Genomic DNA, 72,089 nt, shown 5'->3' on the forward strand with positions numbered 1-72,089 from the left:
AAAGCCGAAAGGGTACCAAGGGGCCTCGTCATCTAAAGCAAAAGCACCAGCAACGTCTCACTTTGTTGAAACTGTCAATCTCTTAGATGGACAGTCAAAAAGGCCTCCGCGCCAAGCTCCGAGGGTATTCACCGATATCGGGTGCACTTACGCCTACGCTCTCCAAAGGCTCATCGCCCAAGGAAAGCTGAAGCCCATCGGTCCAACTCCGGATCCACTTGCTGAACAACAAGGCAAATGGTACAAACCGAATGCCTACTGTGCCTTTCATCAAGGGAAGGGACACGATACTGAAAGGTTCTTTAGACTAAAGCACGAAATTCAAGACATGATTGAGAACGGAACGCTCCCAATCCCAGCCATAAAACCCAATAACGTCACCAACCCCTTTGGGGACCACACTAACTTTGTCTCTACCGAAGATAGTGTTGATTACTCTCATTTGATTCGCCCATGTCGTCTAAGAGGGGTTTTCATCGGAAGAATATTCGTGGATTGCTCCGAGTTCCTACCAAGCTCGAGAAACGAGATTACATTCGGGGATTTTTTTGTCGATTGCACTCCTTACATACTCCGGAGCGGCAATGAAATTAATGGCGTTTGGGCTGATGACGAAGATGATGTTTACCTCGTCAAAGGTGCGACAATCCCTCACACCCAAGAAGAAATCTTAAAAGTGAGGCAACATGCCCTAGAGTCAAACCATCTGACTAGATCAAGGCGCCCGCTACCGTAAAAGACAATCCATTCGGCCATCCTAGCCTAAGCACGAAAAAGTTTTTTGGAATTTCGAAATTGTGAAATTTTTTGAAATCGAACCTTGATCGGTGAGCATGAAATATGACTCCGACACTCTGTATGACTCGTAAACCACGTGGGCGTAGCCCGCTACCGTAAAACAAAAAGGAAAATAAAACCGTAAGTGTGCACGAGTTTAAATTCAATTTTTGACTTGTTGGGTGTAGAAATGTAAATTGGCCATTCCGACGCCAAAAGATGACAAACGGGAATCACAAAGTCGTCGAACTTGGGACGGAGATATCGTATGTCATAGTCGTGCTCCCGAGGGCACGTGGGAATCAACATCACTTGGCATTGACAAGGAGGATTAAACTCACAGAGCAACAACGTTGACTTCGCCCAGACACTAAACACAGACTGATTTTATGAGAACACTTAAACATCACACATCACTCTTGTTGGGAACATTCTGTCACTCTTCTCCTCGCCTCCTTTCTTTTCAACGGGTTTTTACTATTTTTCTTCCACGCATTCTTTCTTTTCAGCGGGTTCTTTATATTTTCGGTTCCCAACACAAACCCACATCTATGTGACTCAGCATCTTTGCCTAAACCATTAGATAAAGCTCATTCTGAGACTCGATACTATTCATCCGAACCTATATCATCATCCTAGCCTATATCGAGTGCTAAGACCGACTCAAACAAAGGTGGCTTCATTTGGACTTGGTTAGGACCCGTAAGAAACCGACAAGTTGACAACTTGGTTGATGAGTGGATTGAATCCCTTATTCTGAAGGACTGCCTACGTATTCGCGTGGAGCGAAATCAAATCCGACGTAGTTCGATCTTGGTGCATAAACTTGGCATATTGATTGTGTGTACACACTTTAAGGTTTCACCTAAGGTATCATGTCGTGTCCCATTCTAGCCTGTAAGGTACTGTTAAATCCCGTGTCTAGGGTTGGTACAAAAGGTTGTGGTTCTTTGGGATGTGGAGCTTGGCAACAAAAGGCTTGAATAGTGGACCGTCATTCTGAAGGTTCATTTTCTGGTGCTAAGGCCAATGGGTTATGGCTTACATCGTGGTTGGAAAAGGTGTCTCGGGTTTGATGAAACCCGAGTGCAAATGGGTTGGAAAACAATGTGGGTTCAAATCTCCATATCTGGTCCCTAAAGGTCAAGTGTAACAAAGACAAGCAGAATGATTCTCAAAATTCCCGACTATCCATTGTAACTGTCTCAGGAAGGACTTAGAGGGTAAACAGGTTACTACTTACGCTTTTGGGCTTCGCCCACTGAACTTCAACTATGGGTACTTGACTTGACTTCTGGCTTCCGTAACTTCGACATTCAACCAAAAGCGTTCTGCAATAACTTCAACATCTTTTTTTCTTTTTTTCTTTTTCTTTCATCACATTTCTTTTTTCATTTCTCCATTTTTTTCATTTTTCCAATTTTTCTCTTTTTCTCATTTTTTCATTCTTTTTGAAAAAATGGTCTTCTACTTATTTTCCTAGTCACAAATGGATACACCTTGAAAACTAGGCTTCGCCAACTAATTTGGGTTATATCTGACAATTCCTTGTTAAAACGGGTTGGTCTTTTCTCTCTTTGAGAGGGGATGATTTTGTGGGAAAAAGGCTTGCCTTCCGTCATCGTCGATAGGGAAACAAGGAGCTAGTCTGGGTTCGTCATAGAATCATTTAGAAGCTTGTCATAAACATTGGTTTAGATGGAGGTTTTCTACCACCAGACATGGAATAGGTAAAGGAATCAAACACGGGATCCTAGTGTACCTTACATTTTGAAACAGGACATATTTCTACCCCAGGGATGCCTTTGAGTGTGTTGTGCATTTTATCATGCTTTCGGAATGATGAGGATTGAAAACAAGACATATTTGGAAACGAAACTGCAACTTTTTATTGGAATGGCAAAAGCTTAACAGACTCGAAAGAACGATTCCTAGGACACACCCTAGGTCATCGTGGAACAAACGACTCAACTTCAGGAAAAGAAAGTCCTAGACTCGACTCGACTAAAATAAGAAAATAGATCCCAACTCATAATTTTCAAATCTGGTCTTGAGCTTTCTCTTGTTCAGCTGCCAACTTAGATGCTCGGCTCTTGTCCTTGATCCCTTTGATGTTATGCCTCCATCCCGAGGTAGTCCTCTGAGGATCTACGCTAGTAATAGAGGTTGGTGAACCGAATTGTCTTTTATTAACTTCGTTAACGAGAGGAGTACATTCTAGAGCAAGACTCCCGACTTGAATTTCATTCTTCGGGTTTGGCAAGAATTCAAAGCAATCCACAAATATTTCCCCGATAAACACCTCTTTCAAGAGACATGGGCGGATAAGATGGGAATAATTGACATTGTCTTCGACAGAAACAAAGTTGGCATGATCGCCAAATGGATTGGTGATGTTATTGGGTTTAACAGTTGGGATCGGGAGTGTTCCATTCTCAATCAAGTGTTGGATTTCGTGTTTCAGTCGATAGCACCTTTCAGTATCATGGCCTTTCCCTTGATGAAAGGTACAATAGGCATTTGGTTTATACCATTTACCTTGTTGTTCAGTGGGTGGATCCGGAGTTGGACCAATAGGCTTCAGCTTTCCCTGGGCTATGAGCCTTTGGAGAGCGTATGTATAAGTGCATCCGATATCGGTGAATGCCCTTGGTGTTTGGCGCTGCGAATTCTTCGATTTCCCTTCTAAGAGATTGATGGCTTCATCAATATGGGCCGTTGCTGGGGCTTTGCCCTTAGATGATGAGGCCCCTTGGTACCCTTTCGGCTTCTCAGCTTCTGCCATTCGGACGTCATCTTCTACCTTTATCCCGATTCTTATCAATTCTTTGAAAGAGCCAAAATTATGGTATTTCAGAGCATTGCGGTAAATAGATTGTAGATTCTTTACGAACTTATCTACCATTTCAACTTCGTCAGGCTTCTTGGCTAATTTCACGCTTTCGGCGCGCCATCTTGCAAGGAATTCAGTAAAGCCTTCTTTATCTTTCTGTGTCATAACCTCTAGCGTTCTTATATTGGTTCGTATCTCGACATTGTGAGCATAGTGCTTACAAAACTCCACCGTGATATCTTCGAAAGTAGGGAAGTTCTTAAGGTCCAGATTGTAGAACCACGCCTTCGGGTGTTCATCCAGGGATTGAGCGAAAATTTCAGAGAGCATGTCAGCAGGCACTTCCTTCAGTGCTAAGTACCCCTTATAGGCCTTAACACGGTGGACTGGATCTTCTGTGCCCTTAAACTTTGGGATATCAGTGAGTACCATGTTCGTGGGCAACTTATCCTGAATTGGGGCATAGGCCCTAGCATTTTCGTAATGGATGTTCTTCCCTTGGGAGAGTTTCAGACGGTCCCCAATGAACTTGAACCGTTTCTCCAGATCAGTCAGAGGTGGGGTAGATGAAGAGGAATCTTCACCCAGCTTAGATTCGATCGCATCCATTCTAGTCATCATGAGGTTCACGGCCTCAGTGAGCTTGTTAACAGCGTCTTCCATTGCTTGACGTCGGGTTTTTGGCGGCCTTTCTACAAGAAAACCCCAAACCGAGTCAATATTTAAATGTAAGAGCCCCTACACACTTAAGGACACGACACCAACTTGACTCAAACAAAGACTCGACTTAAGACTGAGGTAACCAAAAGGTTCGACTCACGGTTGGATTTAGACCTCGATTCATTTTAGACTCGACAAAACGACATGACTCAAGCTGTCATAGCTCGATTCTAAACTGGACTCGGTGTGACTAAACCCGTGATTGGACTAACATAGCCCATAGGTTTAAGTGAAACGCCCTAAAATGGCCTAGCTTGGACGTTTCTATGTACTGTCCTAGACCAATTGGTCGACCCACGTGACTCGAAGCCCAAGAGGTGAGCTTGGGTGACCCAACAAGGTCGTGTTCTAGACTCTTAGAACGAAACATGCCTAGCCAAACACGGCCAGGACCCAGACACGACTCGACGCATTTCATGCTTGGTTAAGGTTCGAGAGGCATTTTGGATTTGAATTTGAAAAAAACGAATAATTGATTTGAAAATGAGATTTAAAATGGGCAGCATGCCGGCTATAAAAGCTCATTTTGGGCCGAAAAATCTAGTCCTACTTGGGCAGCATTCCGCGTTTTTAAAACCATGCTATTTTGAAAGTAAGTTGTTCAAAAGTTCGGTTTTGAAATCGATACGGAAAATTTGAAAAGACTCGGGAAATTCATTTCGCACATTGTCATTCTCATGTTATAAGGATGTATGCTCCTAGACATCTCTAAGTCTCGGCAAGTCTTCTACAAGAAGGTCTATGCCCTCCATCCTTTTTGGGTCTTATAGAGCAAGGGCCTTTAGGTAGAGTACCTAGAAGAGCATCCCCACCATCAAGAACCACGACGAGGCGGAGCGGAAAAAAGCAATGTGCGAGTTCCTGGCATAGTGGGACGTCGCCCCCCACGCATCACAAAGAAACGCTGGGACGGCCCGGGAAAGTCCTTAAGGGTTTATGCATGAATCGTAGCACTATGAGTAATGTTTTACTTTCCAATAGTTTCTTTTCAAGTTTCACCTCGGAGGAAAAGACCCTAGAAACAAAGTGTAACTAGTCCTCTTTTCCCCAGCGGAGTCGCCAAACTGTGGACAACGCCCGCGGGATCTGCGTCCGCGGGATCCACACTAGGCATAATCGACTCGAGGTTCTTTCGAATCGAATTAAGACAAATTAGAGTCGCCACCAAGTTTTTTGGGAACTTGTAACCGTTCAAGTCAACTTTACACCTTTCATCGAAAAGCATAAAGCCAATCGACTACGAGTGATTAAAGATAAAGACTTGTACCCTATATCACTCGATTAGAATGACTCTCGTAATCCAATGGTATTTAGACGGATCTACAAACCATAGATCTTGAGTAAGGGGTGAGGGTACGTGTTAGGAAGCCCATAAGGACACCTAACCCCGCCCGTCAATGACGGCCTCTACTAAGTCAAGTATCAGATTTCAAACAAGGTCATAGCTACTGCGATATATGATATGCAAACATCGTTTTCGAAAACCCTAACATGTGACAACAATTTCTATGTCGTTTTCGATGCAACTAAACTAACTTTGTCAAAGTTGTAATTTAGCATGTTGGTTGATTGATCTAACAACATACAAATCAAAGCAAACAAGGCTTAAGGGGGAATGGGGAAGCCGTTGGGATCTACCCTATTACAACCCATTCATTTCATGTCGACACAGCAAGAAATTAAGAAATACAACTCGATCTAAATACAATTGCTATATACGACACCATACACGACATATGGCCATTCGGTCTAGGAAAACGTGCACAAAGGGGTGGCCCACGGTCTACATGACTCACGGCCTTGGGTCACTCCTCGTAATGCGTGCTTTCACTTAATCTTATCGAATTAGACATTAGGCCACACACCAAAGCATGCATTAGCATAAATCAGGCCATGTCGCTTTAAACAACATTCGATTTACTACGGTTTTACACGAATTGGAGCACAACCATCTAACCAAATGAGACTAAGGTTTTTTGAAGAAGTTTTGACTCGATTAAAGTAAAACAAACTTGAAAGTTACAACTCGATGGACAAATTATAAATTACAAGCAACGAAACAACAAAGAACAATTGGTACAAAAAACGAAGCAAGAAGGACAAAGAAATCGGCCAACCTCACGGCCAAACCACGGACATCCTAGTTCCTAGGTCAAGTTCATTAGTTAGATCAAATAATTGCGAGACGAGTTCGAAAACGGGCTAGAAAACAAGTTAGAAACGACGTTGATCGATTGAGAAGATGTCACGCGAATGTGTATTCTACACGGCCTAAAGGGGTCGAATTAGGTCACGAAGTTACGATATTAACGCTACTCATCGAGTGTTAATAGGAAGGTGCTAATCACGCACTCCTATGCTAGCGAGAAATCAAGTGAAAAGAGAGATGCGTACAATTAAGTTATAGAATTGTTAGTCGATTTTTAAAGCTATGTCGATGCCACCTAATATGTCTAATTAGGTTATTTAATCGATCTAAAGTTGTCTAAATGAATCATATGTTAACAAACAGGGATCGAACTAACATGCGACGGGTCCTAGGGTGGGTCAAATTGGTCGAAACAAACGAGGGATCAAAACCGAGGAACGAAGTTAGAAATCGTTTTATTAATGCCCTACCTTGAACACGAGGATATGTAAATGAGATGGGGTGTACGACCGACCGATGTGGCGTATTTCTTTCCCATCTCAAGTCAACCCAGGTGTTCGTGGTGGTACTTTAACTCATACTCGGACTAAACTAGTTTCATAGTTAACGATATCAAACGATAAAAAACGATAAACAAAATAAAGCGAAACAATAAAAAACAAACATAAAAAAGAACGAAATAAAAGGGAGAAGAGGAGGATTTGATGCACCCTCAACCTACATGTATCGTTGACACCGGCTTGGGTCATAATCGATCGTAGATTTTATCTCGAGAGGCCGTCGTCAACGAAGGAACAAAGCAACAACACGTTTTTTGCAAATCAGGACAGCAACTTTCAAACTGCAATTTCTCACTCGTTTCACGGTGAAAATTAGATTTAAAAGATGTTTTGAAAACAAGAAAGAGATGAGAACAAAGATCTTAAAACAATCCCTGCTCGTTTTGAATTATTGGGCACGAAAAACGAGCACAAACAGAACTGGACAGACAGGAAAAGCCGCGAAAACAGAGTGTATATCACTCTGTTTTTCGAGGGGATTCGTGTACTCTCAAGGGCAATTTGGCTCGTGAATCTTTGTCTAAGATGTAGATGGATGTTGTGTGGTTAATTAGGAACAAGAAACTCGAATTTTGATGGAGGTTTGAGGGTTGAACGAAGGGTTCCAAAGAGGACACACAAACTGATTCTCAGTTTTGTATGTCGGTTTTGTCGAGGGTTTTTGAGAGGCAATTAGGGTTTGTTTCTTGAGTTTAAAGCTTTTAAGTGACGGTAGTATATATGGAGAACTTAGAGGAATGAAAGTATGGCAGAGGGGAGGTATTTATAGGGAGTTAAAGTAGGGTAAAAGAGAGCAACAAGCAGTCGGGCTGCTCTGTTTCGCTGCTGCTGTCCAGCAGCTATTGTGAGCTCGTGTAGGGTTTTGGAGGGGTGTTTCTTGGTGGTTAATCTAGGGTAATATGGGTAGGATACTAGGGTATAGATTAGGGTTAATGGGCATGGGTTTAAGTGGTGTTTGGAGCGGGTTTGGGGCTGTTTAGTGGACTCGGGTTGAAGGGTTACGGACTGGTTTGTGCTGCTGTTTGGGGCTCGAAAATAAGGAGGTATGGACGTGGGTTTGCATGGTATTAGGGCCTGGTTATGAGGGTGAGTGATGGGTTGGTTTATGGATCAGGAATTGGTCCGAGTTTGCTTCGAAAATCGTGCTCAAATCGAGTTGAAAACGAGCTCAAAATCGCGTATAAAACCATCGTAAAAAACGAGTTCTTCAAATACGATTTATAAACGATATAAATTGATTTTTCAAATCAATTAATTAAATAATGATTTTTCAAATCAAATATCTATTTTATTTTCAATAAAATAAAATTATGAAAATAAATTCAAATTAAAACAATAAAATGAATTCACTTTAAAAAAACATTAATTTAAATATCATTTAAATTAATAAAATACTTCGTCGACAACGCTCATTCTACATCGTAAAACGAGCCCAAATAATGACAATGACAACTAAAGAATACATGTGTCCTATCATCATCGGGTGTTTGTCGGGTTCTCTATAAATTCCAATATCGACGGATACGGGTATCTACACTACCTCGTATGACTCGTGTTTTTTCTTTTAATTTTATACCCCCTCCCAGTTGGTCAAATGATTTAACAGTTTTCCACCGTTCTTGTCATCATAAATTTGTTAATCTGAAATGGGAACTTAGATTATTGTTAATTGCTCCTGAGCTCCTTCATTTGTTGGAAAAATTTAGGAGCTGTAATAGGAAATTTGTCAGGCTTAAACGATTAAATTTTTCAATTTCCTATTTTATTTTTATATCATGGTGCTACTTATGCTCTTGTGTAGCACAAGCGCAGATATATGATCTCATGCTAAGAGCTTTGAGCTTCTTTGATTGTAACTGACTGGAGCAGCTGGATTAAGAAAGAAGGTCGAACTGGGATCTGTCTGAAACTAGCGCTACCCGGGAGGCAACCCGGAGATTTTATTTTTAGTTGTTTTTCAAACATTTCAGTTTTTATTTTGTTTAATAATCGGTTCTCTCGATTGAGTTTTCTTGCTTTGATTCGCTTCCTATAACGCCACTATGAAGCTGTTTGTGACCTCCCATGTTGCTGGCTGGTTTGGGGAGGTTCCTTCTTCGCGTTATCTTGTAAGTTTTCCGCATCTTCACTCTCCTTTTTTTTAGTTTGCATTTCCTTTCCCTATTTTTGGGTACAATGAGGGCCTTGTACGGTTTGGTTTGGGGAGGTTATGCATCCATATCTGTGTTTGCATTCAGCTTTTATTGCATTCCTGTTAGCACGTTTAATTTTCATATTTCATATGCATTGTTTCCCCAAAAAAAAAAATAATACGAAAATCAAAAATCAAGAAATTCACGTTTATTTTTGCATATAGGTTGAGTCGGAACGGTAGATTTCCGTGATGAAATTGCACTTTAACTTGTCATTTTTACTTGAGCCTTGCATCTAATTGACAGTTATTAGTTTAGTCCTGCGCATATCTACGAGTTAATGTCAAAAATTTAGCTGACTGTTTAGACTTGACCTGATAAATTGATAACCTACTCTATAAATTCTGAGTTTTAGAGCCTTATAACTTGTGACATCCATGACCGGTTTACATAGGAATTGAGAGTAGTACTCCTTGCATAGCATGTTTATCACTTTTGCACTTTTATGAAATTCGATTGCTTGTCACTTGCGTACATTCGGGTTTGTGGTCGGTGTCACATGCATGGAGGTGCTTACAAATTTCCTTTTTCTTATATTTTTCACCCATTTAGCTCCACTTAAGCCAAATCTTGCCTTTTTGACCCATTAGCTACATCCAAAACTGAGCCTGCCTAGTCAAGCTAGTCTAGTATGTCTTTTGTGGTATGCTTTTTCCGTCTGCAACTTGGCCCGTATCATTTTGATTGGAGTTGGTGTAAATAAAGGAAGGAGAAAAGAAAAAAGAATTGGAAAAGAAAAAAAAAAGAAAAAGATGTGAATAAAAAAAATGAAAAATCAATGATAATCACGTATACAGAAGAAAACCAGGGACTGAAAATCAAAAAAAATTGAGCTGGTTTGTATTTTAGAGATCGTATGTGCCTATCTTTATATTGTGACGGTCTCATTCCTCCGTTTTATTCATATCTTTTTGAGGAGATTGTGTATTGGGTAGTGAGTTTTGTGCCAAAGAAGGGCACTTGCGTTTGATTTTTCAGTCAGTTGAGATTCGGACGGTCTTATATGGTCCTGTTTAGGAACTAGCTTGGCGCTTTACCTTCACATTTCCATAATCTGTATTGCCTTTTCTCACCTGAACCTCACTTTCACATATCATTTGTAAGCCCTCGGCTGTGACGGACATTGTTGGTTGGAATGTAAGTGTAGTACTTGAATCGTCTATCATTTTTGTTGCATGCATGTTATGTAGGTCGCAGTCTAGGTGAGTGACTGTTTTCTCTTTCTCTCTTATACATATATTTTCACCCTTTGCTTCATAAGAGAAGAGTGACCACGTGAGAGTCCGATTTTTTTGGTCTTTTAGGGTTGATAGGTCAGCTTAATTTATGGACATCAAATAATTCGTTTGCGTAATGACCATTATAGTTGTAACTGTTGATTTTAGTTTGCATTAAACTGGTTTAAGTAGACAAGTAATAGCTAGGTCTGAGTTATCTTTTCCGTTCCATTAGTTTGCATTTATTTTACTCGAGGACGAGTAAAGGTTTTATTTGGGGAGATTTGATACGTGCATTTTATATAGTCCTTTTAGGCCTTTTTATGCACGTATTTCTATGCTATTATCGTAGTTTTATGCTACGAACTGCCTCGAATATGCTACTTTGGTTTGTTTTGTCTTATCTGCAGGAATGAACCAGAAAATAGTGAAATCGAGCATTTTACCGTCCGTTTAGCATGCATTTGGAGGAAGAGTGAATTTGGAGCGGGAATGTAGTTGTCTTGAGATGCGCAAAGAAGTAAAATAGCTAGGCAAGCAAAGGAAGAACTTCAAATTGCTAGTGCCAACTTTAAAGAGCTATATCTCGTGTTCTACAACTGATTATCAAGTGATTCCAATTGGAGATGAATTTTTGTCTTTTTAGCTTTCCAATGCCACCGGAATCGCTCTGTTTTCCCAAGTAACGAAGAAATGGCAGCCATTTGAAATTCAGTGCGCGAAGCAGGAATTGTGTGTTGGAAAGTACTCTATCGAGTAGATTTATGTTCGATCGAGTCCTTTTTCTACTCGATCGAGTAGATTCAATTTAAGGTTTACTCGATCAAGTATATTTTCTACTCGATCGAGTGGTTTGAGCTTAATTTTACTAGATCGAGTGATATAAAGTTACTCGATCGAGTGGTTTTGATGTTATGCGGGATTAATTAACCCGTGTTGGGCTTAATTCCGGGATAGACTTTTGTTTTCCTATTTAAGCTTTCATAATTAGGTTAAGGAGGATCTCTGAGGATAATATACACTATCATACGTTACTTTCTCCTACTGTTACTTCGGATATTGCTTTTCTTCCCTTTTCCGAATCCTTACTCTGTAACTTTCTATTCCTTTTTATTCTTCTTATTTAATGTTTGTTAATCTTCTTTCCCTTATTCTTGATCTCTTATTATTTATGTCTAGCTAATTTCTCTGCTAGGATTAGGGTAGTCAATGGACTGTTGTTAATTGTTGATTAGGTTTATAGATTTGCCGTTGTTTTTTTGAGTCTAAGTTGTTAATCACTGCTATAATTGTATCCTGCTAGTTGAGTCAACACAATTAGCCTATTTAAATTTGGTAAACCTTGACCTGGACCGAAAGGTTGGAAGAGGTGAGACCCGCAGTGAACAATAGGATGCTTTAGTGAGGGCGAAAGTTAAGCTAATAGCATTTTAGGGCGAATTGAGACTGAAAGGAGATATTTATTGCCCCTTAGACCGACACATCGACTAATCTGTGACCTTAGCTGCAATTGATTACGTTCATTGATGACCCAAAGTCCTAGTCCTCTCTCTCCCTTGTTAATTTCTCTTATTCCCTTTCCTCTTACTTAATCTTATTAGTTTAGTTAAAATATTTCAAAACCTCCAATAGTGACATCAGACAGACCGAGTAGACAAGTGAATAGTGACCGTCTACCTGTGGAGATCGACCCTACTTATCGCTAGAGATCGACCCTACTTATCTCTAGCTTCTGTTAGTTATATTTAGGTATTTATTTTTGGTACAGAAACGACCGTATCAATAGCAAAAAGCTCATTTTTGCCCCTAAAAAAATGAGTTTCTGCCTCATTTTTTTTTAAAAAAAAAGGGCCTTTGAGAAGAGAAGAGCTAACGAGCAGGATCAACCCACGAAAGATTCTGATGATGGCCCTAATTTTATTACGATAACAGGGGTACGTGCTCAAATACAATACATTAAGTGCAAAAATCTGTGTTTAATACTAATACAATACCTATAGTTCATGATTCTGATGTGAGCCTTCTCTCGTCTGTTTGTTTCTATGTAATAATAGGCCCCTCGCCAGCCGGATAGCATACAATGTGGATACTACGTACGTTTGTCGGTTCATGTTGGAGATTATTAGGCGAAGATATATCCTTATTCCAAAAAAGGTTAGTAATTTAATAATTTGTTTATTACTTTTTTTAAATTAGAGCTGATGTTGTCTTGCTTGCTGCTATACCATGATGTTGCTATGCAGTATTTGATGTTGTTACAATAATGTCTTGTCTTTGTTTTTTCCGCAGTATGTAATCAACCTGTCACAAGAGATTCAACCGTACAAAAGTTTAGATATAGACGAGGTAAGGGACATGTTGGGCAAATACGTCTTAGAAAATAGAAATGCATGATACTCAGAGTTTAGATCAACTTATTAGTAAAAATTTTGTTGAAGTTAGGGAATGATTAGTTCATGTAAATTTAACTCCTTGTTTTATATATATATATATATATATATATATATATATATATATATATATATATATATATATATATATATATATATATATATATGTCTTTCTTTGTTGTGGTTGAATTGAATCTATTGAGTTCTAATGAACCCAAATTGTGATTTATCTTTGTCTTTGGTATATGGTGCTACTGATATATGCAGGTTTTTGAATGGCATGAAACAAATTTAATTTTTAAAAACATTAGCAGTTCGTAATAAAAACGGTTACTAAAAAAAAACCGTTGTGAATACCTTTCACAACGGTTACTAAAAAAAACCGTTGTGAATACCTTTCACAACGGTTACTAAAAAAAACCGTTGTGAATACCTTTCACAAATACCGCGCATAATATTCTACAACAGGTTTTAAACGAAGAACCGTTGTTAAAAGTCTTCACAATTTGGGAGCGAAAGTTACAACAACGGTTATACATATCACAACCGTTGTTATATTATTCCCACCAAATTTTTGAAACACTTTCCACAACGGCTTACGCGCAACATCAACGGCTTTTAACCGTGGTGAATACTTTCGACAACGGTTTAAGTAAATAACCTAACCGTTGTAAATACCTTTTACAACGGCCGCTTTAACAACGTCCGGTTTTTGTTTTTATAACGGTTTTACCCGTTGTTATAGCCTGTATCTGTAGTAGTGATATGGAGCGCAGGGATATCTGAACTACCAGAATCCTGCAACGTTCCACTGGTCCTAGAATGGCGATAAACTTGCCTAAGGTACGCCCCTATTGGCATTAAACATGATGAACACACCTTGCGTCATGAACAAGGTTAAGTAGTCAGAATGAGGCATATGCCTAAATTAGTCATTGGACTGACACGACAGCTAGCTGAGTCTAAATCAGTCTTATCAGGCTGACACGACTGGTCTAAATCAGCCTCATAGGCTGACACGGTCACTTCACCCAAAATGCGGCTTATGCCTAAATCAGTCATTGGACTGACACGGCAGCTAGCTGAGTTTAAATCAGCCTTTTCATGCGGACACGACTGGTCTAAATCAGCCAATAGGCTTACACGGCAGCTTTCTAAGCTAAGTACATAAAAAACCACGAGTTATGACATAAACAAAACTTGCCAAAACTAGGCAATGGGCATTTTAAAATATGGCCAAACACGCCGCTATGGCAGGCATGGCCCTGAGTTCGGTCAACCGCCACCACGGCGGGAAAACACAAAACAAAATGTTTAAAAATTCTTACAAGTCTGCACCACACAGGGTCAGACAACCATTCAAAGAAATAAAAAACTTTTAACTGGAGGCCAGATCAATGACCTCCCTTTCTGGCACCTCCTCTGCCTTCTCCTAATGACCTCCCATTTCAGGTACGGGACCAGATTGCACGCCCTCAGTACCAGCAGCCTCTTGAGCTCCTTCAGCTACGGCAGCCTCTTGAAAAGATCCAGCCTCCTCAGCAGCTATCTGCTCCATCAGCGCAGGAGAGTTCACCTCACCAACCTCAGGCATCAGCACGCTCAAGTCAGGCTGAACCAGATAAAGAGTCGCCAGCTACCTCTCTTCCTCCTCTATAGATTGCAGGGTTGAAGGCTCGCCAAGTGCAGCACGCATCCCGCTGATCTTGCCCCGCCAGGTAGCATAAGCAACAATATTGGTGGCGAGGGAGATCAAGTCGCTGATCTTTTCATCAGAGCACTTAAGGGAGTCAGCAAAAGTACTGCATACTTCTTGAGTGCGCGCCAAGTGGTCAGCTCCCTCCTTCAATTTCTTCTTGACGCCAGCAAGTTCAGCCTTCAGCTCCACCACACGTCCCCTCAAATCAGAGCGCTGCTGCTCCAAGTCAGCAATGCTCCCAGACAGCTCTTGGTTCCTAGCACTAGTAGCTCGACTAGTGTCTGCACCACGTTGATAATTTTTCTATTATAAACAGCTGACTGGAAGGCCTATAAAGCAGAAAAGGAAGAGTTAGCAGATTTGGCATAAATAATTCAGAACAGGCAGCAGAGGAAGAATACTCACCATGAAAGCATTGTGCACATCATTCTCTGCCATCTCTTCTGGCGAGAACTCTAAAAAAACTTCCACTAGAGGAGGGAAGAGGATCTGATCGATTTCAGGCCAGTATGGCACCTTATCTATATTCCCAAAACCCTCGGGGAAGTGAACAATGATACCACCACTAACGGCAGCAGCATGACTAGCAGACGGGGTAGGAGGATGACGGGATAGTGGGCTAACTTCCAAAGGCTCGAGATGAGTAGTGCTGGAGTGGGTAGGAGGAGACTGGAAGGAAGCAGCAGGGGCACTCCTTTTGGATGCAGAAGGCATGTCAGGACTCACAGTGGCCCTCTTTCTCTTGGCACTCTGGAAGATAGCCTACAAAGGGTCAACTTAGGAACCTACAATCAACCAGAAGCCAGGTGTCAGGAATATAGGATAAAACAGCAAAACATCAGGCAACAGAGACGTCAAGTTAAAGAAGTTAGTATGACGATGTAAGGTTACGTACCGGAAGACATGCTGTGGGCTCATTGTTGTGGGTTAAAGGAGGAGGCAGGCGAAAAACCGGGCAGAAGATCAGGGAACTTCCTATCAGACATGGAGATGCAGAATAATTTGTTGCGGGCAAATGCTGAATCACCCAGATGGATTAAGTTGCAGGGGCCTATACAGAAATAAAAAGTAAGCTAGTAAGCATTGGAGAAACAAAGCAGGCGCCAGGGGAGCTACATACTCAAGGTTATGACCCATTCTTCGAAAATATAGTCGGCAGGTGGCTGAATGGAGGCCTTCCTCAGGTAGAAGAAATCCTCAAACCATTTTTCATCCCTTAACTTTGACACGTTCCTGAAGGGAGTCTTGCCACGGCCGTGAAAAGAAAATTGGCGCCTTCCCAAGGACCGAATCTCATACATATAAGCCAGCTCACCCAGGGAGATGGTGCTGCTGGTGTTCTGGCTGGCTGACAGAGAGTAGAGGAGTACCCTCCAGATGTTGGCAGAAATTTGGGCCATGGCGAAATTATTGGTTCAAAGAAAGTCTTGCATGAGTTTGGGAAAGGGGAATCGAAGACCATATCTGAAGGGGCAGAGGTAGAAGCAAACCCATCCTGCACGGACGGCGTCCGCCTTTTGGCCCGACTCAGGGATAGCGATATCGGCCCCATCGCCAAGACCCAGCAACTCCTTGATTAAAGGGATATCGGTGATGGTCAAGGAGGAGTTATAGTCATGGGGGTGGACGAAAAGGTTGCAGGAAGGAAAGGTGGGATCTGGGTTTTGGTCGGCCGGAGTAGAGGTCGAGGTAGTATGGCGAGTTTTACCTATGATCAGAGAAGAAAAGGAAATATGATTAAAGAAAGATTACAAGAAAGAGGAAGTACCTGATAAAGTGAAGCGACGATGAAGATGGTGGAATCCGGCGAGAAAGCACGGGGGAGAAGAAGGGTTTTAGAGAAGAGGTGGAGTTTTAAAATTTTGAAATTAATGAGAGAGGAAGGTGGGTAGTTGGAGTTATAAAGAAGGAGAGAGGGAGTAGGGTGCGGGAAATGAGGAGAAAGAGTAGGGTCAATGATGAGTGCTTGGGAATATGTGCGAAAGACGACGCGAGGTTTAAAAGACGGTAATTCCTTATTCGACGCCTTGAGACGTGTCTCACACGGAATTAGGGGCAAACTGTTTGGGCCAAATTCCGCGTATTGGCCTAATTGGGAGCAAGCCCATCCATTTTCGTTTAGCGAGTTGGGCCGAGGAAGCTTCGCAACTACAAAAGGCCCACGGATAGAAGAAGCCCGCGTGTTGTGGAGTCGTCAGGAGAATTCAGGGAGATTTTTGGGAGATAAGGGAGAATAGAATACAAGGTCGTTTTTATGGAAAGAAGCATAGTAGGATTAATATTGCTTGCCATAAACAGAGTAGGACACGACTAGGATTTCTACCCTATAAATAGCCAAGAGGACAAGAAAGAATATGCATCCAAGAACTATCATACAAACATAACGCATTGTACTAGCTAGATTAACGTGCCGTCTCTTTTGTACTCATTCTCATATTCAAATCTAGTGCACTCATTGGAAGGGTACCGTCCCTTCCCGCGGTCGTTTCCCACATTGGGTTTTCCGCATCACCAAATCTCTTGTGTTAACCTTTATTTACATCTTTAATTTCCTTATTTAGCATTATCATAAACAACACGACCAACATATAATGGATAATACCACATTGACCTTACTTAACCTAATTCGGTAGAAAATTACCAAAACACTACACTCAGACTACAATACACCAGCATGCACTACACAACACAACCAGACTTGACTCCTCACCCACCAGCTACTACCAATTCCGACCACAACCTCGACCCGCGACGATCGAAAAAAGAGGGAACGAGCTTATCTGTCCAGCCCTCATTATGAACTTATAACGACCCTAATATGCCATAAAAACATTCTAAAATAAACCCCCTTCGTCACCTTAACCACCAACATTTGAAAACCAATATTACGACTCCAAACCGACCTACAAACGAATCTAAAACGTGCCCATAACAGGGTCACGATTCTACCATACGCGAGACACTATGTGACTCTGAAATTGACCTATAAAAAACCCAAATCGACTACCCATGTCCTCTTTATAACTATACTAAGACATGGTCCAATGCTCGGAACCTGAACCGACTTATCTAACGCACACGAGCTCAACCAAGTTTTACGGTGGTGATGGCAAAATAGAGCATACAATCTGCTCCGGCCAGCCTTATTCCTTGACCCTAAAACGCCACAAATAAACCTTAAAATGTACCCAACAACCTGATATGAAAGTCTCTAAAACCGGCCACACAACCGACAACTGACTTACTAACCATTGATTATTATATTAGCGAAGACGGGTTTATTGCCTTGTTTAATAAGGGGATAGTGAAGGCACATGAGATGGTGAAGACAATAAAGAGGATAAAGGTAACGTGCTCGAATAGCATACTCATGCTAGCTAACCCTAGCTCGTCGCGCCACCACGCACCACAATCACTCTCTCGCACCAATCACTAATCCATCTCGCACCACCATGCATCCATGCACCTGATTCTCTCTCACAACCACCACCCAGCCACCATACACCATACCCTCTCTCCCCCACCCCCACCAATAACAAATATTTTATAAACTGTAATTCCGACAATTATGATTAACAAACAAAAAAGGTCTTAACAATTGATAAAAAACTACAACAAATTATATTAATAACTCTTAAAAAGAATTAAAAATTTCGGACGCAAAAGTATATAGCTAAAATAGTACATTAATGAATATGTTCGTATGATAAAGTGAATATGTCAGAAATCCCAATTATACCTACAATATCCGTATTGTTGAGCATTTCAGTAAAATTGATAAATGTATTTGTTGTGCGGAAGCGAGACGAAGTAGATGCAAAAATAAAAGACACAAAGATTTAACGTGTTTCACTATCAATGCGATAGCTACATCCACCAGGGCGAGAGAGAATAGTTCACTATGTCGGGAGAATTACAATTACAAAAGATGAGACTGAGTTTTTCTAGATCTGCCTCTTAAAACTCTTAATGTTTTGCCTCACAAATCTCTCCTTAAAAGAATAACTAGGTTAGAGTAGTGTTTATATATTAAACTATCCTAACAAAGATTATTCTAATTAAGAAATATAATTAATTAATACAAAAAAAATTGCCCAACTAAACTAAGGAAACCAACGCAATTTAGTGACGTCAACTTCCAATATTAAAGTCAACGCTAAAAACACAATAATCTCATACGACATTCTGATATCACCAGAATTCCCCGCGACCCGCAATGTGTCGCCCGTATTTCAGCTCTTTTTCTTCCTTAGTCTAATTTATCTCACCGTAATCAAACTCCGACATACTCCATAAGTGTCATACGAGTCATATACTAACAGTATTGTTGAACATTTCAGTAAAATTGATAAATATATGATAGACGTAAAAGTTTATATAGTTGAAATATCAGTACTACAATGAATATGACAATACATTAGGGTGAATATGTTCGCCTAATCTTTTTCTTTGCTTGATTCGCCTTATGCTGAACCCCTTCAAAAAGGCATAGTCATTGTAAAGGTCATAGATGTAAAGGTCGATCTTACACCGTGAGACTATCCATTTTGTATAAAACAAACTCATTTATTACTATCAATAAATGCGAGCTTTTAATAAAATAAAGGACCGTCTTACACAATAACTATTGCCTAGGCAAAGGGTAAAGAGTACAATTATATATGCACTCAATTATATGATGGAAGAGGGTAAATATTACTCCCTTTACATTTATTTATTTACCTATCATTAAATTGTCCCAAAAATCTAGTTGAAAAAAAAATAAAATAAACAAATGATTGAGATAAATGAAGTAAATTAAAACTAGTTTTAAACCCGTGAAATTCACGGGTCTGCTTTTAAAAGTCTAGATCAAAATAGTTAATCATAACATAATTAAGATGTAATTTTTAATTTATTTCGAATTATTAACCATATATACGGATTAGTGATCATTCTTAAGTCTTAACCATTAAGAGAGTTTTACACTTATAAATGATGTCAAACTATACATTCAACTCTTGCACATATAATAGGTACTACTTCCCTTCATTCATCATATTCTTTAGATTTCTTTTTGGTGGAATTTTTTAAGACCTTACATGCATGTGACTTTTAAAGAGTACTTTTATTGTTTTAAACATTAATTTAGGCCAAAAAAAAAAAAGCTTAAAGAAATCTGTTAGATATATCAAAAAATGAAAAATGAAAAGAACTTGGTGAATAGGAGGGACAAAAGTTAACCTAAAACACTTGACTTTTAATCTGATCTCGAGCAGAAAAACTTGCAAGCAACATCTTTCACTAAATTATTAAAAAACCATACTTTCGTACCCTTTTATGCGTTTTTATATCTTTTAAATTATTTTTGATCATGACTTACCTGACTTGCGAGACCGTGTATTTGAAGACTTACTCACTACAAAAGTGGGTTTAAAATTTAAAATTCCTTTTTTTTTACTAAAGATGTGCGTACATCAAAAATATATAACGGAATATATAAGATATGCTCCCCATGATGTAACAGTTGAAATTCAATCTTCCCACATTCTACTAATATTATAGTTTCAATTTCACTTTTATTGTTTTATTTTTATTTTGGAAAGAATTTAAGAAATAAAGGTAAATTACAATTGTACCATTAATTAAAGAAAATGGGAGTAATATCATCATGATGGAAGGAGTATTAACAAATCTAATAGATGACAATAAAAAAGAAAATAAATTAAGAAAGACGAACGTACAATAAAAACTAAAAGACACTACACACATTGATGTAAATCCAAAAACAAAACCAAGCTCTTACCTAACTGCCGAACTCATTGAGCAATAACATATCCAAAAACTCTTGGAGCATGAATTCATTTTAAGGATATGGAAAAGATAATTGACATGTTAATTCCTAGAATTGGGGTTGTATCGTCTTTTTTATAACTTAACGTACTTTTAGGATTAGTTAACTAATGTAACAAACTTTAACAAAAAAAATGTAAAAAATGTAACAAACTTAGCCATAATTTTCATGATTTTATCATTTCAGCTAGAGATGGCAAACAATGACACGACACGAAAACACGACACGAACCCGACACGAAATTAACGGGTTTGAGTTGAGACTTAATGAGCCATTTATGTAAGTGGGTCGACACGATATTTAATTGGGTTGGGTTATGGTTGACCTTTCTAAACACGAACCCGACACGAATAACCTATTTATTAAAATAATCCTAATTTTTCTTGATTCTCTATCACATAAATATGCTTAAACTTTCAATATATGGACGTGACACGAAAACACGACACGAACCCGACACGAAATTAATGGGTTAGAGTTGAGGCTTCATGACCCATTTATGTAAGTGGGTCGACACAAACACGACACGAGATTTAATTGGGTCGGGTTTGGGTTGGAGGGATTGTGACCCGTTTACATGTGACACAAACACGAACCCGGCACGAACCCGACACGACTCGATCTGTTTGCCAGGTCTAATTTCAGCATGTAACACTGTAAATGTTGGAAAACAAAATCTCAATAATCATAATCAAATCAAGTTTCAAAAAGTGCAATTTTCCTGGAAAAAACTGATCTTATCTTATTCATTCGGTTGCAATTGTTCATTGTAGAAGTAGTATACAATATGAAAATGGAATATTCTATATCTTTCTTCCATTTTTTCCTCAAATAGATTATTCTGTTTCTTATTTTTCTTTTTATTTGAATTACTCTACTTATTCTAATAAAATGCCACATAAGACTCTAATTAAAATCTGAGATGCCATGTCAGCAATTTGACAGCTGTATTAGAGAAATATATGATTCTAAACAAATGTGTGTGGTTTTACCATCAAACCTACTATATACCATTTTGTTTCGTGAAATGGGCAACAAAGGAACTGAACTAAAACTACAAATATTGTGGAAAGTTTGATGGCATTTTGAACTAAAACCAAATACTATATACCATTTTGTTTCTTAGTTTGATGCCATTTTGAAAATTTGCAATCAATGCAATAAAAAAAAATAGATATACTACTATTAAAAGTAATTAATAACCACTTATGAATTTAAATGTACTATTTCACCATAAGTAAATCCCTATAATTGAAAAGGATTTCATGGAATTAAAATACACCACCAAAACATAGACAAACAATCAAATTGAAGAAAGAATGTCATTCACAAACAAATGAAAGATGAACAATAGAAATGAAAGATGTCCACATCCCCTCCCGTGGCGGGTTCCACGGAGGGCGAACTACAGGCGTGAAGCCACTCCCGCAAGTGACTCCACTCAATTGAGGACGCACCTCGAGAACCATAGACAAACAATCACAATCAGCTATACCACAACAACGGTAATCAAAACAACACAACACCAGCCAACTAACACAATCAATCAACCATGCCGACACTACACCAACCAAACTACATCAAAGACACACCAGGCAACCAACAGTACTGAGTAGGCGAACCTACCTTTAGCCAACCGCAACGATTCCGCTTCTGATCACATGATACCAATCAACCAAGCAACACACCTATACACACAGTACAATCATCTATCACTATCACTACAACCCTAACTGAAAACAATGATGACGATAACATACTTATACATAGCAATCCAGCGTCAAGACCGCTACCCGACTCAAGCATCCCATCCCCACAGCATAAGCATCCTCAAGGACCTCAAAGGAAGGAACTATGGTGAAGGGAAAAGAGAGTGACGACATCTAGGTTTAGGAAAGCGAAGCGGAAATGATTTAAGGTTTTACGAAACACGATATATAAATCCCCGCTATAAACACGTTACTAGATCGAGTAATTAACTTACTCGATCGAGTGACCCCTACTCGATCGAGCTCCCAGACTACTCGATCGCGTAGCCTCAACAAGATCAAGTACCATACAACCAAAGCTTATCACGTCACAATACATCGCTCAAAAGGCTTCCGAAGGTCAAGATAGGTGTCTAAGGTCGGTCAACATCGGTCAACGGGTCCCTAAAAGGACGGGTATTACAGTCTTCCCCCCTTAAAAAGAACTTCGTCCCCGAAGTTCGACTCATCCTTCCCTGCGACACAAGACAAAGGAACCAAGGTCAACACCACCGCTTACACGACACAAGTCAACATTATCGTTTAAGAATACCATCCCACTATGTATGTTCATCAGACATCATCATCATTCACCTTAGCACATAATACACAACACGACTCCCAGCGAAACACCAATTTCCCTTTTGAATCACCGAACACACATCATCCACAAGAACGACTAACTCGACTATCATCTGCATTTATTACATAACATTGCTTAACGTAAACCGACACAACTGTTAAAGTATCCCTTCATCTATTTCTTGCCAACAATTGTCAGTTACAAAACACACAAACAACGGTCCTACTACTGATTCACACAACACATGTTTCATAACACTCTATTACTTTAACTATGCCACACAATTCTACTAATAGTAACTCCACTACTGCTAATAACATCCAATTCTCACGACAATATACTGAACGATTAACAGAGAATGAGGTCTAGTAACATGCTATTCTATTCAACAATTATAACTGCTACCCAATTACACAAACATCAATACAAAATTATCCAAGAAACCATTTAAAATGCCACCAAATGTCATATAAATAATATAAAATTGCTATAAATATGTAATTTTTACTTTGCGACATTACTCTTCCCCTCTTAAAAGGAACTTTGTCCCCGAAGTTCACCATCACACAACTTACCTGTCTCTCAAACCGATACATATTATACCATATTGACATTACTTACGAACCGCAATGCAAACCTTGACTCATGATAACCCCATATACTTCCTGACATTACACAATTTGACTCGCATAAATATAAAACCACTAAAAGCGTGTATCACACCACAAGATGTACCATTACCAACTAGCAGCCATGTCATCAATTACTTTGTTGTACGATCATATCAATTATGCAACAAAATTATAAGCATTGTATATTACTTATCAAAGGCGGCTTGATATAGTATACAAAATTATGTAAATACCACCGAGAGTTGTACAAATTAACCAATATGCATATATATATATGTATATATATATATATATATATATATATATATATGTATATATATATATATATATATATATATGTATATATATATAAATATATGTATATATATATTTATATATATATATATATATATATATATTTATGCAACTTGAACAACACCACTGAGCATCTCCCACCAACTATCAGACATGGCAAGAATTATTCCCTTATATGACCATACCAAAATGCAACAAGAATTGCAACCATTGGACATTACGTTACCTGAAGCAATTTGATTTATCGTTTTAATTTATATACATAGCGTTGAAAATCGTATAAATCGCACGAACACACGCAATAATATAACCATCGTTGAGGCTAAACAATGATATAAGACACCCACAACAAGAAATGATATAACAACATTTAAGGACATGATGATTCAATCAAGTTTTAAAACGTAAAGAAGCTCTAACAGTGCTACTCGATCGAGTTGGTAAGGCACTCGATCGAGCTGGGCTTACTCGATCGAGTTCATCAGCTACTTGATCAAGTAAGCTGAGATCAGAACACTCCCCCAATGTCACCCCTACAGTTACTCGGTCGAGTGAGGGGCACTCGATCGAGTAGACACAGGTCAAAAATCCCCTAAAACGCCATGTTAAGACCAAACAATCATATAAACACGAGTTGGGACGCCTTCCCGACCCAAAGTCCTGCAAAAACAGTCGAAAAAGTACTCAAAATACGGCCTTATGGCCATCATACATACCAAAGTCTAATAAAGTACCAACCAAAACAAGTACTATCAACTACAAATCCATGAAACGATAGAAAAAGAAAAAGGAGTATCATCACTCCACATCCTGCTCATCCATAACCTCGTCACCACCATCACCACCTGACGTGCCCGCTCCAGCTGCATCATGACCTGCGACACCACCAACACCCGCATCTGCTCCCATACGCCATGGGGCCAAGCAACCGTAGGGATATGACTGAGGCTCTCCCCAAGTAGACCTCTCCACGCCAAAAGAGTGGAAGACTCCACTGTCATCCCCAACGCTCCTCCACCACACGGGCTGAGCTGCCTATGTCCTGATGCCCTGCACGTACGCCATCTCGTGGAGGTTCTAGAGTGTCAAGGTAACAGACACCCTCTCCGTGAGCTCGGTCGCTCACTCTCATCTCAGGGCTGTAGAAGGGAGGGTAACCGGGGTACTGGTATTGTGGAGGCACATGCTGCTCTGGCTGGGTCTCAACCACCCTCTCCCTCACTCGTCGGGGTCCTCTACCTACCCTAGGCTGGGCGTCCTCAAGTCTAGCACGATCTCCTTTCGTCGGCTCAGCCATCACCTCCAAGACATCCGGGTCGATGATATAAAGCTGTCTCTCAGGACCCTCCTCCTCCTCATCCTCAGAATCGGCAGCTACTACTGCCGTCGGCAAAGGCTCGATCGCTGGAAGGTGCTCGGGAGCAGGTATACGCATCCAACTCATACCCCAAACCCTCCATGCTAACCCACCACCCTCCAAGGTTCTCAACCATTTCTAGTCGAGGAATTACTCTCGGTCAAGGGTAGGCACCGCCGGGTTCAAGGGTATATAGGCCGAGGAGGCCTCAAAGGTGGCCAGCCTCTCTGCCAACCGAGTGGCAATGGCGCCACAACTCAGAAAACGGGTGTTGGAAGAGGCCATCAGGGCTAAGCTGGCACACACCATGTCCGGGGCACTAAAGGTGTCTCTCTGAGATCAGGTGGGATTAAGGTACGCCACAAGCAACATCACCTCGTGTGAGTTAAGCTTACTCACATCCTTACTCTTATAAAGCAAATAGGTCAAAGCATGAAGGAAGATCTTCAAGGTGACATGTTGAACATCATTAATCAACATGTTACTTGAGGTGGGAACAGGTTTGCCGGTAAATCAAGGCATAAGGATACGAACTCCACACTCCGTCGGGATGTTCCTAAGGGCTCCCTTCGCAGGTCTAGAATGGCCAAGGTGGGTGGAAAACATGTCCATGGTGAGAAAGAAACTGGTGTTCATGAGGCGGAACTCAACGGTCTGTTCCACCGCATCATACTTGAAAGAACTCATGAACTCAAGGGTTAGAAAAGCATAAGAGTGTTTCCGGAGACGGTAAAACCCAGTCATACCTAAGGTCTCGAAGATATGCCTAACATCAGTCTCAATCCCCAGGCCAGTCAAAAGAGTGGTGTCTACGCAATGGGTGGGTCGCATACGACGTCTCTGCAAAGCAACAAAAGTATCTCTTTGCGTAAAGTTTGCAAAGACAACGGATTAAGCAAAGAAAGCATAAGATTCAAGCACAAAATCACAAGGTTAAGAGCAACTTTGAGAGAGATTTAGAGATTTAGGATTTTATGTAGATAGGAAATAAGAAAAAAAGAATATGGGAGACGGTATAAGGATCCCGCAAATCCCCGGGTATTGTTCACTTACTCGATCGAGTAAGTAAGTTACTCGATCGAGTGGCCTCTACTCGATCGAGTTGGAGCTACTCGGTCGAGTTTTCGCCGGCAGATCCAACTTTTTTGATGTCATAGCTTCCTAACTAGATCGAATGAGGTCTACTCGATAGAGTAGATACTCTTACTCGATCGGGCAAGAATAAAAATGAGGTCAAAAGTTACGAGTTTGAGTAACGGTTCCTGCAAAACAACAATGCGTGTCGATTCCAAAATAAATTCGGAAATCGTCACCGATTATTACATTCACTTACAATGCGCCATTACTACCCAATTGTAACACAATGGTTTCATTCAACCAGATACATATTATTTCATTTTATAACGAACATTACACAAAACGATTTATTACATCATTAGCTTATTCATACATACACTTGACACATTACTTTACTTCTAATCAAGCAGTTGCAACTTCAATAATACAACTTATAATTATATCACTCTAGCATTCATCTAACATCAAACCATCATTTATCATCCAAGCTTACTAATAATTAAATCAAATCACCACGAATTAACATCTAATTTACTCAACTTAACTATGCCATAACATAAAAGTACTCATCCATTCATTCATTGCAATTCTAATTATCACTTGATAAACTCTGATAAACTCTACCATGCATCATGAAACTTATCATCCCTTGGCGTACTCACACACCTACCAAGACTTACGATTCCTTATTATCACACATCCAAGACCCGCAACACCTTTATAAGCTAACACGCATAGATAATTGTAGAAATCGCTATTATCACCACATGCAAGACTTACAATTCCTTTATAACTATTACGCAATTAATGATTTAGGAAGCATTATTATCACCACATCACACCACACTGTCACGTACCATAAACATTCCACCACTTCCACTACTTTTATACATACTTCCATACGACCAAAGACTTTCACATTTTCTCATCACAGTTACACATACTAGCATTAACAGAGGCTCCATCACAAATATTTCCAACATAACCATTATACACACTAGGCACATAATTCCCGACTTAATATCCCATAGCCGGTGATTGGCTTAAGCATAATGGGGCCATGATTTTGAAATGAGGGCGCCTACTCACCCAAAATCTAGCATCAGCTGGGGTTCCCAAGATACATACACCAGGTTCATTTTATTAGACTCTCAACGTTCATTAGGCACATTTGTTACAGGTTCCAAAATCATCGCTCTGATACCACTTTGTAACACCCGCATATACCAAGGAGCCTTAACAAGGCCTTCCCTAGCATATAAGAGCATTAACATCTCGGTTTCCCGAGGACAGTAATAATCAAATGTCGATAAAAGAACAATTAAGTATATTACAAGTGATTAACAAAACTATTGATATAAAAAAGATACAACTCAAAACCATTATCCGCTATGTGAACTAATTCTGTCGTTACTCGTGATAGACTCATCCCTCCAAGCACCCAGCTAACATCCAGATGACAACCTGCTAAGACTGACTGCTCACCATAATGAATCACGGCAGACACAACAGAAACAAACAACAAGAAAAAACCACACAAGGTCAGCAAATGAGGGAACAGACATACAACCACAGACACAACGCAATACAAAAACACACACACACCATATCTCCTCCAATCAATCACCGTCACCGACTGTCCGTGGGAACAGCCCTGCCAGTGGGGGACCATAGCCGTTCCCACCTAAGCCCAGCTCATCAAACTGAGCGATAAACCCATGTCCATTAATGTGCACATTCCCTCCCGTGGCGGGTTCCACGGAAGGCGAACTACGGGCTTGAAGCCACTCCCGCAAGTGACTTCACTCAGCCGAGGACGCACCTTGAGAACCATAGACAAACAATCACAATTAGCTGCACCACAACAACGGTAATCAAAACTACACAACACTTACCAACTAATACAATCAATCAACCATGCCGACACTACACCAACCAAACAACATCAAAGACACACTAGGCAACCAACAGTACTGAGTAGGTGAACCTATCTTTAGCCAACCGCAGCGATTCCGCGTCCGATCACATGATACCAAGCAACCAAGCAACACACCTATACACACAGTACAATCATCTGTCACTATCACTACAACCCTAACTGAAAACAATGATGACGATGATGATGACGATAACATACCTTTACATAGCAATCCGGCGTCAAGACCGCTAACCGACTCAAGCATCCTATCCCCACGACATAAGCATCCTCAAGGACCTCAAAGGAAGGAACTATGGTGAAAGGAAAAGAGAGTGACGGCATCTAGGTTTAGGAAAGAGAAGCGGAAATGATTTAAGGTTTTACGAAACACGATATATAAATCCCCGCTGTAAACACGTTACTCGATCGAGTAACTAACTTACTCGATCAAGTGACCCCTACTCGATCGAGCTCCCAGACTACTCGATCGAGTAGCCTCAACTAGATCAAGTACCACACAACCAAAGCTTATCACGTCACAAGACATCGCTCAAAAGGCTTCCGAAGGTCAAGATAGGTGTCTAAGGTCGTTCAACGTTGGTCAACGGGTCCCTAAAAGGACGAGTATTACAAAAATCACGTCATTTATCTATGCGAAACTTTAAACTCGTAGCCTATCAAGATCCCATGAATACAATTATTTTTGTGAATATAATATTTCACTCTTTAATCGAGCACATATGAATCTATTGTTTCAATCTAAAAGGGCCAAACTCAACTTGTCCATAACTGCAATGTTTCTTACGCGATTAATTAGTTCGACTTAACAATAGTTAAGAAAAAAAATAGTTAAACTAAACAATACGCAGTGCTTGTCAAATACTTCCATAGAAAACTGAAATACAATGAGGGTGTATTTGGATAGTAAAAGTGGAGGGAAATAAGGTGGGGGGAAGGAGGGAAGGGAAAGGGAAAGAAGGGAAAGAGAGGGGAAATTGAGTGTGGGTGTTTGGATACAATTTCCCTCCAAATCTTGCCTATTGTGGAGAAATTTTGACTTTTCATTTTCCTCCACCTTCATTTGCTATCCAAAATCATAGGTCCATTTTATATATAGTTTACTCACCAATTTAGTTCGGTTTTATTTGATTATTTCACTTCTTTTAGTGTATTTGTGAGCTAATTCCGTGTTTTAGGTATTTTTACTCGTATTCATTATATTTTATAGGAAATGAAGCCGTTGGTAGCTTTTCCCATCAAATTAGCATTTACCCAAGTTCACGAGGCTAATTATAGCGAGTTTTGACCATGCAAGGGCGTTCCGGGAAGTATACGGGCATTTTGGGAAGAAATAAGAATCCCGAGCATGAAGATATCAAAATGGATCGATGGACAAAGATAAATAAAAGGAAGCCCATAAAGAAGTTGAGAGCAAGGAGCATAGGATGCCATTTTGATTCCATATGAGCATTCAACCAGAGGATTAAAGACAAGCTAATAGCCCACATTGGATTCCCTTTGCAAATTAAAGGCGGAATTAAGAGGAACGACCAAGAACACCATGACCCTGATCGGGGTGACTCATTTCTACCCTGTTTACGTTACTCCCTTTGGTCCTATATAATGGATGTTGTATCCACACACTTCCATATACTTTTCCATACGCTTTAGTCTTAGTTTTCAGAATAAAATGTAGTTTAGATTTCCCTTTAGCATTTCCTTATTGTTATAAACAAGTTCTTTTAAGCATTTCAATTTATATTACAAGTTTATTTTCAAGTTATTTCCATTTGTTCTATCTTATTCTTCATTTCCAAGCATTTCCAATTGTTAAGGTAATCTTATTTCTAGCATTGTTTTGTTATTCATTTGCCATTTACATTACTAATTAGTATGTTCATCTTTATTATATCATTTGTCATTAGATTAGTTTTCATCTTGCATGAGTAATTCACTGGTCTAGGGATTAAGGGAGCCATGCATGAGTAGTATTTGCAATTGTTGAAATAAGATGTTTTAATATCAATTCTTTGTTTCTTTAACATGTTTACATTGTTTTGTTAGTCTTTGATTTTTGGCCACTATCTTAGATTAAATTTATTAATTCACTTTTATAAGTCGAGAGGCAATGAATTAGACTAAACATGTTTTAGTAGACCGACCTAGCCATAGCGAGATCTCATTAGGACTCATTCTATGGTTGACAATAAGGTTGAGAGGTTGTTGTCCTTAAGCCTAAGTAATTAACGATTTTATCAACTCTTATGTTTAATTTGAGCTTTTACATAATTTGTATGTATAACCCGACCTCTGTAGACTCTTTCTTTATCACTGTTTTACAAACTCAATCAAATAATCAACCGATAACCGACCTCGATAGAATTCACTCCATTACAACTTGTTTATCAACTCTCGCCTCCTTGTGTTCAACCCCTACTACTACATTCAATTGTGTCTGGGGTATTTATCTTTGATTAGATTGCAACATCTTATCACAAACAAAGGATTTTAAATCTCCTTCTCTCCCTCCCTTTCTTTTCTCTCCAAATCTCTCAATCCAAACACACCTTAAATCGCTCTTAATGATTACTCCGTATAATACTCGACAACATAGCATTCAACCATTCACCCAGAAGTTTAACCAAAAACATCAAAAAATTGTGGATTTTAGCGGCTAACAAATGTAAGATAATCTTTCACCTTATACTAAATGTCTATGCCTCATGTTACTATTCACTGATGAATAGTAACTCCAATGATGAATAGTTCCACTTTTCTGGGCTGGACTCAGTGCTTTGGTTTGATTGGGCCTTGTTTTTCGGAATGCAGCATTCCGAAAAAAATCTCAGTTTCAGTCCAATACTCACATTACTTCCTTTTGGGCCTGTTTTATTTTCCACTTCCTCCAACGTTCCCATTCTTACCACCACTCATTCTCCGTCTTTTCCTCCCCATCACTCCTTTCCCCTTTTACTCATTTCTTATCTCCGCCTAACCATTCTCCTTCAGGTATACTCATTTCTCATATTTTTTAATAAATTTGTGATGTGAATGATCTTTGTTTTCATACGGTTGTTGGTGATTGATGATTATCTGCGGTTTTGTGATGTGGGTATACTTTGCCTTTTCCCAAAACTGTTTACTTGATCATTATCTGCGGTTTCTTGATATGGGTATACTTTGCTTTTTCCCAAAAAATATGATCTGATTTCGCCACTCTTTTGATTCCAGATATGCAATTACAATCACCGATTTACATTGATTTCGCTGCTTGTATGGTAGGTTTCTGTTTTTGTTTCTTCTTTTAGTGTGTTAATTTAATTTGGTCTGCCATTTGGTGGTACTGACTAACTGACGGTAGGTAGATAGGAAAGAAAGCTAGGAGAAGCATCAGACGGTAGGTATTATACTCTATAAAATAAGGTACTGATTGTTTGATTTTAGTTGCCCTCTATTAAGTTATTTTGATTTAATATTAGGGGTTTTAACTTGGATTTGTGATTGCTGTTAGGGTTGAGGGCTATGAAATTCAGACAGGAAAAGTTTGGAGATTCCTCTTGGCTCTTACAACAGCTCTGTCTTGTTCAAGAACTCAATTCCCACCCATTATCTTCTTTGTTCATGGTATATTAAGCTACTTTTTTTAGACGGAGGGATTATCAGCTTTTGGGTATTGAGATAACTAGACTATTACTCCCTCCTTCCCAATCATTTGTTTACGTTTTTATTAGTCTGTGTAAACAAGCAATTGAGATGGAGGGAGTATAAGCTTCTGGTTATTGAGATAACTAGACTATTATTCCCTTCTTCCCAATCATTTGTTTACGTTTGAAGTCCGTCTAAATAAATAATTGAGGCGGAGGGTGTATAAGCTTTAGGCTATTGAGATAAGTTAACTATTATTAATTTTGAGAAAGTTTGAGGTTTATTTGAGATTTATTTGTTCATAATATGGTTGAAAGTTTCACCTCAATGTATATCTTTGTAGTCAATATGTGACGATTTGCCATTGCTAGATATGTGATTTAAGTTATAGTTGATCGTTATCCATCCAATTTCTTATCCATCAAGTGATTCCAATTCATCATGATGTAATGTCTCAAATTCAGGTTTGCGTGGAATATCGCGAGAAGATCTCAAAAATTTGAAAGAACGACGGCACAGAGGTGAGTTACTCCATAGTTACCTCGTGTATTGCATTGGGTGCTTTCTTTTCTTGATAAGAAGTTAATTGGCAGTCTAATATTTTTTCTGTCTTCATCTTATTTTAGTAGTCTAAGCTCATCAGAAAAGTGCGAGTAATTGAATACTCTGAGTACCAACTACTGTGGTAGCCTTGTTGGAGATCCCGGATTTGGTCATGATATAAAATCCACTACATATTTGTAGAGGTTTTAAAGTTTATTGCAGTGGTATTAGTCACACTTATGGCCCAAATAATGAAACCATGCCATGAATCATGATGGCATATTCAGATGCTAAGATCAGGCTTTGATGGCATATTTATGGACCACCTCTAACACCATTTATTGGGTACTGGAACAAGACCAAAATATCCGCATTCTCCTCTCTCTACGTGTATTTGCATGTCTATTTTGCGAATACTCTTAATTATTATGCTAATCTTTGTGTTGTTTGTTAAGTAACAGAGAAGTTTAGCCACTCCAATTTTTTTTCCTTCTCTGTTTAAGAATTTGGAAGATTGTTTAGGTTCCTCCACTTAATGTGCTAGATCAATCTATTTTATCTTTTCGAACTATGATGTTTTTGACTGATACAACATTGTTTATAACTGAGTTTAAGTGTTCCGTTTTCATCTATAATATTTGCCTTGCAGAATGATAAGAGGGAGAGAGTGGTCAAAACAAGTCGTGATATCACAATGAATAGCAAAAAAGTCATTTTTCAGGTGCACCGGTAAGTGCAATATAGACAACTGTAATGGTAAAGACTAAAAAGAATCTCGTTTTACATTTGATTTATTGCCTTTGAGTTATTCCATCTTTCCTGAGTAGTTTGTGTGAAAACTTATTTCTGACAATTATATGAATGCCTGGGTACTTGGGTGTGTGGGTTTTGATACTATTCGAAGTGTTGCTTGTCAAATATGTAATTAATACTGGTTGCCTGGTTGGTGGGACTCAAGGGAGATTTGGTTATATGAACGGATGAACATTATTCAAGAACCAAAGTCTAGATACTCCATTTGTTGTTGCATATGTATCTTGCTCTATTCTGGTATTTGTTTGTTCTATGTAGTTAAGGGACTTGCATTGGTTGGTAATATATGTTTTCTTAATAATGACAGAATTGGGAAGCAAAATAAAGACGCCGTACTTGAAAAGGCTGAGAAAGATTTACAAGCTGTGAGGGATCAACATGTATCTCGACTTCTGAAAGAACTGAATGGGTCGACTTAAACCGAGACGTGCATACTCTCCTGGGGTAGGTACTAAGTCATTGTTCTTCTCATAATTTAGAAAAGTCATGTCAGTTAACCATATCATTTAAGAGGTAAGATGCGGGTGGGTATCCACAGTGAGTCTTATGGCTATGTGGGGGTTTCATGATAGAAGCGGGGTTTCAACGACATTATTTTTTCAACTTCAACCTCATGTCATATTTCTTCCCTTGCTTGACTCGTGTTGGAAGACTTAGTCTGACCATGATTATATGGTAAAACTTTAGCGTCCCATATAATTTTGTTGGTCTTGTGGAAAGGGGTTGTAAGCATAACTAATTGATGTTCTTTGCAGGTGCAAGAATATGTCGAAGCCGCAACATTTTGCAAATTCTGTAGAATTGGATCACTTCTGAATCTGGATGAGATTAATGCTACTTTCTTACCATTAAGTGACCCCTCCATTGAGCCCCTGCAAATCAATACGCTGGACTATCTTCTTGGGGTAATTGACCAATAAACTCTCTTCCTGCGTTCTACATTTGAATATTGTACGAGTAGTCTATTTTCTACTTCATAGTTTTTACAACACTGAGTAAAGACTAAGAGTATCGGATTCTTCTTGGGTGGGTTGACCTTTAATGAATTCCCATACTCCTTGAAAGACACAATTAAAGGATCCTTCCTTAAGTGTGATACCAAGATCTAGAAAGTTCTTAGTTCCGGATGTGTGGAACTCAAAAGAAAGGAGACCGGAAGATACTAAGATATAAAATTATTAGGATGGAAGAAATGGGTCATTGGTAAGGCCATGTTCAGTTTGTCTGGTAGTTTAGTTTTTATATAAGTTTAGTTTTTATATAAGTTGCGTTGGGTTGAATCTGGGTTGCGGAATGTTAGATGAGATAGTTGGACCTAAAGTTTCTCCCCAACTCAGGAAAAACATGTAATTCATTTACTAAAGAAACCAAGCTCTTGAAAGTTCCTAGATCCATTTTTTTGGAATAAAAAGGGAGTAGGAGATAGTGCGAGTGACTCCGTATTAGTTAGAGACAACATGTTGTGGGTCATGCTAGAACCATGCTCAGGTTGTTAGGTCGTTTTAGTGTCCCTAAAATTCGATTCAAGCCTTTATTATGGGATTAGAAGGATGTCAAACGTTCAGAGAGAGCTAGACCTAAATTTTCGCCTGAAGTTGGTAAACCATGTTACTGTACTCCATTTGCCTTAGATAGTCTCGAGGTCTTCTGCTCAACTTGACCTGCGAGGAGAAATGAAGTAGGCATGACTGTTTGATAGCTGAAACTGTATATGAGTTCCAGCATATTGAAAGTAGATCAGTTTGCGGACCCACTCAATTATGATTTATATGATTGGTACTACCAGCTCCAAAATTGTGTGGACTCTGCAAGTCTGCAGTGTATTATTCTATACAGTTTAGCATTAATGCGAGTTCTTTAAATCTTTTACAGATCAAGCTAGCATCAGTTTAACTAGGCATGAAGTACATGAAAAGAGTATTAGCAGTAGTCGGTGGTGGTCCGGAGGAAGAAGAAATAATCGTTCAAGGAGTTCGCTTCGCATTTAGTGTTCATCAGGTACATTTGCTTTGCTGTGATTACAGGTTGAGGAAGCAAAAGAGATAACAAAGCTCCAGATGGGACAAATGTATATACTCCCTCCGTACCAGACCAAAGGTAACACTTACTATAAACGGACGTACCACACCAAAGGTAATATTCCTTATTTGGCCCATAACATTACCAAATTATCCTTATACCCATTTGATATTTACACAAAATGCCATTACATACCCCACCTACAAACCCACAATTAAACCCACAATTACATACCCCACTTATTTTTTCCCTCTTTACCCTTACTTTTTCCACTTTTTCTTAAATACTCCAATTTTCCCTATGTTACCTTTGGTGTGGTACGGAGGGAATATTACTTAACCTTTATTTTTTTTAGAATGGACTATGAAAAAATACCACTTTTTGTCTCAACTCAGAAATTCTGAATCATTCACAGAAGGCTACAGAGTAAGGAATTGTCAGGCTTTAGCTTAAAAGATCTTCGACAGCTAGAAAAACAATTATCATCTGTGAAGGCAAAGAAGGTGATTGTAACTTGCGCACATCTTAGGTTGTCTTTTTGAGTAGAGAGATACCGATAATAATTTTGGTTTTAACTGATGCAAGACCAGTTATTGATGGAGCAGCTGGAGCTCTCACGCTTACAGGTACGTCATATACTCACTCGTGAGTGCTTCACATGTATGATCACTGGATATTTTTGAAGAAGATACAGGCAACTGAAAATTGAAATTTTCTTACGTAATGGTTAGAAAGGGATAAAATATAGTTGTTCACTGGGAACCAATTCTAGGTTCACCATAGCTACGCATCCACTTGTTTAATATTATGCCACATGATTGCTTGAAGTTCAACTAGGTTATGTGGTTAAGTGGCTGGTCAATGTTGGAGGTCCAAATGCAGTACATGTACGTTAGATTCGAGCCAGTTATTTATGTTCAGTTTACTAAACGTCGCTCTTTCATTATTACTCTGCTTTATCTAGGAACAAAAGGCATTGCTGGAGAATGAGAGCTTACACAGACAGGTGATTAAGTTCATTTATTATCTCATCTTGCACACAAATTAAGTGTGGTTTAGCGAAATAGATCCAAGTATTTAGAAATTTTGGGGTATTGCAGGTGGCAAAACTTCAAGGCTTTGTGACACCAACTGAGAAATCTGAGGAGATGTATCTAGAATACTATCCCATAAAGAGAAAGGTTTCTCCTGACAAAGTTGTTGCTTTAGCTAGCGGTGAATTTGAGAAAGAAGATTCAGATGTTACGCTCCACCTAGGGTACTGTTCTACCCTCTTATTGCCATGGAAATAGATTTTTATCTGTTGGGACGAGAATTTATCTTTCATGATTCAAATTAAATTGATTCATTCACTCAGGCCACCATGTGGTGAAACGCGGAAAAGGAAGGCATGTGAGAGCGAGTCCGGAAGTCCAACAGTTAGTCCCTGATGTTTCTCTCCGTGTCAATGATGGTCACGGTTTTTGATCATGTTTAATCCAGACATTAGAAAAACCAGTATAGCTTATGTCAAGTATTTTAGTGACATGTTAGCTGCCAAACATTGAGATTATTGTTTTATGGAGAAAATTGTGAGAACGCTGAATTGATTTTCTTATCCGCAGCAATGTTATGATAACATATCACATGGCACTTGTTTATGAACTTTGTCAAATTTGTCCAAAATCAAATGTGAGATAATTTTAAAGTTTGTGGCAACGAGCCTATCAGATATACGGAGTATTACTTATAAGTAAGCTGCGGATGAGATGACTTTATGTGTGAGACCAACTCAAGTTATATGGTTAGTCTCACACGTCTTTGTTCATTACATCCTATATTCCTATTTGTGCATAGGTAAAGCTCACAATTATGACTCCATCAAAGCTGACAACTATGACTCGATCTTAGTGACTCCACCAGAACTAGAACTTGATATGACCCGACCCGAAATATCATTTTGACCCGGCCTGAACTCAACTCGACCCTGAAAGGGTAGGCTGACATTATATGACCTGAACTTGATATGACTCGAACCAAACCCAACCTGACTAACCAGATTGTCTCCAATCTTGGGATGGTAAAGAAGTGTGATACATTAAAAAAACCTTGCAACTTGAAGTGAAATATAAACACCCTCTTTACTCCAATTGGTTACTGTAGTCACCAATAGTGGTCGTCTCCGTTTCATGCATTGTATATGTTGCTTTTAACAAAAAAAACTTTATGAATTATCTATAAATAATCTGCATAAGAAAAATTTATGCATTATTCTCACGTGCTCGTAGCTCAATGTGGAGGAAGAGGGGGAGAGGTATGAGGAAACAAGAGGATGATGAAGGGAGTAAGAGGAAAAGGGCGAGTATATAAGGAGAATAGGGCGGAGGAGTAGTAGTAATAGGAAGAGAAATGGTTATAATGAAAAATTTTAAAAATTGTAAAAGAACTACACTTAGAAAATAGAATTTATTAAATGTATCGAATTTCGTTTTCATTAGTATGTCAGTTAATAGAGGCAATCGTAATTAGGATGTCATTTTCTTCAAATAAGCATAGAGAGACTAGACATAAGGGGAGGCACGAAGACATTAAAATAGAAGGGGGAGAAGGAATAAAAAAAGGGGATAAGGAGGATGAGAAGAGGGATGAGGATTAAGAGGCGTAATGTTAAAGAGAAAAAAAAGGGGGAAGGAATAGAACGAGGGGAATGCGGGGAAGAGGAGGAAGGGCTAAGGGGAGTAGGACAAATAGTAGGAGGAGAAGAGGAAGGGGGAGGGGAAAGGGACGAAGGTCGGCGAAGAGAACAAGGGGGAAGAATAGGAGGTAGGGAGAGGGAAATAGAAGATTGTAAACGATAAGAGGAAAGAAAAAAATGAAGGGTGAAAGAGGAGAAAGGGGAATATATGGAGGAGTAATACGAGAAAAAATTGGAGGAGTAGTAATATGAGAGCAAGTGGAGGAGGAGAGGAAATGGAATGTATAAGGGAAAAGGAAGGGGAAAGGGATGGAGGTTGAGAAAGAGGGTAAGGGAAAATAAGAGGAGGAGGACTACGAGGTATAGGGAAAGAGAAAGGGGAAAGGGGAGGAGGACTACGAGATTGAAGAAGAGAAGGTGGCGTAGGATGTGACGGTGTTGAAGTGAAAAGAGAGAGATAAAGAGGATGACGAAGTAGAGGGTGAGGAAGGTTTGGGAAAAGGAGAAGGAAGAGAAGGGGTAAGGAGGGCTAAGGGAAGAAGAGCGATTAGTATGAGGAGGAAGGGGAGAAGATATGTAATGTTTACGTTACTTTGCAAAGTACAATATAATACTATTGTCTTATGTATTTCATGTAATTGTGTTTTTTAACAGTTAACCATCTAAGCAAGAAGTGTAGCTATATTCGGATATTCATGCTCTAAGCAAAGTTAAATACAAATTATTTACTAATGGTTATAATATTATTTGCAATTGATTTAACCATCAAAATAATATAACAAGAAGAGTTTCATTATAATCGAAACTCTAACATGTACAAACAACCGAACTAGATCGTATATTTATGTTCGCAACAACGTTAGATACGAAATATTTATGAATGTGATCTTGTTTGTAATTGATTCGAACATACAAAAAAAAACAAGAATTTCATTGTGATCGCCACTCAAAATGTATAGAAAGCCAAACCAAATCAAGATTCGCTATTATGCATTTGAAACGTAAACAATTAAAATAACTTGGGGGACGGCGCGCATCGCGCGCCGTGCAACCAACTAGTAATATAAATAAATCATCTACTTTTATACGGTCATAAGTTTGCTGATGCTTAAATTAACATTATTAAAGATAATGTCATTTCTATGAAACCGTGCATTCCACCAAATAAAAATGATCTTGATAAAGTCATCTTTTGGAATTAAATCCTTGAGATAATTAAGTTTCGTTAGAAAACTTTGACTTGTAATAGTATCATAATTTGACAAAAACTCGTTGAAACTAATAATGTTCAGGTCTTGGATGACAGACCCAATCAAGGGACATTCGTAAAAGAAAAGATCTTTATTTTCAATAGGATTGTTGCACATAACACAATGAGGTGGGACATCAATATGATTCTTGAGAAGTCTACTTTTCGTTGGAAGACCGTCAATACAGGCTTTCCAAAGAAAAAATTTCAATTTAGGAGGAATATTCAATTTCCAAATCCACTGAAATTCACATTTGTCAAGAGGTTGATCGAACAAACCTTGCGCTAACCAAGTTGCTGTTTTGGTAGAGAAATTTCCATCTACGGACAACCCCCAAATGAGGGTATCTGTAATATCATTATGTGGCACTGGAATGTTAGTAATCTGATTAACAATATCGTTATTCACTAAACTGGATAATTTACAAACATCCCATTGCTTGTCTGAGGTTATGAAATCTTTAACCAAAAGATTAAGATCATCATTACTTATCATCATCAACCATACGCTTGTAAGTGGGTGTGAAAAAACCCAATTATCAGACCAAAACTTAATGTTGCTACCATTACCTACCCGCCATCTCAAATCCTTTTCTAAATAGAGTCCGAAGACTCATTAGTTTACGCCATTGCCAAGAAGAGGCTGAATTAGGCTTATGATCAAAGAGTGAACAATTTCTCAAGTATTTTTTAGATACCACTTTGACCCATATACTTTCCTTATCCATAAGAATTTTCCATAAAAGTTTCAATTGAAGAGCTTTATTGGCTGCTTCCGAAGATTTTATTCCCAGACCCCCAACCGATTTCGGTAAACAAACTTTATGCCAACCAATCAAATTAGGGGAGCGTTGTGAAGGATTCTTATTCCAAAGAAAATCTCTATTAATTTTATCTAATCTTTCATGGATTGCCGAGGGAAGGAGGAAGCTTTGCATTTGGAAAGTTCCCTTTGAAGCTAAATTAGCATTGACTAGGACGAGTCTACCTACTTGCGACATAGAATTTGCTTTCCATTTTGATAATTGGGTGCAAGAAGACTAAATAATATAAGACTGAATAATTTGGTGGGAAAAACCTACAAACGGTTTACTAAAGCTAAATTTTGACGGATCGAGAATAGAAGGTAATAAAGCTGCTTTAGGATATTCTATAAGAGATCACAATGGTAAATTATTTTTGTTAGGAGCAAAAAAATGCGGATCTAATAGTATCCTTGTTGCGGAAGCACTTGCCTTAAAAGAAGGTATTTTAGCAGCTAAATACTTAGGAATTTCAAAGTTAATTGTGGAGGGTGATAACTTATGTGTTATTAACTCGATTCGAGGTACTTGGCAAATTCCGTGGGAAATTTCTAATATTATCAAGGATGTGAAATTAGACCTTCATTTTTTCGATGAAGTGATAATTAAACATTTCTTTCGTGAAGCCAACAAGGTTGCTGACTTCATGGCTTCAGTTGGACATTCATGTCCAACTCTTTCGAGGTGGTTTGATAGCCGGTGGCTTCAACTTACCTCCCTCATTCGAAAGGATGAGATAGGTTGGTCCTACCCTAGAGGATCAATCTAGTTTTCTTACCTAATCAAAAAAAAAAAATCTACTTTTATACGGTCTCTTTGTTTTTATCTACTAACGTAGATCTCTGCAAAAATCGAAGCAAATAATTGTAAGTACTCCGTAGTGACAAATAAAAAAGTACTCCGTACAACGTACTTTGTAACTCATAGATTCATCATAAACAATTAAAAAGTAAGGAATATAAACTGTTAGGGCATTAATAATAGACAAACCTCTTTTGAAGTTTATCTCATGCCAAATAATCCAACATACAATCCTTTCTAACAATAAACCTCTTTATAACAATAGACCAAAAATGTGAGGGTTCATAATATGGGCCCACAAACAAAGAAAATATATACATAACAATAAACTATTACACATAAGGACCCACTTACTATCAACAAACCCGGATACAATATTGTAACCATTCTCATGGATTAAGCTTCTTAACTTTATCCAACAATAGAAAGGTTTGTCGACAAACCTCTAAAATAGTGGACAAACCTCTCTACAAACCCCTTATTGTTAATGCCCTTAGTATTATATATTAAGTGAACTGCATAAAAACAAAACGTTGGTATAAATTAAGGATCCCTTTTTCTCTCCATTTAATGGCAAGTACCTATTAATGGCCCGGATCAGATATTGACAATATCTAAGGGTTCTAAATTTACACATAAAAATAAAGGAAAATGAGGATGAAAGAGGAAATTATTATTTAAAGAGATTGTGAGAGGAAATGGAGAGGATTCATTTCCTAAATTAAGTATAGGAGTAATCGATAGAGATGATACCCTAATTTGCAACGGTCTTAAATCATGTAACCATCATTCACTGTTCAATCATTTTAATTCAGTATGGTGAACTCCTCCTCGCCCTTGAGAGTTGTAACTTTGGTAGCCACTAAATATTATCAAATGGGTCGTGCAAAATAATAAAAAGATAAAAGTAAGTAAAATATAGACTACAGAATAAGATAATTCTCCGGCTTGATAGATCAAGAAGGAAAACCATACCTCGAATTATCTGCTAGGACTCTCTGTCAAGTATAATTGAGGCAGGGAGATGGTGCGGCGATATGAAGGTTGCCAGAGGTGGCCTTTCAAGGCAAACATAAGAATGGTGGTGGATTAACCTACACATATATCAAATGCGAATAATGGGAAATAGTGATAAAAGAAGGCAAAAGATAATAGATTGGTGCTGTTTGGCCAAACTTTAGAAGTGTTTTTGTAATTGAAAAATTAATAGTTAGTCCAAACACTCTAATTTAGGGAGTTTTAAAACTACTTTTAAAAAGTTAAAAGCTGATAATTATCCCAAAAAATAAAAGTAGGTATTTGCTACTTCTACTTTTACATAAAATGCAAATAATTCATTACTTGCCCTTTTTTATACTTCAAGAAACCATTACTTCTTTATTTATGTTGTACCTCCACTTATTCGTCTTCTTTGTACAATATTTGCTTCTCTCCTCTTGCATACACCATTAATGTACCATTTTATGTAAAATTATAATTTTGATTTCCTTCCCATCTCACAATATTTGCTAGCATAATTTTGATTTGACAAGGGTGTGTAAAAATCAAAATTTGAAGAGTAATCATATAGTTTTAGTATGATAGTCGAGTGATTACATAAATTTTTAAATGTTAATTTTTATTCAAATGATGAAGCTACAAATTACATGGTTAATGAAAAAAAAAGGTATGAAAGTAGTTAGGCAAAACATATAAATTTTATAAGAAACCGCTTTTACAAAAGTATAGCCAAACAATCAAAACTTTTCCAAAAAGTAGCTTGTGAATAAACTTCTTTTAAAAAGAAAAATCTATTTTACACAAGTAAGGCCAAACAGCACCATAATATTTTCCAAAACTATAGTTATATTCCCCTACCTCTGCTATTGTTAATTACGGCTTAAATCATGAATCAAGTTAACAACAACAGTTTTATTTTCAGTTGCGTCAATTACGGCTAAATTCATATTTGGGCATAACAAATTTAGTAGTATTATTTACTAATCTTAATTATATAAGATGATGCTTGATTTAAGGATCTTAAATGAGGAAAGGATAATGCGATTGAATAGTCAGACATTATATTTTTGCCCTGGGATTTAAGTTTTAAAAAGTAAGACGTGATATTATCGATTTTGTGATAATGTGATGATAATTTCCTCCTATAATCATGCTAAATTCTCCTATAATGATAACACAGTTATGGCAATATTAATTTTCCTCGTTTATTGATGATAACATTTTCCTATAATCATTGCTATAATCATACTTATTCTTTTTGTGTTCTAAGTTATTCGTATTATGGAAAAGAATTAATAACAATAATCATGCTTTTACTTAATTGCCACATTTCTAGGTTTTGAATATGTATTTTCAATAATTGATTAATTTAGTATACCAAGATGAATATAGCGAGATCTTGATTGACATTTTTTTTATTTTTCAGAATTACGTCTCGGATTTGCAGGAAATTACACGTGGCATTTAAATAAGCGTATGACACGTGGCAAACATATAAGGCACTGGTTTAAACTTTAATATAATATATGATGATTATATGTGGTATTAATGGATGGATTTGGTTTCCTATTAAAATAATAATAGTTTTTCCGTTTAGAGCTATGCTAACTAATAAATAATAACCCGTACTATTTTTATATAGTACAAGTTCCAAGTAATTCTTTTAAAACATTTATTAAAAATAATTCTTCTATTATGTTAAAATACATGTATCCCCTTCTACTAAAAGAGTAAGAGATTTCCAAAATTTTTTCGCCTAAATGAATTTGGCTATAATTGGCCTTTTATTATACCATATCTATAATTGAGCTTTCATTATATTATATTTACAACTGGATTATACTAAACTTTTCATTTTCCTTCGATTAATATAAAACATTAATAATAAGAAATTTTACAATTAAATTTCAAATTGAGTTAAATATCAATTGTGTAGTTGTTACTTTCTTTATTATTCTTATCTAAAAATTGCGCATTAACGCGGGATCTATACTAATTACATATAATTAGGGGGAGGGTGATTAGAGTCTTAGAATTAGTCTTGCCTAAGAATAATCTTATTATCACCTTTTACCACTGTTAGGGGTTTTATTGAACTCTTTGAGATATTGATGGTTTGATTGAGGATGGTGATTGGTGACAACTTGACCCGGTGGACTTTTGAAGAGACTCTAGAGAGAAATCTGAACCGTTGACATACCTTTAGGTCACTAGTTTGATTCCATGAAAATGGGTGAAATTACAGTTGGGTTGTGATACGATCGAGATACCGCCTCAACCACAATCTTATCCACTATTTTAGGTTTGGGTGGTGGTACTTTTACCCATTAAGACTTGTAGTTGGACCGGACTCCCCCTAACATTTTCCTTTCTCGAATTTAGTTACTCATAATCATCTTAGCTTTCGTTTTTGCTTAGTTTATTTCTTTATATTTGTTTTAGTTTTGCTAGCATCTTATCATTTTCAATTATTTGGCTCTCATCATTAATTGACCTTATTATAAACTAGATCCAAGACCGTCTAAGTGGATTGAAAACCCTACTTCTGTCACTACGCATAGGTTAATAGGTCATTGTTTGATTAAGTGGTGGATGACAAATATCTTATCAAATGTACAAAGGAAATGTGCATGATTTTTAAAGAAAGTGCAAAGATAGGGTTTTCATATGTGAGGGCGATTTTTTAGAAGAATGAGTTTAGAGAGAGAGAGAATAAGATATATGCGGATAATTTAATATGGTGGAGGTAGGGTTATATGTTGGGAAACAGTGAGTTAATTGGACGAGTTTGGGTTTATTATTGTTTTATTTGAATTTTGGACCTATATTTATTATTGGTTCTTATTACTAAGGTGCGTTTATGTAGATTCCTAGTTCTTTTTTTAATCCAATTTCGTTATTTTAGCCTTATTTCAAAGTGTATAATGATACTGACGGTGTATTTTGCATCCCGATTCGCATAAGCGTACATGTCTATTAATATTTTTTTTTCTTTATTTTGTTGATTTGTATGAGAAATATTGTATTTTATTTATTTATTTATTTTGATAAAAATCAGTTCTGTTCTCAATATATATGCATTAGGTATAGTTTTGAATATTTAACCTCATGCAATTTAAAAGTGTTTAAAACAAGTATGGGGTAGAGTGAAGAAAACATAAAAATTGATTAGGACAAACGAGGTATGATATTTGTCTATATATTGGAAATAGAGACTCATGTATCACCGACCTGTAAACAATTGCAATTGATAATACAATCCAACGCTACACTATTACATTAATGCTTAATTAGTCTATGAACAACTCATTGTGTATTCCACGTGGACCAATAACTAATAAAAAATCTTATGATTAAAAGCACATAGTGATGGCAATAAATGAACATTTATTTTAATTAAACATCTATATTAATAAATCAAATGATTAGTTACTCTTAAAAGTTTCCTTAATTTCCTTCTTGAGCCTCCATTTCCAAAGGCATGTCCAGAGAATTGAGCAGATTTTAGTGCTTAGCCTGAAAATTGGCTAGATTTTGATGCTTGACCAGTAAACCCTCCTCAGAACCCACCTTTTATTTGTCCTTTCCCTGCACCTCTAGCCGCTCCACCAAATTTTCGATTTGCTCCATCTTGTCCAAGACCTGACCCAAACTATGATGCACCACCTAATGCTTGTCCCGATCCACGACCTCCTCCTGAAAATCCACCATGTCCGAATGCTTTTCCTTAACCACCAAATCCAAATTTTCCGAAAGCACCTCCAGATGCTTGTCCTGCTCCACTAACTCCTACTGAACCTCTTAATTTTCCTAATCCTTGTCTTTTGCCACTAGATTTTCCTCCAAATTGTCCTAATATTTGTCCCATGCCACTAGCTCTTCCTGAACCTTCAAATTGTCCAAAACCTTGCCCCAGACCTTCAAATCGTCCTCCCGCTTCACCACCTCCGTTGAACCCAGAGCCTCCTTTTTCGGCTCCTTTACCTTTTCAATGCATCATGTGTTTGGCAGATGACAAAGGAAGAAATGTTGCTTCACTCATTGTAATTGCAATCTGAAAAAGCAATCAAGATTAAAAAACTAACGTCTAAAACATTTTTAGTTAACCAAGTAAAAAATATCTAAAATGTATAGAAAAAGATAGCATAGCATGCTACTTACAATGAGAAAAGTGATAACATGGAGTATGCATGATGCCATCAGAATTGATTCTTTAATTATCTTCTCTTCGTGTTGTTTTTCTTAAGAGTTAACAATGTTCAGTCTTTCTTTTGTATGAATATAAGAATATAAGAAGGTTATTTATAATTTTTTTTCTTAATTCTTTACCACAAGCTTGAATTGCAAATGTTTTAAAACACTACTACAATTTAAGGCTACGAGAACGCCTCTAAGAGAACGGTTGATAGCGGAACCGGTCTCTTTCTTATTTTTAGCTTGGCGCGCTCGTAAATTTACAAAGATAACGGTTGTTTGTTCCAACCGTGCTTGTAAATTTACAAAGAGAACGGTTAGATTTGACCAACCGTCTTAAAAGAAATAAGAGACCGGTTGATATTTAGAACCGTTCTCCTTGAAAAACAAAGAGCATGGTCTCTCTTTATCACCGTTCTATTTGTTCATTTGCAAAACCTAAATAATACGAACTTCCCGTTTACACTTCTCCGCACATACAGCTTCTATTGCTTTCTTTCAAACACCAACAATCATCGCTTTTGCCCCTTGTCCGTGGTCGCTCGTATTCCTACGTTGCCTCCTGCCGCCGTTAGGTCTCTATCCCGCCGCCACCTTTCTTCCTTTTTACAAGGTTTGGTTCACTACAAGAAAATGTCTTTTGGGTGACAAAAGTGATTAATATGGGCGACAAAAATATTACTTGCAACACATTAAGTAAAATATGGGCAACAAACTCTTTTTTGTTGCCAAATAGTGCAGTTTGTGCGACGAAATGAATTATTGACGCCCAAATGTCATATTGGGCAACAAATAAGAGTGTTTGTCGCAAAAAATAGTATAATGGGGCAACAAAAAATAGGTTTTGTCGCTCTAAAAGACTTCGAAAAAAGGGCGCAAAACTATTCATGAATTGGCTCTTAAAATTTTTCCCCAAATTATTAAGGCGCTTATTTCCAATTTTCACTGCCATAAGACTCGATTCTCGCATACTACTTCACAATCCACCGCACACCACTAGCTCACCATTGTTGTCCGCCGCTCACGATGCCGCCACGTCACGTCCCTCAGATCCACCGTCTCTCTCGGACGACCTCATTGCCGTGTTTTCCATTTGAAAGGTACTAACCCTAATTTTCTCAATTTTTTTCGTAAATCTCGAAATTGATGGGTATACAAACACTTTATTACTTGTATAATATTATAACTTCATAGATATATCTAGGCTGGGATTTGTTTTTGGTGATGAGATATGGCTGCTTCGCTTTATTTTTAACCTAATTTGGCAGGTATACAAACACTCCATTCCTAAACATTGAATGCATTTCTACTTTATAAAAATACATATTCTTGCTAAAGATTTTATCTTTATTAGTGGTATAAAAAATGGGTTTTGTTTTGTGTATTACTGTTTTGCAGTAAAAAGAGGGTAGAATTTTATAATCCATGATAATCAAATGATTATTGGCGCTGAACTGAGCTTTTTAAGGGCACAATTAATTTATGAGGTATGATAAATCTCCTGCTTTTACAGTGCTACTTTGCGTTGTAGATTTGAGCATATTTTATTCCTACCTATGATTTGAGCATTGCGACTTGTGTGTGTGTGAGGGGGCCCTAAGGGTGATTTTTATGTTGACGGGGCTTAAACCGAGGTTATGAACACCACCTCTCATAGTCCATGACTTTACCAACTAAGATTATTGATATTGCCTTGGACTACACCTATGGTAGCTGGGATTTCTCAAGATTTCTCATGCCTTCATTATATGATTCACGGTATTTGGGGAGGATGGCATCTTGAGATGCAATGTTCATGTGAAAAAGGTTATTGCTAGGATAAAACACTTCCAATGTAATGATTTACAGACTTTGACAAAAGGGTTAGAATATTTATGTCTTGATACTTAATAATTTTTACATCAAGTCTATAAAGGTGATCGTTGGTAAAATAAACATTAAAACTTATTGATGATAGCCACATTACCACTTTAGCTTTCAGCAGTCTAATCCTTTGGCTATAAATTCATTGCTTCAATAGTAATCTCATATGTGAAGACATGTGCTAAATTGGTTGTGATTGTCCTTTGGAGGATCTGCAACTCTAACTTAGTGAACTTACCAAATAAAGATTAATATAACCGTCTTAGCTAAGAATATGTGAGATCCGTATTATTCAGTCGTTTAAGGCTGTATCATTCATTGTTTGTAGATTCCACTTTATTTACCGTCTCTCCTATAACATAAGGGTTCCTAATATGACTGTCTCATTACTTTTTTTCCAATCAAAACTACATTAGCTCAATCATGACAACATGACTTCTGTCTATTCACAAATATTTTAAATGCTTTTTTTATACCCGTGAACTTTACACAGGTTTTCAGCTGTTCTTGTTGTTTGTTTCACATTTATTTTGAGTTGTACATACGGAGGTTGCTTACTAATTTAATGCTGTTCAGCTTAAGCCTTAAGGGCTGGGTGCTTTTTTTATAATGTAATATTGACTGGCTGCTGATTGTTACTAGAGCAGGACTGCTACACCGGTGTCGCTGCAGACTGTTAGTGGTTTGTTGCTTGTTGCTGGCCTGGTAGTTGGTTGCAAAGCTTCAAGCTGTTGTTTGTTGCTTGTCGTGGATATTAGTAGGTGGCCAAGATCTTGGTTGGTTGTGACACTTTTTTAATTTCGTGCATTAGGCAAAAAAATACCGAGTAAATAGTTAGTCCTTGGGACCGAGTTTCTGGACTAAATGATGAGAAGCATTTTGAAGAATTGAAGAAACTCCATGAAACTGAAATTGAGAAGCTTGGTGAGGATACGCTGACCGGAAAGAGACTCATATATGAAGGTGATAAATCACAAATGAGGTACAACTTCTTCACCCTTTTTTTAACTCAACCATGAATTGCATATGTATTACTCCGTATTTAGTAATATCTAGTGACTAATATATTACTTTTGGATCATATCATAAGGGTACTAACGATGGCTAACTAGTACATTTGCCACCAAGAAAACTCTATTGGACATATGCCGGTAGATTTCTCATTATTTTGGCAAAGTTCAGTAGTTGAAAGATATGACCTATTACAAAAGTGTCAACTTTTGATGGAGACTAAAACAAAAGATAGATCTTTGATTTTTCTAGGGACTTTTGAAGGTGGTTGTTGTTTTAGGCTGGGTTGCTAAGTTTTGTTTAATTAGGCAAACTGTTGAAGGGTTTAAGAGGTTTAGGAGGCTTGTTAACGACATCACGTTTTGCTTTTTCTTGTTTTTACCTCTAACATTTTGGCCTTAACTTGGTTTAAATACTGTTTCTACCACAAATCTTCAAAATGATCCTCTCCTACGTCGCTTCTGTTTGGGTATGTTAGATTCAGTTATGTTGCCTTTATAACGGATGACTTGAATCGGCTTGGCTTGTAGAGTGTTCATCATGCAGATCAGCCAATGCCTGGTGGAGAGTAAGAAGAATTCAAGATGGTTGCTGATACAGAAATTGGTATTTTTTTTTTTTTTGCCCAATAACCGGAAAGGTGGTCACTGATTTGTCGGAGCCAGTTCGCAGGTTCGTACTCAATCTTATATTTTGATCAATTTGGTTTAGAAGCAAACAATCATTTTTCTGTATAGGCCAGCTTAGCGTTCTGTAGTCGAGAAACAATATGGTTACAGATCTTCTAGAAAAGATGAAATGGGTTCTATTTCGCACGAGAAAAATGAGTTAACGACATCTTCTTACAAACTCGCAATCTATTTAGAGATGTTATCTTTTCTATTGCTAATCAATCTTCTTACTATATTCAATATGGCAGCATGGATTGCAAGCATGTGTATGAAAAAGAAGCAATTATGCACCATATTTGGCACACCACTAAATCTAACAATTGCCTTGTTCTAGGTATTTCACCATCAATTCTATATTTGTATAATTTGTCGATTCAATTCATGTTTGTTTTTATCTTCATGTATTTCTGTTCCTTTCAGATTCCAAAATAGCCTTGTGTGCTTCAAGAGTGGTTTGTGATGCCTTGTTTCATGTCGAAATAGAGCCAAATGCGTCCACAAAACAAACAAACTCAGACTCGCGGTGGTCCTTTCAATGACTTGACTACTTTTAGTGACAATGATTCATCTTATTCGTAGTAGGTTGTACGTTACCTCCATTATGATTCAGACTTGGTATGAAACGACAATTAGTTCGATTAGTTTTTATTTTAGTTATTACCATTGTATTTATTTTACTTTATCTGCACCGTTTATTTTACCGTCCTAATGGTTCAAATTAAATCGGAAGGTTTTTGTGTAAAAATTGCTGGAGTTTCTGAATTGTAACAGGTTTGATTCTTATGAGCTATACGATTCAATCATGTAGGGTTATGATAAAAATGTAAATATTTTTTTAAAAAAAATAAAATTAACAAGGACGGTTAGTACCATCACAACTGTTCTCTTTGAAAAGGTAGATCTAAGGCGCCAAAAAGGCTAAAATTCTAACAAAGAGAACGGCCTTATCAAAGAGACCGGTTCTTATATATAACCGTTCTGTGTGATATATCAAAGAGAACGGTTGTGGAGCTAGACCGTTATGATTGTTGTTACAAAGAGACCGGGTTGACTTGATTTCAACCATTCTCTTAGATCAAAGAGAACGCTTGGCTACAGGACGGTTTAAAGTACCTATAAGAACGGTTAGAGACCGTTCTCTTTGATAATTTTTGTAGTAGTGAAACTACTAATAACACGCATATGTCCTAGTAGCTCAATAAAGTTTGTGGATGATAAATATGTTAAATTGTTTTTGGCCCTTGAATTTCTCATTCAACAAACTTCTTATTCTTCAATCCTAGCCCTATCATTCGCATCTTGTTCTACCTTTTCATGTTTTTAGGTGTTTGTGCTTTATTGTATATGCTTTATTAACTTTATATAGTACTTCATGTAGTTTATATGTCTCAATTCTTCATATCTAAGTAAGCTTTGCATGTAGTTCTTCGTCTTTTTCTTTGTTTTTTTTTAATTTTATTATTTATAAGTTTAGTTCATTTGTTTTCTTGTTTCGTGCTCTGTTTTGGTTGAATAATCTTACCTATTCAGTTGTCTATTTATTTTAATTTTTTAAGCGTGTTATTAAATTAATGATAAAGTCATTGAATTTTAATTTCTTATGGCATGTTCTTCAATTATCAATATAGTCAATTATAATTGATATTTTAACACATTATTCAATGTTATTGTTAAGGTATGATGCTCATCATTGATATACGATTATCTTAATTATTTTTATATTCTAGTATTTCGCTAAATTGTCTTTTTGTTCATTGATGCTTGGAATTTTTTTATTCATATAATTTATCTGTTGTTTTCTGTGAAGAAACTCAAAGTTCCACATGTGAGGGTTGTCCCACATTGATAAAAGAGGAGAAGAATTACCACTTTATAAGGCAAGGGGTTACTCCTCTATCGCCAATTGGTTTTAGAGTGGAACCCTCTTGGGCCTACGTTGTGGACTCTTTCTCCTCCGTTTGGGTGCGGCTCAGGCCCGTTGTTGAATTTAACATTTTCTTGTAACATGAATTGATGCTTCAATGATAGGAGTTGCCTCGAGTCTTATAAATGTTCTCTTCGTTGATGAACTTAGGGACTGACAATACTAAGCCGAGAAGGACAAGAGTATTAAATCTGACGATAATCTTAACGATTTTTAAACATCAATGAAACTCAACTTCCTTTGTATATAATAAATTGATATTCTTGATAAATTCGATGTAAGTGGCAATCTTATATGTAAGTGAAAAAAAATTGGGATATCTTACATAGCTATGAGTAAGAATGACACTGGTAAACCGATTTGGCATATTTCAAGCTTTGTAACTGTAAAATTTATAGGCATATTGGTCAATTTATTCTACAAAACAATGTTGGGTCTTGGGGTTTATTCTTCCTTAGTTTAATAGTGATGAGTTTTATCAATTGGTTTTTATTGCAATTGTAACACCCCCATTTAATCAGGAGCCTTTAGCTAGACATTCTCAACTAAATAAGACTGTTACCATCTCGGTTTCCCGAGGTAGTGAATAACAAAGTATAACAATGCCAAAGTACTTAATTAAAACTTAGTGATTGCATATTATTACAACTTATTCAATCTAGATATAATATAAAACTTGATACAACTTGCAGCGGAATAAATAAAGTGATTACTAATCTAAGTGATCTAGACAACAACTATGGTCCAAGTCAAGCTCACGTCCCAACGCTCCCAAGTCAGCTAATCTTTAGTACATATCAAATATGCTCCCTATTATGGTTCATCACAGGTGTTCACGAATACACTGTCAACCACGAAATTGAGTAGGAATAACTAACAATAGAAGATGACAATAGCAATATGAATATGCATGATATGACTTAATAGAACCATTCAGGCGAGTTCATCACTCGCAACACTATTCATCCCACTAATCCCTGGCCGGGGAAGCCTCAACCCTAAGGTGAGAAAATACACTACATTACTATAAAGTAATGTCTGCCTCAACACACAGTTGATAAATATCCACCAGACGGTCTGCAGAACCAGTCTGGGGCTTGCCTCGAGAATTTACAATTATAATCGTCTGCCAGAATAAATATGATAACCAGTATACATTACTATAAGTAATGTCTGCCATAATAAATCTGATAACCCCTATACATTACTATAAGTAATGTTTGCCAGAATAAATCTGCTAACTAATGCAAATGCCATCTTATATGAATGCAACGATAAATAATAATAATAATCAGCCGGATATAATCCACAATAATCAACTACAATGATATAATAGTATACTTTCAGCCACAATACTCATGTGAAATACAATAATAACAGCCAGTTGAGTAGTTATCCTACCTGGCAAGCGAATACTCTAATTACGCACTCCTATTATGCAATCCAATCAGCAATTAAAGTTCCTCAATAAAACCCTCACCTAATACAAATAATAATAATTACTTCTTATATACATTATTCAAATAATTCCATTAATTATTAATTAATTAATTAATTAATTACGTCAATTATAATCTCGTACAATATAATTATAATAACCAATTTCAACAAGTCCGTCACGTATTGATAAATAATATTTTAATTATATTTATTAATTATTCTAATTTACGAAGCAATTAAACTAATTATAAAATACCTCAACTAATTATAAACAATACGTAATTTATTATAATTAACTCCGTCTCAAATTACCCAATTACCAACTAACCAAAGAACCCGTCTTAAGAACCCAAACAAAATAATCCATGTTCCATCCCGTGTTACCCGACAATAACACTCCATTAACCCACTATCTTAAGAACCTAAACAAAATATCCACCCGTGACAACCCACGCCAACAACCCACAAAAACCCACCATTAGCATGGCAACCCCTCTGCCCAAAGCTCCACCGAGTACCACCACCATGACACCCCAGCCACGGTGCAGCAGTATCCCAGATCAACCGCCAACACCACCACCACACACGGCTGCCAAAGCGAGCCCTGTCAGCTAACACGTACTACACTAACACCACACGAACCCAACACAACATATACAAACTCAAATTTAAACTACTAGTCACGACCACAACCGAGCCTCACCTTACTCAGCACCACCGACAACCCCTAATCACCTGCAAAACCGCCCTCACGACCCTCAACACTCACGCCCTAACTACATCTTAAAACCCGACATCAACAACCAAACCAACACCCTTGACACCGTGTACCAAACCCCAACACCACGACTACAACAACCGCCAATACCACCTCTGGCCACCACCTTTGACACCACTGTCCTACGGTGACTCCAGGGGAGGTCCCCTTTCCCCGGTGTAGTCACAAACACGGCTATGGTAGTTGTCTTAAGACGGTCACACGCGAACACTAACCATCCCCTGTTTTTGCAAATTTCCGACAACTACCACCACAAACCACCACCTACGACCACTAAGACGCCACCCTTGAGGTCGACAACACCACCATCTTCCATCCCCACCATACCCAGGTCAAGACAAGTTACGAATAAGGGTTAAACCCGTGTAAAACCATATTACAACCCCCTTCGAACCACTGGCAAAAACACCCAGAAAACTACCCCTTACCATCGGTCAAAGGTGGTGAAAAGTGGGTCAGGTTAATCCCTGGTGTCCCACGGTCAAGGTGATGGTCTCGGATTGGTCAACGGTTGTCTATTTAACAACTTATAGCAGAGCAAAGAGTATACATGAGACGGTCTTACCTCGAGTTAATTAGCGATGTAAATTCCGTCTTTATTCCTTCTACGTCTCCACCTATTCTCTCAAACTTTCAGTTTGCATATCATAATCTAGGGCAAGATATTTATCTCTATTTATAGGGTAGGTTTAGATCTATAAGAGAGTAATTAGGAAACTATGTAATTACCTTATTACTATTATTATTATTATTATTATGAAATACGATTACTATTATTATTATTATTATTATTATTATTATTATTATTCTACATGGTGTGGACGCGGGCCCACGGGGTCGCTTGGGAAACAAGCGTTTGCATTTGTGGAGTCGCCACCAACTTACTGTGGAAAATTGGAAACCGTTCGAGTACTTCGCGTCATGTCAAGACACAAAGTACTGACATAGACACCAATAACTCGTTACCCTTAGCATTCTATGTCTAGAATTACTTTTGTGAATGCCAATGAACACAGATGTTCACAGAGATCTGGAGTAAGGGGTGAAGGTACGTATTAGGAAGCTCTTTTGATCGAACACCTAATCCCACCCGCCTCGATAGCGGCCTCTACTAATGATTAGGGAAGTTATTCATACTTGATATGTTGTCGATTATATGCATGCAATGCAACATCCAATAAATTAATTCTAGCATGTGAAGATTAACTAAGTCGGTGAGCATGAAATTTAGCATACAATTGGGTCGAAATAGGGTTTAGATTGGTTACATGTGAAAACATATAAACAAACGATAATAAAGAATACACTGAATCTACAATAATTAAAATTGCAATAATTACAATGGTTTGATTGACTTACGTCGAAAATACATTTAAAACGGATGATTTGAGAAAAGAAATAGGAAAATAAATTAACAAATAGATTAAATGTGATAATATGGGTAATAGTTGATTAATACGTAAGCTAATAAATTAGGTCAAAGCAAGAACGGAAGTTCAGAGGCAGAACTCAACCCGGAAAAGGCGCAGCAGAGCTGCGTCCCTTGGAAGAGGCGCAGTGTTCAGTGCATCTGTTCCTGAGGTGAGTTCTGGCTGTGAAACCGGAACTGCATATTGTTAATGTTCGTTGGTTATTTAATGATCGATTATTGATATCTGACTCGGATGAAAGTGATTTAATGGATTATTTATATATGAATTGGTCATAAAAGCGATAAAACATGAGATAAAATTAATTAAGGCTATTAATTGCGAATTAAAACAAGTTAAAGTTAATGAAAACGAATTAGGTTAAATTGAAGATGGAAAAGACGTGATAAATGGATGAAAATATGTACAAAAGGTCGAATCTCAGAAACTTGATATGAACAAATCGAGTATCTAAAATCCGGGTTTTGATTTAATGACGAAAACCCGCAAATATTGATTATTAGGGATTTTAGTCGGATTTAAAGATGACAAATATTAAATATTAAAAATATGTTAGAATTTATTTTATACGAATGAAATAAGAAGAAAATAAGAAAAAGACGGAAAAAGACACGAATCAACAAAGAACAAAGGAAGAAGCAGAAAAAGACTCTTCGAAGGGGCGCAGCAGTTGCTGCGTTTCTTCTCGACGTCTGCCTTCCGTTAATCTGTAAAAGAGCTTAACAAAAGAGTTTTTAGAGATCGGTTTTAAAGATACTCTTGACGTAAATCTTACAATAATTAGTACAAAAATAAAAGACAATAATAAAAGATGGGATTTACGCCCTCAGACTTACATGTTAGCGTCGCGAGATTTAACTAAATCGGCGTTTAGTGCTAACTCGACTCGATCTATGCAAATATGAAAATGCCCTTGAAAAAGAATTTAAAATAAATTGAATTATCGATTATGGTGTAGTGGTCAAATTGGTCGGTCATGCAAAACGAGGCTGGTACTCAGAAGGATCCGAGCTTACGTGGTCGAAAGTTTAATCACGTAGACGCCAATAAGCAAGAGCACGGTCTTAGAATGCAAAGGGAGAAGAGAAGGGCGGACAATCGCGTGAGAAATATGAGGAACGAAAGTCCCTATTTATACTAATCACACGGAGGAATTACGCTTTCGGAAGGAAAGATCCGGAAACAACCGACTTAGGTTGAAACACAGAAACTTGGACAAAAAGAAAGTCTGGAGAAGAGGCGCAACAGGTGCTGCGATCCTTCAAAGAGGCGCAGCACTTACTGCGTCCTTTCCCCAGCGGTTTCCATCTGCGCAAGAAAGCACGTTTGACAGCCTGTCGTATTTTAGGGATAACTTTCTCTACAAGACTCGGAATAAGGTGATTTTGGTGGCGTTCGAAATCTAAGAGAAAGATCTAGAACTTTCTATGAAATAGGCCTGACCCAAAAAACTCGTTATCACCTCGTAAAATGGGCCTATATGTGGGGTTGTCATTTTAGCTAAATGAAATGCACATTTTCTAATGTAAACTTTAAGTTTAGCCCAAAGAAGTGACATGAGACTCAAAATGAAAATACTCATGACATTTATGACATCCTAACCTTAGATAGACAAGCGTATTACTTTTCACTCGGGATTTGACGGTTTTAAGAAATGAAGACGGTTTTTTGACCCGGACTCCAAATGAACTCTAATTACTGCCAAAATGACCGTAATGACACCTAGATGACGACCATGAGGTAGACAAGAGTGCATGAGTTACCTTTTATTAAAAGATTTACCAAACGTCATAAAATCGCGACATATGCTAAACATGCGGCCCAATCATCACTGGGTGTTTGGCGGGAGGTGCAGAAACGAGGTATCTACAGAGCCCCCACTTTGACTGAGGCTTGGACAAGGCGAAAGTCAAAGTATAGCCCTTAGGTCAATCGAAGATTACAACCTAAAGACTATGGCGGCGCGAGGCGGCTCAAGGGGTCTGAACCAAGGACCTGTCGTCGGGAATATTTTAGAGTCTGTCGACTTTCGGGGAGGGTCGTTTAAAGTCTATTAGACTAGTAAGGAAGCTCGACAGCCATAACAAGAGACCATAGCTGAGACTCCTTGAGACTCCTTCCTCTGTCGGACTCCAAGGGGAAACAAAACGTAATATTGAAAGGCAGCAGGACGGTGGTAGAAACTGCTGGGGGAAATCTGCTTGCGTAGTCTCAAGCGAACTCCCGCAAAACTTGAGGTTGAATCTCCATGTCTCGAGAAGAACAATCGGTTGTCATGAACTCTCGCTGGGGGATTATTGAGGTCGAATCTCCATGTCTCGAGAAGAACAATCGGCTGTCATGAACTCTCGCTGGGGGATTGTTGAGGTGTGTCGAAACACCGTCAGATAAAATCCGCTCGTTGTTGCAAGCGAAGTCTTCATAAAGTACTGCTTCTGATACTTACCTGCATGGTTAGTAGCCATACAAGAACGCAATCTAATAGGAAAATAACACACATCACATGAGGAAACGCAATTAGCGCATGTGTAACACCCGCGAATTTTCCCTTTTTAACATTTATAATTAAATTAATCATTCTATTGCTTTATTTATATTTAAAATTATTTAATTTAATTAATTTCATTTTTAAACATATTTTTTTATAAAGGTTACATTTTTTTTAAAGCTTAGTTATGTGAAACTATATATACATTTAGTCGTATAGTAATAATAGCGGTAATAATAATAGTAGTTCCCGTTTTAAATTATAGTAGGTTTAAGACGTAAATCCGTCTAGCAATAGACCGTCACATGTTCACATGTGAGACTAGTTTATTCTCGCCCTACCCCGTATCGACAACACATCGCTCACTTTTGCACCTAAATAAAATAACCTTTTTAATTTTTGTCTCTCACCCTCACACACGGACCCCAGACCAATCCCAACCCATTTCCCCTTTTCCCCTTCGACATTCTGCTGCAAACAACAAAACATCAAGAACCAGGTAAACTCCATTTCCGCCAAGCTTCCACCTCAGATCCCGACTCCATTTCTCAACCTTTTTCCTTAATTCATGCACCATTCTCCTCCTTACTTCCACCTTCATCTTTCTAGGTAAGAAAGGTTCCATCTTTCCTCCAATTTCGTGGCTGCCATCTATCTTAAGGCTCGAAATTGTCGCTAATTCCGTTCGTTTTCGTGTTTAGGAGCAAGCTTAGGCAACCGGAGTAGCTTTGAGTCAGAATCGTGTTCATGGTAGAGCTAATAAGGTAACGCTGATGGGATTACTCGACATTATGTTGAAATTTGATATGTGTTTACATGTTGTGTTATTCTTTTATAATATTAAGTTTCATTCTTGTTGAGCTCGTGTGGTGGTTGTTTGAGACGTTTTATCCGAGTTTTACCTGTCTATTTTGAGAAAAGTTGATACTTTTGGATTCACGGTGAAGTGGTTAATTATGTTGGGTAATTTATTTGGATGAATACTATCACTTTCATGCTCAAATTTTCGTCTTAAAACGGTCTCAAAAAAATGGAATTAAAAACTGTTGAAATGGGATGTCTTCGGGTCAGTTTTGACGCGATTTTTAGGCTGAAATGGTTGTTGGTTCGAGTCAACTTGATAGCTCATGTCTTGTGTTCATATACATGAATGAATAGTCTTTTTTTTGGGTGAATTGCGCCTTGTAACACGCTTAAAAACTTGTCTTAAGACGGCCTCATGAATTGTTAGAAAAACCACTTATAAACAAGTTGATGATGGGTGATTTTCTTGGACTGTTTTTGAGTCGATTTCACGGATGATTTCTGCCAATTATTTAATTTCCGTCTCATATGAATATCCATGTATGTAATGGGTGGGTTGTATGTAAGAAATTCCATTCTTTTCATGCTTAAAATTTCGTCTTAAGATGGTCACAAATGAGCTTCTTTAACCGTTAAAAATGGGTTTTTGTCGGGCTGTTTTTGCAGGTTGTTTTTGACGGGTTATTTATGCTAAATTGAACCAATTTTCTTGCGTATGTCTCAAGTATATGTACATGTTTGGATTGGGTCCGTTGTGCGGGTGAAATCCGTCCTAGTTTGGCCTAGAAAATCGCTCTAAGATGGCTGGGCAGAGAAGGGGTGTTGCGTATTTTTTTGGGATGCTCTGTATTGTCTGTTCTGTTTGCGTGTGTTCTGTCTGCGTGCTGCTGCTGCATTTTCTTGTGCAGGAACCTGCCAGCCCTGTTATGGACAGTGGCCAGGCTAGGTTTGGGCGGGGGCAAGGGGAACAGGTCGACCCGACTGGGCAGCACAGCTTTAGTCCGTGTGTGTCCAGCTCGTCTTTTGTGTAGCCCGCGACCGTCTTTCCTCCTTTGTTCTATGCCTTCTCATATCCTATGTTAAGCTTTGAACATGCCTTGTAGTTGTTGGGTCACTCGTATATTACGGTATATGCTTATGAATGCTCACTTGTGATTATTTACATTTCACCTCATGTTTTACATAATACAATTGCTCATCCCCGCTTGTTTTCATTTTGTTCAAATGGCTTAGTGATATGAAATAAAATGGTTGTCCTCGTTATAAAAGTATGAAATGACGTGGAATACTCCATGTACGAGTTATTACTTGCTCTTTTTCATTTATTTATCACGCTTCAAGTACGTATGATTTATTCTACATGTTTAATTTAATTGGGTCGTATCCATGTAAATTTCTCATTTTGCTATACCTTGTGCTTGACTTACATTTACGCCCTACTTGTGCTGTTCTGGAAAGTACGGGTTTGACCTACTTGTGCTGTTCTGGCAAGTACGGTTTTTTTTGGCCACTTGTGCTATTCTGGCAAGTGAGCTTTATCTTAGTCTTTCCGCCACTTCCGTGCTGTTCTGGCGATTGGGGTACTCGGTCTCTATTAGTAGTCGAGTCTTGGGTGCGTGCTGTGCTGGCGCACGTCGAATCGGGATGTACACCCGAGAATCTGCAGATTTAGACTAGGACCGTATTATTATCGTAGTCCTACCCGGGGAAATTATAGTCTAAGAGAGGTAAATGTCTTGCATTATGGATGGTTGCATATGTCATTTTTACTTGGGATGCGTGTCAATAATTATTTAACAGTTACTCGTCTTTTCTTATTCAAATGTCTCACAGAATTGGATGAATTTATGTTTTGCTAATATTAGCCACTTTAATTATTTTTATTCAATTGGCAAGTTTTATTCAATGGCATTTATTCATTCACGTTTATTACCATTATTTTCTACACCTTGCTTAACTGAATTCCTTGTTATGTTTATTTTAACATAATGTGGCTGGGAGAACCCTGAGTTACTCCCCACTGACTGTGGCTTTCATGTTTACATGAATGACAGGTTTGTGAAGATGCATTTGTGGGGTTTAGACGTGTGAGCTAGCGAGCACCTTGGACTAGTAGTCGTTTTAGTAGGATTGCTTAGACTCACCTTTTATCATTTGTCATTCGAGGGATATATTTTCCCTCACCTTGACTATCACGTTTATATAATCTAAATTTTTGTTTCCGCATTCTCTATTTATGTTTTAGGTTTTAATGAACCCGCGTTTTAAACTTTAAAAGTTTCAAAAATTTCCTAATTTCCGCTTAATTTTATAAGTTATATTTTCCGCTTTAACGCGGGGGTTCACAGCATGGACCTCAAATGAGGTAACACATAGGTATTGCAAAAGTTGTTTCTTTTATAGAAGTTATTTAAAACTTGCTTAAAGAAGTTTATCGTTTGTAATGCGTTATGCATATTCAATGGGCTTTAGACATTGGACTTGATGTGATATAGACTCACTAGGACACAAGACGTAGACTTAGGTTTGACCGACGCGACACGGGGATGACCTTAACAGACTTTGCTTAAGCATGCGCAACCCCTAGCCAAGTGTGGGTGACAATGCGTGTCATTCCCAAGGTAGAAGAATTGCAAGAATAATGGGAAGATAAAGGCAGGGCATGAGCCATGGATCATCTGTCTATTTGAACATCTTTTGCTGCCGCTTGCTGTAAAAAAGTCCCTTGTTGAAGGACGATAACTTGGAGTGTAATACTACGGATTTTCTTTGGTGACTACTCGACCGAGTAGAGCTTACTCGGCCGAGTAGTGCTATTGTTGTGAGTTGTTTTGGTTCTGCCGATGAATACTCGGCCGAGTATAGTGAATACTCGACCGAGTAGCGGATACTCGGCCGAGTATAACTTTACTCGACCGAGTATTCGGTCTGGCGAGTATTATTTTGACGGTTTGATTAGGGAGTGTTTAAGATTATTTTATATCCCGCGTCAGTTTTCAAAAACATCATTTCAACTTCATCATTTCTATGTTAACCCTAATCACTCCCTAATCATTCCATAGCTTTGTTGTCTGTGAGATCTTCGGAGTTCTTGCGTATAATCCCTCATCCTACTGTTGGTAAGTTCTAATTATATGTTATTCGTATTCATTGGGGTTACTGTATATTTGCGGAATTGGGAATATGGGGGTTGTGCATTGTGTAATTGTGTTATATGATTATGGTATAGGAGAAGACTTCGTAGAGGAGCCTTTCTGATTGTTCGAGTTCATTCCACTGTTGATTACTAAGGTAGGGTTTCCCTACTCAGTTTACTGTTCTTTGTAAGACATGTTTGTTGTGATTATTGTTATCTGTTGATCATCGGAGTATGGAGATTATTGTGACTATGTTGGTGTGAGGGGATTGAGATGGCTGTGATGTCATGTGATTGTGATTGTGGTGGAGTCACTTGCGGGAGTGGCTTCACACCCTAGTTCGCCCTCCGTGGAACCCGCCGCGGGAGGGGATGTGCACATTAAGGGACAGGGATTGTTGTCGCTCGTTGAGGAACTGGACTAGGTGGGATCGGCTGCGGTCACCCACTGGCGGCGAGGATTACCTGTTGCGATGGGTAATCTGGCAGGGTTACACACTTCGGTGTGTAGTCGGTTACTGTGTGAGATTGGATGATTGGGAATTGGTGATGATCAGTTGATTTCTCCGTTTGTTTGTCTTAATCTTTGAGTAATACTGACCCCGTTGTTGTTTGTGGAATCTGCGGTGATCCATTCGGGGATGGTGAGCAGGCTTGACAGGTATTGCTAGTGTGAGCTTGGGGACTGTCTTGGGAGTATTACCACCACCAGTCATAGCATCACCGTCTGAGTCTTAGTTGGATTTCTTTTATTGTTAGACTTTGGAGTTGTATTTTGTTAAACCAGTATTTGGATTTAGATGTTGTAAACTTTATAATTTACAGTACTTTAATAAATGTGCCCAGTTCAGACGCTTTTGATATGTACTAACCTCGGGCAACCGAGATGGTAACACACTATCATGGTAGGGTGGTCCTGGTAAGGCACCTTGGTATGAGGGGGTGTTACAAAGTGGTATCAGAGCCGAAGATTCCGGCACCTAAACAAATGAATATAATGAACCTAGGGAGTCTAAATAAAATGAACCCGGGGAGAGTTGTTTGGAGCTACCGCAAAGACTCGGGAGACGTCCCGGAGTCGCAAATTGGCCCTCACTAACTCAAGCCGGTAACATGGGGAAGTGTGATGAGAGTTAGGTTTTGTATGCACATGTATGTGAAGATGCATGTTGGTAATAGTTGATAGTTGAAAGTGTGTGTGTTGAAAGTTGTAAATGTGGTGATGGGAGAAATGGAGGATGTGACGGGTGTGTGAATGTTTGTCGTGTTGGATTTAGCATATGCATGACTTGTATGCTGATATGATTATAACGGGGCATTAAAGTTCTTGATATTTGAATTGTATGATGATGTGATTATAATGTGGCATTAAAGTCCTTGATGTTATGTGTTCGTTGCGGGAATAGTGAGCATGATAGAGAACTTTATACTGTATACCCGTCTATTCTGTGTCTCGGCCGAGCAGGGCAGGTACTCGACCGAGTAGGGAGCACTCGGCCGAGTAACCAAGCACTCAACCGATTATTGGTTGGCAGTGAGTAGCAGTAGCTACTGTATGTGATAACTCGACCGAGTAAGAAAGTATACTCGACAGAGTAGGGTCTACTCGGCCGAGTGTTGTTTTACTCGACCGAGTGTTGTTTTTGAGTTTCTGACGTTCGCTTATGGAGTCGAATACTCGACCGAGTATCTAAGATACTCGACCGAGTAGTCGTTACTCGACCGAGTATGGTTGTATACTCGGCCGAGTGTTCTTTTGGCGGAAGGTTATTACGTTTTGAGTTGTAGGCTTTTGTGTTTACGTTTCCGTGTTTCTTGCCAGCTCAGTATGCCGCCCAAAAGAACTCCCGCGCAGATCCAAGCTTCGGAGATGACTCTTGATGAAGTTGCTCGCATGATTGAGCAACAAGAGGCTCTCCTTGAAGCTCTCAAAAATGTGGGAAAGGGGAACGAGAAGTCGATGGATGCAACTCAGCTCAGCCTCATCATTGCTCGTTTCAACCCTCCCACATATGATGGGGTAGGTGAACCAAAGCTACTCGAGAAGTGGCACCGTGAGATTGAAGCTCTCATGGAAATGGTTAAGTGCCCCGAAGACATGATTATTGAGCAGGTAGTGTACTACCTAAGAGGTGAAGTTGCAGTTTGGTGGCAAAATGTCAAGGAAGATGCTAGAGCTTTTTACCAGGCAGAAGGAGCTATTCCTTGGTCTAGGTTGAAGAGTGCTATGAGGGAGCAGTTCGTGCCGGAGCATATCCGACACAAGATGAGATATGACTTTGATTACTTCACCATGACTGAGGAGATGACGGTCACTGACTACTATCATCGGTTTTTGGAGCTATCTCGTTATGTTGAAGACATGCAGCTAGGACAGAGAGGTTTGGCTCTCCGTTTTGAGAGGAGTTTATCTGCTAAGATCGTGAGTCGTATGCCAGCTGGGGTTGCTACTGACCTTAAGGAAGTGTACCTGAGAGTGGGTCAAGCTGAGAGAATGGTAGATCTCTCAAGAGAGATCGATGAGAGGACTGCTGCTGAAAAGAGGAAGGCTGATGGTGGAAACAACAGTGAGTCGGCCAACAAGAAAGGGAACTTTAGCCATGCTAAGGCTTTTTCTGGGGGAGCTGGTTTTTCGGGAGGATCTCGTGGCTGGGGAAAGGATGGAGGTCGGAGTGTGAGTGACAACTCTAACCTTACATGCTTCAACTGTGGTGGGATTGGCCACAAAAGACGGGAATGCACGAGCTACAAGCCCGGCACTGGTTCAGGAGCTCGGTCAGGGAATTTTTCTCAGAGGCCGACTCAGAGTTTTGCTAGTAACCGACCGGGAGGTTCATGGGGCAACAGAGGTGGACAGGGCAATCAGGGCGGTTACAACCGCGGTGGTGGTGGATCTTATCAGCGCCAGAACAACAGCACCATTCAGGATTCGGCAGCCAAGCCAAATACCTCCAATGCTTCAGTTCAGGGCGGAAAACAGAAAAACAGTGGAAATCTTTTTATGATGGATAAGCAGGAAGCACATGATGATGCTCATGTAGTTATCGGTACCTTTCTTGTTCATAATGTATCGTCCTTTGTTTTGTTTGATTCCGGGGCTACACATTCTTTTGTGTCTAAGAGTCATGCTGTGTCTATGGGTTTGGGAAAGTTTGAGGTTGTAAAAGATGATGTATTCATACCTTCTGGGGAGTCTGTGTCGTGTCTCAAGCTGTATAAGGGAGAATCCATGGTAGTTGGAGGGGTAGATTTACCAGTAGATCTGTTAGAGTTTCCTATGGATGGGTTCGAGGTGATTGTCGGGATGGATTGGCTGGGTAAGTATGATGCCAGGATAGATTGTCGGCAAAAGAGGGTGTCCTTAAAGGGTCCCAAGGGTGTTAGAGTGTCCTATAGAGGGTTTGTGGTAAAGCCTAAGTGTAGGTTCATAGCTGTGATGACTTTAAAGTCATGTTTGAGGAAGAAGTGTCCCTTGATTCTTTGTCATGTGAGAGATCACCGAGTAGAGCCACCGACAGCTTCTGAGATATCTGTGGTGAGAGAGTTCGAAGATATTTTTCCTGAGGAGATACCGAGTTTGCCTCCCAAGAGGGATGTTGATTTCAGCGTGGAGCTTAAGCCGGGAACGGGTCCTATATCTAAAGCACCTTACCGTATGGCACCTAAAAAGTTGGCAGAGTTGAAAAAGTAGATACATGAGTTGCTAGGCAAGGGTTACATGAGACCTAGTGTGTCACCGTGGGGAGCTCCAGTTCTTTTTGTAAAGAAGAAAGATGGGAGTATGAGACTGTGCATTGATTACAAAGAGCTCAATCGTGTCACAGTGAAGAACAAGTATCCGTTGCCGATGATTGATGACTTGTTTGATCAGCTAAGTGGAGCAGGTGTGTTTTCCAAGATTGATCTAAGGTCGGGATATCACCAGCTGAGGATAGCAGATGAGGATATTCCTAAAACAGCATTCCGATCTCGATATGGTCATTACGAGTACGTGGTGATGCCTTTTGGGTTGACCAATGCGCCAGCAGCTTTTATAGATTTGATGAATCAGATCTTTACACCGTTTTTGGATAGGTTTGTGGTTGTTTTCATCGATGATATCTTAGTCTATTCTAAGACTAAGGAAGAGCATGAGGAGCACTTGATGATAGTCCTGCAGACCTTGAGAGAAAATCAGCTTTATGCCAAGCTATCCAAGTGCGAGTTCTGGTTAGAGGAAGTGGCTTTTCTGGGCCATGTAATATCTAAGAAGGGGGTATCTGTGGACCCTAGTAAGATTGAGGCCGTTACCAAGTGGGAATCGCCGAAGAATGTTGCTGAGATTCGGAGTTTCTTAGGCCTTGCCCGCTACTACAGGAGATTTGTGAAAGATTTCTCTACCATAGCGCGGCCTATGACATCCTTGATGAGGAAGGAAGTCAGATTTGTTTGGGATGAGAGTTGTGAGACGGCGTTTCAGACCTTAAAGGAACGCTTAACCACAGCTCCTATCCTAGCCTTGCCAGAGGGTTGTGAGAACTTTGAGGTATATACCTTCAAAGAATGGTCTTGGTTGTGTTTTGATGCAGGAAGGGAAAGTCATAGCTTATGCTTCGAGGCAGCTGAAGTAATATGAGGAGAACTACCCTACTCATGATCTGGAGCTGGGTGCAGTTGTGTTCGCTCTTAAGATTTGGAGACACTACTTTTATGGAGCAACTTTTAAGGTGTTCTCACATCATAAGAGTTTAAAAGTATATCTACACTCAGAAGGAGCTTAACATGCGACAGAGACGGTGGATGGAGCTAATTAGAGATTATGATATGGAGATCATCTATCACGAGGGTAAGGCTAATGTTGTTGCAGATGCACTCAGTAGGAAGAGCGTTCATTCGCTATGTACAGCTATGTCCTTGCTGAAGTTAAGGGATGAGATGTCTAGGTTGGGGATTTTTATGATTCGAGAGGGGGATACCATCGGGGATTTGATGATCGAGCCAGAGTTGTATGAGAACATCAAGAGTAAGCAAGAGCTTGATCCTAAGATTCAGGAGTGGAAGTCAAAGGTAGAGAGTGGAACGGTTTCCAGGTTTTCTATCCATTCAGATGGGAGTGTTCATTTTGATGGGAGATGGTGTGTTCCTGAGGATGCAGAGTTGCGGAGAGTGATCTTGTCGGAGGCTCATTGCACTCCCTATTCAGTTCACCCGGGTGGTGACAAGCTTTATAAAGACCTTAAGAAGACTTTTTGGTGGCCAAGCATGAAGAGAGATGTAGCTGAGTTTGTAGCCAGATGTTTGACTTGTCAAAAGGTCAAGGGTGAACAAAGGAGACCACAAGGTAAGATTCAGACTTTGGAAGTACCCGAGTGGAAGTGGGAGTCGATCTCCATGGACTTCATTGTGGGGTTGCCTAGGTCACAACAAGGTAACAACATGATTTGGGTGATTGTTGATCGGTTAACCAAGTCAGCCCATTTCGTTCCCATGAAAGATACTTGGTCTAAGATGCAGCTGGCATTGGGTTACAGGAGGCATGTGGTTCGGTTACATGGTATACCTAAAGATATCGTTTCTGAACGTGATGCGAGGTTCATATCCAAGTTTTGGCAAGAGCTGTAAGAGTTGATGGGTACAACTTTAAAGATGAGTACAACCTTTCATCCGACAACCGATGGTAAGACAGAACGGACCATCAAGACCTTAGAGGACATGTTGAGGGCATGTGTTATGGAGTTTGGGGCCGGGGCAGTTGGGAAGACATGCTTGATCTGATCGAGTTTTCATACAATTACAGTTATCATACAAGCATTGGTATGGCACCTTTTGAAGCTTTGTATGGCCGGAAATGCCGAAGTCCAGTTTGTTGGGATGATAGTTCCGAGACGGTAGTTTTAGGGCCACAGCTGGTTCAAGATATGGTTGAGCAAGTCCAGTTAATTCGGCAAAAGATGAGAGCAGCTCAAGATCGTCAGAAGAGCTACGCCGACTTACACCGCAGGGACATTGAGTTTACGGTAGGTGACAAGGTTCTTTTGAAAGTGTCACCTATGCGAGGTGTTATGAGGTTTGGGAAAAAGGGTAAGCTAAGCCAAAAGTTTATAGGTCCTTATGAGATTTTGGACCGTGTTGGCGAGGTAGCTTACAGGTTAGTGTTACCACCAGCTTTGGATAGGGTGCACAATGTTTTTCATGTATCTCAACTTCGGAAGTATGTGAGCGATCCGTCGCATATCCTTGAGATGGAGAACATCGAGCTTGATGAATCCTTGTCCTACGCCGAGATTCCTAAGGAGATTCTTGATCGCAAGGTTCGTAAGACCCGGAATGGTGAGACGGTCTTACTCAAGGTCCTTTGGTCTAATCATAATGTGGAGGAAGCCACATGGGAACCCGAGAAAGCTATGCGAGAACGTTTTCCTAACCTTTTTGATCAGGTATGTTTGGTTACGGGGACGTAAACGTTGTCTTTTTAGGGGGATAGGAGATGGTCACGCGGTCGTGTTTTGTCTTGTTTTGTTGTTTTGCTTTGAGTCGGGGTAGTGATTTTGTGGTGACTTGTGTAGTTCTTTGATGTTGTTATATGTGGTTAGTATAGTCTTGTGGCGTTGTGTTGTGCCTTGTTTTATAGTAGAGTGTGAACTTCGGGACGAAGTTCTTTTTAAGGAGGGGAGACTGTAATACTACGGATTTTCTTTGGTGACTACTCGGCCGAGTAGTGCTATTGTTGTGAGTTGTTTTGGTTCTGCCGATGAATACTCGGCCGAGTATAGTGAATACTCGACCGAGTAGCGGATACTCGGCCGAGTATAACTTTACTCGACCGAGTATTCGGTCTGGCGAGTATTATTTTGACGGTTTGATTAGGGAGTGTTTAAGATTATGTTATATCCCGCGTCAGTTTTCAAAAACATCATTTCAACTTCATCATTTCTACGTTAACCCTAATCTCTCCCTAATCACTCCCTAATCATCCCATAGCTTCGTTGTGTGTGAGATCTTCGGAGTTCTTGCGTATAATCCCTCATCCTACTGTTGGTAAGTTCTAATTATATGTTATTCGTATTCATTGGGGTTACTGTATATTTGCGGAATTGGGAATATGGGGGTTGTGCATTGTGTAATTGTGTTATATGATTATGGTATAGGAGAAGACTTCGTAGAGGAGCCTTTCTGATTGTTCGAGTTCATTCCACTGTTGATTACTAAGGTAGGGTTTCCCTACTCAGTTTACTGTTCTTTGTAAGACATGTTTGTTGTGATTATTGTTATCTGTTGATCATCGGAGTATGGAGATTATTGTGACTATGTTGGTGTGAGGGGATTGAGATGGCTGTGATGTCATGTGATTGTGATTGTGGTGGAGTCACTTGCGGGAGTGGCTTCACACCCTAGTTCGCCCTCCGTGGAACCCGCCGCGGGAGGGGATGTGCACATTAAGGGACAGGGATTGTTGTCGCTCGTTGAGGAACTGGACTAGGTGGGATCGGCTGCGGTCACCCACTGGCGGCGAGGATTACCTGTTGCGATGGGTAATCTGGCAGGGTTACACACTTCGGTGTGTAGTCGGTTAATGTGTGAGATTGGATGATTGGGAATTGGTGATGATCAGTTGATTTCTCCGTTTGTTTGTCTTAATCTTTGAGTAATACTGACCCCGTTGTTGTTTGTGGAGTCTGCGGTGATCCATTCGGGGATGGTGAGCAGGCTTGACAGGTATTTCTAGTGTGAGCTTGGGGACTGTCTTGGGAGTATTGCCACCACCAGTCATAGTATCACCGTCTGAGTCTTAGTTGGATTTCTTTTATTGTTAGACTTTGGAGTTGTATTTTGTTAAACCAGTATTTGGATTTAGATGTTGTAAACTTTATAATTTACAGTACTTTAATAAATGTGCTTAGTTCAGACGCTTTTGATATGTACTAACCTCGGGCAACCGAGATGGTAACACACTTTCATGGTAGGGTGGTCCTGGTAAGGCACCTTGGTATGAGGGGGTGTTACATGGAGAATCGATCTAAGACCTTTGTCATTGTCCGGACCAAGCACTAGCTTGACTCTAATGAGACAGGAGAATAAAAGAAGGGTGGCATCTTGGAAAATAACTCCCAGGATGAGAAGATGACTCTGGAATTTGGTAAAAAAGGAAACTGGGCGACAAATAGGAGCCCCCAATAAAGAGGTATAAATGGAAATTATGGTTGGAAGGTCGAAAATTGGGATGGTTGGTAATTGAGGTTGAAAGGCGTTAATTGTGGTGGTTGATGGGATAGTTGTGTCCTTGAGGACTGCCTACGTATTCATGTGAAGTGAAATCAAACCAGATCGTAGTTCTGAGGTTTGGTTAATTTTGTTTGGGTGTTGTGGTTGTATCCTTCTTGTGTAAGAAAGGACTGCCTACGTATCTACCTGAAGAGGTGAAATCAAACCATGCTCGTAGTTCATGTGTGTGCCTAAGCTTATGTTGTCAGGACCTTGAAGTGTATGGGTCAGGAGAGTATTTTCCTTTGGTGACTCGAAGAATCGATTTGAGATAACTCCCTCTGATCATAGATCAAAGAGGTATAACTAATTTGTAAAAATTTCCTTGTCATGTGAGCACACTTAGTGGACCCTAAGGATAAATATGGGTTCGTCCCGTCCCGGGTAGCAAAGTATTCGAAGACTCCGTGTCTAGGTCAAGGTGAAACTGGATTGGATATTTGGAATGTGGAGCTTGGAAATAAGAGGCTTTAATTAAACAAATCTCTAGAGCTTGATTTTGTGGAGTTAAGGCTTGATGGGATTATGGCTTGTAATGTGGCTTGAAAATGAAGTCTCTTGGCTTGATGTAGCCTGAGCACATAAGGGTAGGTTAAAATGATGTAGGTTCAAGTTTCCATGTCTTGGCCCTAAAGGATGGGTATACTTGACGAGCTTGAGAGGATTCTCAAAATTCCTAACTATCTCCCTGTAACGTTCTCGAGAAGGACTTAGGGTGTGTGATGTGTGAAAGGCTAAGCGAGGGTGCTAGATGACCATATTCATCGATGTCTTGATTCTATATAGACTCCAGCAATATTCCGTATAACATTTATTTCAGGCTTGTTCTAGATTCAGACTCAAATTCTTGGTCTGAAATATAACTTGGATTTTGCTCAGATACTTGATTCAGGTTTTTGAAGATAAATTTGACTTTGGATATTGACTTTCTTGATCGAGCCTTTTTCTTTTGATTCATTCGTCTTGGATATTGATCTTGGTCATTTATCTTGATTTAGCCTTTGTCTTTGATCATGGCTCGTATCGTCTTGGATTTGCTTGTTACCATGGATTTAGGTCAGACTATCACCTTTAGTCTGAAACGGGTTGGTCTTTTAGTAACACAAGTTTTTTATTGTGGGGAATGGGCTTGCCTTCCATCGTGGATTATCAACAAGGGAGATGGTCTAGATTCGTCCTAGAATCTCTTAAGATAGGCTCGTCCTAAACCGGGGTATAACAAGGTTTCTATTGCCAGACATGGAATAGGTAAGGAAAATAGACACGGAGTTTCAGGTCCTCTACAACATAGAACGGAACATCATTTAAGTTCACTCACATCGACTGTCATGCGTTGTTGTTTGTTTTAAAATGTCTCAAATCAATTCTTATTGTCACAGAAAATGGTAAAGGAAGAGATATGAAGAATATGTGGATTTAAAATAGTGTACTTTTATTGAAATGAGTAATGAATGTATATAACATAGACTCGAGAAGATACGTGACTCGTGGGACAACCCCCAGATTATCACTAGAAATGGACACGAAGAAAGATACTAGAACAATTGGGGAAAGAAAGCCTAAGACTCGGACTTTGACGCGATCTTAGATCTAGACTCCTAATCATCGGCCCACGCTTGAATATTTACTCTTCCAGCATCTAGCTTCGGTATCTGGCTTTGAGTATTCACCCATTTGAGCACCCCGTCCTCATCATTAGGAACACTGGAAGGATAATAGTCAAGAAACGTTTCCTGATAAGTGGCATATCCATGAGGATTGCCTAACTTGCCGTGTGAGTTAAAGGTTAAGAGGGACAATTTCCCGCTTTCGATCATATCTTAGATCATATGCTTGAGCTTATAGCACATCTCATTATCGTGTCCTTTGCCCCTGTGATACTGGCAATAGACGTTCTCATCCGAGAATTTAGATCTCTTTTCTAAATCTGGTGTAGGACCGACATGCTTCAACATTCATCGTTCTATGAGTCTCTGAAGGGCATCGGTGTATGTAATATCAATGTTGGGAAATTTCCTAGGGGGTGCATCCTTCTTATCGAAAGCCTTTGTAAATGACCTTAGAAAATTGTTAGGTTTCTTTGATGAAGGCTCCATGAGGTTGCCTTTGTTGATTTTGATTCTTGGATGAGAAGAACTAGGAATGGATTGTCCACTCGTTGCTTTAGGACCATCATGTTGAGGATTTATCTGGACAATTTCCATCTTGAGAGGTTGGGCATCAAGCTTCTCACCCATTTCAGCAAACTGGTTCTCCATATTGGAAAGTCGAGCTGAGAGTTTAGGCTATCAATAGCTCCCTTTATTTTGGAAAGCATGAGCATTCCACTTTGGACATCGTCCTCATTCAGCGCTTTGATCTCTACGTCATCACGAGGATCGAGGAGATGAGAAAAGTCTAGGAATGATTCTTCATCGTGTTTAAGGATATTAGACCCAAGAGGGCCGACTTTCTTGGATTGCCCGACAGAAGGTGACACTGGAAGCTTGCCCCCTTCGATCATACTAGAGATTTCTCTAGGTGGCGTGTTCTTTTCCACCATTCCACTCTCGAGGGTGAGGTCGCGAATGCTCAAATTTTCTAC

The 72,089-nt window shown here is 38.9% G+C and overlaps 1 protein-coding gene and 3 long non-coding RNA genes across 10 annotated transcripts; 3 read left to right on the forward strand and 1 right to left on the reverse strand.

Moving 5' to 3' along the window:
• Nucleotides 1–12,345: 12,345 nt before the first annotated feature.
• On the reverse strand, nucleotides 12,346–42,381 carry LOC141642965 (uncharacterized). Its single transcript, XR_012543559.1, has 5 exons — nucleotides 41,919–42,381; nucleotides 41,502–41,620; nucleotides 34,558–34,641; nucleotides 21,997–22,058; nucleotides 12,346–12,749 (listed from the first exon to the last, which is right to left on the reverse strand). It is a non-coding gene; the product is annotated as an uncharacterized LOC141642965 (long non-coding RNA).
• LOC141630268 (uncharacterized) lies at nucleotides 30,893–31,939 on the forward strand. Its single transcript, XR_012537466.1, has 3 exons — nucleotides 30,893–30,988; nucleotides 31,211–31,402; nucleotides 31,491–31,939. It is a non-coding gene; the product is annotated as an uncharacterized LOC141630268 (long non-coding RNA).
• LOC141642963 (agamous-like MADS-box protein AGL15) lies at nucleotides 34,869–36,639 on the forward strand. 4 transcript variants are annotated; one of them, XM_074451962.1, is made up of 5 exons: nucleotides 34,869–35,077; nucleotides 35,395–35,625; nucleotides 35,964–36,005; nucleotides 36,100–36,257; nucleotides 36,357–36,639. In XM_074451962.1, exons 2-5 carry the CDS (start codon nucleotides 35,578–35,580, stop codon nucleotides 36,427–36,429), a joined length of 321 nt encoding a protein of 106 aa, XP_074308063.1. In that variant the 5' UTR covers nucleotides 34,869–35,077; nucleotides 35,395–35,577; the 3' UTR covers nucleotides 36,430–36,639. The 4 variants fall into 4 exon arrangements, with proteins under 4 accessions (XP_074308063.1, XP_074308062.1, XP_074308064.1 ...); XM_074451961.1 differs by having other exon boundaries at nucleotides 35,415–35,625; XM_074451963.1 differs by having other exon boundaries at nucleotides 34,869–34,978.
• A 4,174-nt stretch (nucleotides 42,382–46,555) lies between the features above and the next one.
• Nucleotides 46,556–50,067, forward strand: LOC141642966 (uncharacterized). Of its 4 annotated transcripts, none has more exons than XR_012543561.1 (7): nucleotides 46,556–46,819; nucleotides 46,914–46,987; nucleotides 47,118–47,206; nucleotides 48,225–48,564; nucleotides 49,124–49,265; nucleotides 49,513–49,598; nucleotides 49,685–50,067. It is a non-coding gene; the product is annotated as an uncharacterized LOC141642966 (long non-coding RNA). The 4 variants fall into 4 exon arrangements; XR_012543562.1 differs by having other exon boundaries at nucleotides 46,557–46,819; nucleotides 46,924–46,987; XR_012543563.1 differs by lacking the exon at nucleotides 46,914–46,987 and having other exon boundaries at nucleotides 46,559–46,819; nucleotides 48,230–48,564.
• The last annotated feature ends 22,022 nt before the right edge of the window (nucleotides 50,068–72,089 follow it).

This window comes from Silene latifolia, chromosome 2, assembly GCF_048544455.1.
Source record: "Silene latifolia isolate original U9 population chromosome 2, ASM4854445v1, whole genome shotgun sequence".
Classification (NCBI taxonomy): Eukaryota; Viridiplantae; Streptophyta; class Magnoliopsida; order Caryophyllales; family Caryophyllaceae; genus Silene; species Silene latifolia.

What these genes read in the sequence shown, in the direction of transcription:
- LOC141642963 (XM_074451962.1), top strand. Translation starts at nt 35,578, where the DNA reads ATGCAAGACCAGTTATTGATGGAGCAGCTGGAGCTCTCACGCTTACAG. An exon ending in TGGAGCTCTCACGCTTACAG is followed by an intron (nt 35,626 to 35,963) that starts GTACGTCATATA and finishes TGCTTTATCTAG; the next exon opens with GAACAAAAGGCATTGCTGGA. An exon ending in ATGAGAGCTTACACAGACAG is followed by an intron (nt 36,006 to 36,099) that starts GTGATTAAGTTC and finishes GGGGTATTGCAG; the next exon opens with GTGGCAAAACTTCAAGGCTT.